General features: G+C 32.0%; 7 protein-coding genes, 2 non-coding genes and 2 pseudogenes across 15 annotated transcripts; 7 read left to right on the top strand and 4 right to left on the bottom strand.

The window, feature by feature from the left end:
• Positions 1–682: 682 nt before the first annotated feature.
• LOC114186581 (proteasome inhibitor-like protein) lies at positions 683–6,465 on the top strand. The gene is made up of 9 exons (XM_028074534.2): positions 683–992; positions 1,113–1,284; positions 2,532–2,672; positions 3,163–3,243; positions 4,615–4,692; positions 4,797–4,834; positions 4,929–4,992; positions 5,611–5,688; positions 6,171–6,465. Exons 1-9 carry the CDS (start codon positions 818–820, stop codon positions 6,247–6,249), a joined length of 906 nt encoding a protein of 301 aa, XP_027930335.1. The 5' UTR covers positions 683–817; the 3' UTR covers positions 6,250–6,465.
• A 5,643-nt stretch (positions 6,466–12,108) lies between these two features.
• On the top strand, positions 12,109–15,191 carry LOC114187852 (5'-adenylylsulfate reductase 3, chloroplastic-like). The gene is made up of 5 exons (XM_028076238.2): positions 12,109–12,313; positions 12,441–12,596; positions 12,738–12,858; positions 13,542–14,349; positions 14,460–15,191. Exons 1-5 carry the CDS (start codon positions 12,223–12,225, stop codon positions 14,688–14,690), a joined length of 1,407 nt encoding a protein of 468 aa, XP_027932039.1. The 5' UTR covers positions 12,109–12,222; the 3' UTR covers positions 14,691–15,191.
• A 3,737-nt stretch (positions 15,192–18,928) lies between these two features.
• Positions 18,929–22,028, top strand: LOC114188842 (glucan endo-1,3-beta-glucosidase 1-like). 2 transcript variants are annotated; one of them, XM_028077500.2, is made up of 3 exons: positions 18,929–20,688; positions 21,296–21,323; positions 21,450–22,028. In XM_028077500.2, the coding sequence occupies exons 1-3, from the start codon at positions 19,341–19,343 to the stop codon at positions 21,616–21,618; spliced, it is 1,545 nt and encodes a 514-aa protein (XP_027933301.1). In that variant the 5' UTR covers positions 18,929–19,340; the 3' UTR covers positions 21,619–22,028. The 2 variants fall into 2 exon arrangements, with proteins under 2 accessions (XP_027933301.1, XP_027933300.1); XM_028077499.2 differs by having other exon boundaries at positions 18,959–20,688; positions 21,447–22,028.
• A 678-nt stretch (positions 22,029–22,706) lies between these two features.
• Positions 22,707–22,779, bottom strand: TRNAF-GAA (transfer RNA phenylalanine (anticodon GAA)). The gene has a single exon. It is a non-coding gene; the product is annotated as a tRNA-Phe (tRNA).
• A 75-nt stretch (positions 22,780–22,854) lies between these two features.
• On the bottom strand, positions 22,855–22,927 carry TRNAF-GAA (transfer RNA phenylalanine (anticodon GAA)). The gene has a single exon. It is a non-coding gene; the product is annotated as a tRNA-Phe (tRNA).
• Positions 22,928–34,338: 11,411 nt separating this feature from the next.
• LOC114186578 (uncharacterized) lies at positions 34,339–38,482 on the top strand. Its single transcript, XM_028074530.2, has 6 exons — positions 34,339–34,844; positions 35,089–35,165; positions 35,346–35,382; positions 35,806–35,935; positions 37,821–37,935; positions 38,082–38,482. Exons 1-6 carry the CDS (start codon positions 34,565–34,567, stop codon positions 38,292–38,294), a joined length of 852 nt encoding a protein of 283 aa, XP_027930331.1. The 5' UTR covers positions 34,339–34,564; the 3' UTR covers positions 38,295–38,482.
• Positions 38,483–42,551: 4,069 nt separating this feature from the next.
• On the top strand, positions 42,552–46,536 carry LOC114187377 (pentatricopeptide repeat-containing protein At5g66500, mitochondrial-like). Of its 2 annotated transcripts, XM_028075617.2 has the most exons (3): positions 42,552–45,153; positions 45,289–45,384; positions 45,925–46,536. In XM_028075617.2, the coding sequence occupies exon 1, from the start codon at positions 43,152–43,154 to the stop codon at positions 44,775–44,777; it is 1,626 nt and encodes a 541-aa protein (XP_027931418.2). In that variant the 5' UTR covers positions 42,552–43,151; the 3' UTR covers positions 44,778–45,153; positions 45,289–45,384; positions 45,925–46,536. The 2 variants fall into 2 exon arrangements, with proteins under 2 accessions (XP_027931418.2, XP_027931417.2); XM_028075616.2 differs by lacking the exon at positions 45,289–45,384.
• A 4,645-nt stretch (positions 46,537–51,181) lies between these two features.
• On the top strand, positions 51,182–52,929 carry LOC114188596 (uncharacterized). The gene is made up of 2 exons (XM_085674663.1): positions 51,182–52,232; positions 52,266–52,929. Exons 1-2 carry the CDS (start codon positions 51,248–51,250, stop codon positions 52,712–52,714), a joined length of 1,434 nt encoding a protein of 477 aa, XP_085530789.1. The 5' UTR covers positions 51,182–51,247; the 3' UTR covers positions 52,715–52,929.
• Positions 52,930–55,177: 2,248 nt separating this feature from the next.
• Positions 55,178–58,156, top strand: LOC114187378 (aminomethyltransferase, mitochondrial-like). Of its 5 annotated transcripts, none has more exons than XM_028075621.2 (5): positions 55,178–55,297; positions 55,415–55,557; positions 56,315–56,887; positions 57,061–57,179; positions 57,398–58,156. In XM_028075621.2, exons 3-5 carry the CDS (start codon positions 56,330–56,332, stop codon positions 57,942–57,944), a joined length of 1,224 nt encoding a protein of 407 aa, XP_027931422.2. In that variant the 5' UTR covers positions 55,178–55,297; positions 55,415–55,557; positions 56,315–56,329; the 3' UTR covers positions 57,945–58,156. The 5 variants fall into 5 exon arrangements, with proteins under 5 accessions (XP_027931422.2, XP_027931424.2, XP_027931421.2 ...); XM_028075623.2 differs by having other exon boundaries at positions 55,188–55,297; positions 55,412–55,557; positions 56,320–56,887; XM_028075620.2 differs by having other exon boundaries at positions 55,190–55,297; positions 55,412–55,557.
• A 2,222-nt stretch (positions 58,157–60,378) lies between these two features.
• On the bottom strand, positions 60,379–61,828 carry LOC114187305 (putative F-box protein At4g22030 pseudogene; annotated as a pseudogene).
• Positions 61,829–63,679: 1,851 nt separating this feature from the next.
• LOC114187332 (putative F-box protein At4g22030 pseudogene) lies at positions 63,680–65,485 on the bottom strand (annotated as a pseudogene).
• Positions 65,486–70,834: the final 5,349 nt, after the last annotated feature.

Here is a 70,834-nt window from a genome sequence, read left to right as displayed (position 1 = left end):
ATATACTCCTTTAATACTATTAAGTGTAATTTAAATATAATGCAATTTTTTAATGCATCCTTATTATAGAATTCGGAATGTATTTTTTTATATTTCACAATGAAAAATATTTTTTAAAATTTGAAATAAAAATATAAGAATAATCTTGGGTTATCATGTTCCATGGTTGCAGGTTGCAGGGAGAAAAAAAAAAGTACAGGAGAAAAGTGTCCGGTGTAAGAAAATTACATACAATCTACAAATAGCAAGGGCAAGAAATTACATACAATTTAAAATAGCAATTGTAAGAAAATAAAATACATTAATGGGTGGAGTCATGCACACTTGCACCTTATTCAAGTGTAAAGTCTTATTATTAATAATCGATATCTATACTTAGATATTAATAACTAAATGCTAATATTCCTCTAAAATGTTTAATATTTATAAAAATATAATTAAAGATAAATTGATAATTTTATTTGAAATACCAATAAGTGAAAATTAAAAAAATCTAAAAGTATACATTATCTAAAATCTCCTATACTTAAAATAAAATTGAATATACATTTATTCAAAATAACGCGTCATTATAAGAATCACAGCATACGCAATCACAAAAAAAAAAAAAAATTGATTTAAGAAAGTTTTATAAGATTTTTTATTTATTGAAAATACTGGAAACCTCTCCATTTCTTCTAAAGCACGTCTAAACCCTCCTCCACCCTATTTTAATTTGATAGACTGTTTTGTTAAACAATGTAATTGAACTATTTAGTTTCAAAAGTTTTCTGAGTTACAACAGAAACACAAGAATTTGCCATTGTTGAAAACGTGGATGGCGAGTGAAAAGTCGGTGCTTGCGGTGATCAGGGCCGCGAGGCCAACCTTCCGCAATCCAAACGACAAAATCGCGTTTGCCGTTCACTCCTCCTTCCTAGCCTCCGGCTATGTCCTTACCGCCACGGGTCCCCAGGCTCTCTCCGACAATGCGTTTTCTGACCCATCAAATGGTAATAATGAAGAAATTTAAGAAACCGAAGTTTTCCCTTTATGCTTCACTTTTCAATTTTTCTTTGAATTTTTTGTTGCTGATTTTTTATGTTTGTTTATGTGCTTTGATTTGTCTGTAGACGAAGTATCCGTTGATAACTGGAACGAGCTAAACGAAGAGTACGCGTTCGTTTACGCAAATCCAGAAAAAGGTTCGGAGAAAGTGCTTGTGAAGTGCCTCGTCATGAATGACAAATTGCTAGTTCATGTTTTGTCTCAAGGGTCTTCCGAGCCTTTAAGCCTCGAGATTGAGTAAGTGACACTATTCCCTTTTCAATTTGGCTGAAAATTTAATTGTTTGTTCTGATATAAACTAGGGTTTCTGAGTATTTTAGTGTAGTTAGAATCGAAAAAATAGTAGGATTCGAATCTCGATTCGCTATAAATCGTTTGATGTTCTGTAACCTGAATCGTAACATGAATTGGGGAATCGGGTGAATTGGGTGATTCGCGATTTTTCATTACATACGATTCACGATGAAGGAACAAAAACTGAAAAAATCAGAAAGGAACATATAGGAAAAGAAACTCAGCGAAGATGAAAGTTCAGCGGAAAAGATGAACGGCGGAGAAGGTGAATAGGACAAACGCAGAAGACAAACACTAAAAAGAGAACTTGATAAGATAAATAGTGAGAAGGGAGAGAACATCAGATAATAGGATAAACGCAGAAGACAAACATTAAATAGAGAACTGGAGAAGATAAATAGTGAGAAGGGAGAAGATGAGAGAGATGAGCTGAGAAGAAGATTAGAGAAGGAAGAGAAAATCAACCAGGAGGAAGATAAACCCATGAACCGGGAGAAGATGAATAGGAGGAAGAAGATCAAGACAGATCTAAAAAGTTTTTTTACAGTAATATTTTAAAATATAAATCTTTTTCATCATCTCTCTGACAAATTTAATCATACAACTTACTTTAATATTTTGCAGTTACAGTCATAATTTATATATTATGTTTTATTTTTTATAAAAAAGTAGTATTATCTTTTAGAAAAAAAATAGTTATTGTTTAAATTAATATAAAGTGTTATTATATTTTTTTGTATAAAATTAATTGTTGTTTAATATTTTCTTTTTATTTAATTTGTTTTTTAAAATTTCAAAATATTATTTAAATTAGTATATATTTATTCTTATATTTTTTATATTAAATTAGTTTTTTAAGGATTATTTTTATTTAATCTTTTTGGAAATAAAATGCAATTGAGTTAATTATATTCTTTTATTCCTTTTTGTAAAAATTAGTGATTGTTTAAGAATTTTGTATATTTTATCTTTTAGATTATACAAGTTTCGTATCTTATGATTCAAACCAAGATTTGATTCACGGTTCAAAAATATATGATATACAGTTCACAATTCAAACATCTGATTCAATAAACTATAACCATTTTGAGGGTTCACACTCAAGTTTAGACTCTTGCAGGTTGGGGTTCTGTTGTGTTGAATTGTGTGCTCACTTTGCCATGGTGTTTGCGTGTGATTTTTTGTTGCAGTGTTGGGGACTATGCTGGAGAGGATGGGGGCAGCAATTATGCTCAGCAGTTCAAGAATTTGGGTAAGCTTGTGAAGAGAATCGACGGGGACATCTTGTCTAAATTAGATGGTTCTGCTAATGCCAGCTCATCAAGTAGAAGGTGAATTTGGATCTGTGAACTTTGTGTCCTTGTTTAATGTTGGCTCTTGTGTAACTTTCTGATAGTGAATGCTTCGAGTTTTCTGAATTAGGCCATTGTGTCAAGTTTAAAACTCTTTAACATTTATAGTGAATGAAAATATCAGTTTAAAGATTTTGACACCATCACGCCATTATATCCAATATGCATGATTGATAGTAATTTATAACTCAGTGGATGAAAATTAATCTCACTTTTTTGTGGATAACTAGTACTGATAGTATTGAGAGACAGACCAGTAGTGTTATTAAAGATTTTCAATGAGCTGTGTTCAGCTTCCTGTTTTCATAATGTAATCATGTCAATTGAGAAAATCTACCCATTTATTTTAATATTGGGCTGTTGTATTGGATAACTGTGGCATTACCCTTTTATATAAAAGCTTTATTGTAAAATATGTTTTATGAACTGGGATCCTCTTTGAAAAATTGTCTCCTTGTCTTCTATACAGCTCAGAAACAAGGGACAGAACCAGACAAGAGATACCTGAGCCTGTTAGTGGATTTGGTGAACCTGCTGGTCCTCCAACTCAGTAAGGGTTTAATATTACTCTGTTGCTTTCACCATTTCAATGATTTTTGTTACTGCTCAATGGATTGATTATCAACTATTTTATTTTACACACTTTTACTGTTGGCAAGTTTGAGCGTTACAATTCATATATCTACATATGTCAGGCTCTCGTGTAGTTGATGTTCCATACTTGAAAATTATGAAAACAATCTGTGGTATGTGCTTATTAATTTTGGGATAATTTCTCTACGCATGCCTTTAAATATGATGTATTATACACGATGATAGTTTCCTCTGATTCTATCAAGTTGAAGGATGTCCTGATATGTCTTCAATCAGTGCTTGTTTCTGCACCTCAACTAAACTAGTCGATTTGCGCACAAATTGCGGGTATAGGTGGTTTTATCTGAACCTAGCCAAGTTCACCTGAGTGTAATCAGGATTTAGTTTTCTGCAAATTGGTGTGTAGTTTATGGACCCACTGCACATGGGATGAGATTTGAGATGGACCATTTTAATGATCAGAGATTTTTGGATTGATAGATTTTGGTTTGTGAGAACAAATTCTACCGTGATTATACTAGCATCTATGATTTTGGTTTGCACAAGCTTTGAACAATGTCCCCGAAACATTCCACGAATGCACCAATTTAATAGGATTCTCGTTCCTAAATAGAAAAGGTAGCATCACTGAACTAAATTAAATCAACAGACTGAAATGAAAGAACAATGTCCCCAGTTCCAATAAAAATTCCCCTTTTGTTGCAAGTTATGACCAAAATTCCCCACCCCAGTGGAATTTATATATTTAGACAGATTCATCAGATCTGCTTTCTCTTCATAACTAAATTTCTCCCCTAATTCTTTATATAAGTCAGTCCGTGCTATTCCCTTGCAAGTCATGATATTCTTAGGCCTACACGAATACTTGTAGGGTCCTTTTAGTCCCAAATTATTGGCAGCCGGGGCAGTTGAGCCCTGGTTCCTATCGGTGCCATTACCTGGATGTTTACTGTGCTAAACATTCTTTTAAGAAGCTTATTGACTATGATGCCATATTTATGTTTCTTGATCAACGAAGAATTTCTTCATTGTGAGTTGAATGACGACATACATTTTGGGGCAAATTATCCATGGACAGTGATGAATACCTCTTTCTTTTCTTCCTCCTAGAGAGGAATAATTTACTGTTAATTACTCTCTGAGAAGACATTTTTTCTGCTTTTCTTCCTAACTGGCATACTTATTAGAAATGGAACCATCATTTGCCTACGTGGCAAGCTGGTTTTAGTATCATTCTGTTAAATGTTCCCTGCATATAACTGCTACTTGCCTTTATTGCTTCGTACTTATTAATTGTGTTTTTAATATTTTGTTTCCTTTTCTACAGGATTATTTTCCCTTCAGTTCCCATTGGTTCTGGTAGTGATCTTGTTCCTGGGCCCCCTGCTGGAGTGCTTCCTTCAAGGTATTCTTACGTGCATTGCTTTTTCATGTTCTTAACGTAGTTGTTAACCCCTCCTGTTTTTTCTAATCCTTTTATCCCTTGAAACTTTCTTCCCTTGATTTCAGGGGTGGTCATGGCATTGGTGGGGGGAGCATGCATCTAGGTAAGTTTAACATATTTCAATTTAGTTTTACGAAGTTGTGTATTATTTTTTCATAACCGTAATTGTCGATACTAAGTTCAACATTTGGAATCAGGGCCTAATGACCCCCTGTGGTTTGGTGGTATTGGTCGAGATCCTGCTTTTCCTGGAGGAATGCCGTAAGTTGCTCAGATCTCTTTTTTTTTTTAATTTCTTGAGTTATCGGTGTATTTAAAGGCTGTTCAACCTAAAAAGCATGCCTTGCTAACTTAGGTAAGGGTAGGGAAGGTTCCAACTTCTTTCTGAGGCAATGTCCATCACTTACTCCTTGACTGTGTTTTCTCTGAGAGAACCTGACGAATGGGCATTGGGTTTAATAGACCCCAGCTAATGAAAAACATCAGCTTTCTTTGTTTAATACAAGAGAGTGAATTGGTCTGTTTTATATTTTTTGGAGTAGTTCTGTTCTTTTTACTTGCTGAATGGTTTCAATTGTGTCACAACTTGCATTAGTTTAAAAAAGTCATTTCGCCCAAAATATTTTAAAGAGTATTCTTTTTTTCTTTCTATCTTTTATATTCTTTGGTTTCATATCAGAGTCGGCATGCATTAACAATTTTTTATTTGAAAGTCAATTTAACTAAAATTTATGATTTTTTTCAACAAGAAAACTGAACTTTATAAAAATGTCTTACCACTTTTTTACTTTGTAAGGGGGGCATTTGCTTTTGACTGCCCTGTATCTTGTACCTGTGGCTAATTTTTAAGCTTATGTGGTATAAATCATATGTAAATAGGGGTCTTCCTCCGGGCGCGCGTTTTGATCCCTATGGTCCTCCTGGTGTTCCTGGTTTTGAACCCAACCGATTTGCAAGGTATGGCTCAAGGACATCATGTATTCCACATACGTATATTGCATTAATACTGTCATTTGCATTTTTAACCCATGTACGTCTTTTATGTATTATTCTCTTTTATACGCTGTTTTATTTTCGTGTTCATCTTTTTGTCTTTTTATGTATGTTAATGTTATTTTACGTAGGATGTTGAAAGTGAAACCCGGTTGCATGTCTGAACTGGGATTATTGTTAGAGGGGTAGTGATTCTGATCGAGTTAAGGATATTGGATACCTTGAATTTTAAAAATAGATTATCTCGAAAACACGACCTTAAGCTTGGCTAAGTGTTTAGTACAAATGTTTAGCTGGTAAAATTGTTATGCTTGCCTGATTTGAGGTTTTCTTCTCAAATATGCTTAAAAGAATACCACTTTTGATGCACAAGTATGTGAAGATATTTAAAAATTTGTGAAATAAAACAAAATATATACACAGCGTTTCTGACTCCCGTGCTGCAGGAATCCTAGGAGACCAGGATATGACGGTCATCCAGATCTGCAACATTTTCGAAGAGATGCTGATTCAGACTACATATAGATATATATTATATTTTACTTGTCTTTATATGGTCAGGTTCTACGAACAAGTTGGTGTAGTCAATCTACTAAAACAATTTCAGCAAACACTACTCTCTGGATTTCTGCATGTGGATTTTCTTTCAGGGCTATTAGCGTTATTCATGTGTGTATAGTTAAGGATTTAACTACAGTATTATAGTCTAAATAAGATATGCGTCCATTTAGTTTTTATCAATGTTAAGTATGCTCCTCTTGTAAATTATTTTACAGTCATTTTAATCGTATATGGAATTATGAGAGATTTACCTCTTAAGTATATTTTTGAAGATTAAAATAGAAAAAAAAAGGATGATACGAAAATATATTATAATTTAGTTAAAATTAGGTATGATCATAATATCTCCCTTCAGAATCGAACGCCAAGGTTTGCTTACATCTGATAGTTACGTCAAACTAAAATAACGCAAAATATTTTCATTTTGAACTTAAAATAAAAGTAAACGCTCAGCCACCTACCTACCGAACTGTATTACAATTTCATTAGTACTAAAATAATTAGTGGCTCGTTAAGAAATCATGGTTAATCTGACCTACATGTGGACGTAAACTGTGAAACTCCTTGTTAGTTCTGAACTTTTAATATCAGATTCATTTATTTGATTAAACAACCAAGTTGCGTCATAAAGTTTAATTTACTTACTGGATTGAGTAAAATCCAAATGAACTCTTCCTTTTATCCAAAATGTTAAATTTTTTATATAAGTTTATAGCTTTGGCTTAATCACGTTTTCAGTTCATTAAATAGAAAGTAATTCCGTTTTTGTTTGTCCAAAGTGCATTTTACTCCTTTAAAAAATTGAAATACTTTTCTCATATCTAGAGTTGGACAATATTATCGGAATAGAAGAGAAGCGCTGAACGACTTTGGGTAGATTTTCCGTATCTCCTCTTTCGAGTGTTACACCATCATGTCTTACTCAAGAATTAAAAATTTATTTTTAAACTTTAGGAACAATTTTTTTATTTTAAAAATAAAAATAAAAATATACTTCAAACTAATCATTGAATTAGTTGTTATCTATGAAACTTTTTGTTGCTGTTTTGATACTATATATTTTTTTTGATGTGGACCTTTTAGTTATGCAAATCTATTTTATCTTAACTCATATTAGTCAGGATTAGGCCTGAGAAAAAAATGTGTACCCGACCGCACCCGTCCAATCCGTGTAAAAAAATAAAGTGTGGATCGGTTATATATGGTTCGGGTAAAGCTGGATAAAATAATACGAGTTTAATGAATTGAGTTGGTCGGGTACGGGTGTGAAAAAAAAAATTGCAAATACCCGACCCGTAAGTATTATTAAAGTATTATAAAAATTTAGGAATATAAGTAACCCTAACCACCTCCAAATCAGTTTTCGTTCTCCCTGCTCTTTTGATACACTCTCGTCTTGTCTCTTCTTCCATCATCTTCACGAAGTAGCTACAAGTCTCCAATCGAATCAAGCTCTACCGTTGCCGAAGCTGTTGGGGATGCAGAACGAGAACTCTAGTGTGAATCTGGATCACTAAGGGGGGAGTTACATCAACAGGTTCATAATAAGCAATGTTAGATTTTTTTCAAAAAGGCTCTTCTTTTTTCCTTTTTCTCGTTCTGGATTGTTTCCTCTTATTTATTGATGAGCTAATTTGCAAGCATTTGGTGATAGAGATAGTGGATGGTTATTTTTGGGATTTCTGTTTTTTGGGATTTCTGTTTTTTGGGATTTCTATTTTCGGGATGATTATTTGTCTTTCACTTTTGAATTTTAAATATATTTGTGTAAGTAAAATTTATATGTAAACCCGAATAACCCACCCATATTTAACCGTATTTGAGTTTATTCATATCCGACTAACCCGACAAATAAAATGGTCGGGTTGAATTTTAAAATTTTGATTGAATTTTAAAATTTTGAATTTAGATTGTGTCGGATTGGTCAGGTTAGACCCGAATCCGATCCAACCCGACCAACACTCAGGCCTAGTCAGGATCACACTTACAGACTAAATTAAGTTAACCAGTCTAGACACCTATTGTTTTTGTTGATATGTCATTGGTGATAAAATATTTCAATTTTAATGATAGTAACTACTTTAAGAACAATCTTGTCTTTTAATTATATTTTTATTTATAAGTTCAGATTTATATATATTTTATTTATAATTTCAAATTTAAAATTCTTATTGGGGAATTCGAGTTGAATTTCACTTGTACAAACTGGTAAATTTACTCTACTTATTAAATTGATCACAAAATGACAAACACACACCTAAGATAAGCCAAAAAGATTAAAACTAAGTCTTCCACTGATGCATAAGCTGAATGGTTCACTTAAAGTTCCTATTGATTCATTAATTTTTAAATTTAGTACAGTTTTAAAATATAATAATTTTGTATGCCGTATTAATTAAATGATTGTTAGTCCTTAAGTTGTTTGTCTTCTTTATTACAATTTTTCAAACCATGATATTGCCTTATAATAACTTATTTCAGCATAATTTTAAGTTTTCCTTAACTAATTATCAGCTCAAAATATTTTTTTATTCAATTGAGTTAATATATATATTATTTGCTTTCACGGCTAACTTAATCTTTTTCACCAAGAAGTATTATTCGATCCACCATTCCGTCTAACATATTTCAATAATGTAATCTGACAACAATTCATTGATATAAATCGAAGTTTCTTCAGTTAAAACTTGATAATTAAAAAATGTATAGAACATTTATAATCATTTTGAATGTTTACAAAAAATACAACTAAGGTATAAAATACAATCAAATTACATTGACAATATAAAATTATGTAAGTCGTTGTAATCAATTTTAATTAACAAATAATATTTTTTTATTATGCAATATGTGGAGTTGTTGCAATAATTTGTAATTAGTTAATTATACAAATATTTTAATCTAAAATCTATAAAAGTTGTCATAGCAATTTTTAATTAGTTTATAGTACATGCTTTTATAAGAAAAATATTATTAAATCCATTGTCGTTACAGTGGTGACATTATAAATATCACTTTTTTTTTCCTCTTAAACGTACCGAGACGTTGTTTAGTTGACATTTTTTTAGTGTGTTGGTTTTATTTGTCCCATTTAGTGTATCAGTCCGACATGCAATAAGAACGATGGATTCACTTGTTAACCCAATTTTTTTTTTCTAAGTTCTTATAATTGAAATAAAATATATATACTTTAAACGATTATTTATATTCTAAATAATTGCAAATTAAATTTCAATTTGTTATTATAATTAAATAATTAAACAGTTAAAACCAGTAGTTTTTTAGCATTGGGACAGACCGAGACGTTTGTCCCTTAGAAATTTAAACATGGTGTATTATGGAATTATTGTAAGAAAAATAAAAAGCTATTTTTAAATACTGCGTTCATACAAATTATTCTTTATTATTCGGAATCGTCATTGCTATCGTTTGTATTATTGTTTATAAATTTAAAAATTTGTGGTGCGTGAGGGCTGGTGTTGGTGGGGACTGCATGTCCCATAGCATATTTGTGGGACAATAAACCCTTTCGGATCTCCAAGGGTTGGGTTATGAGTGGTGCTCTTATTCTGCACTAACTTCCACTACTTTTTACTTTATCTATGCTTTATGCTTTTCGCCTATTATTATTGCTGTCAAATCCCTCTCTGCATCTTCTTCATCATTCATTTCAATTTCTTATCAATCTCTTGCTTCTATAACATGGTTTTAAACATCATTAAATTTTAACTAATCTTATTTAACAATTAAAATATCTTTTATTTAAAACAATTTCCTTTGTCATATCAACTGTTCCATACCTTTCCGAGTTGTTTCATAATTGTTGCCTTTGCATTGTAGCCTCGTCTTGATTATGGCGTCCTTTTCGTAGCTAACCACTGGCTTCAATTCAAACCACTATTCTCGGTCACAATCACAAATAACTTTTTTTTTATATATGCATATATCTATGTAAATTACCATTATTATATATGTGATTGCAAAGTTCAAGTGGTGAGGGATCAATGAACAGAACAAAGTTCAATCCCATAAAAAGAACAAAAAAATCGAGGCTGGAGTACCACACGATGACGAGTTTTTATGCGAAGCTAATAGTGACCAAATTGGAATAAAATCGATAGAGCACCAAATTCAAATACTAATAAAAGAAGAGAATAATACAAAAAGAACAGCACAAGGAGACATGATATATGTTCTTTCTTTTTTATATATACACACACACACTTTAATTTCAAGGTGCAGGTGTAAGAGTTTTTTAAACTGAGTTTTTATCTTATTTTTTCAGAAAGTGTTTTCTTCTGTAATGAGTGTTTTAACAATTAATAAGTAATTTAGTGATTAATATTGTATTATTATATATAATTATGAATTTGTTAAACATTTCTTAAATTTTTAATAAAAAGTATAACTAAAAGTAATTACTTATTTAAAAAAATCAAATTTGTTATGATTTGATAGTATAGGAAATATTTTAGTTGACTACGGAAAACAAAGAGTAGCTACACTGATTGTGGTACATATAAAGGTTCTTTAGATCGTCACGCGCACACACAAAAGTTTTATAGATTCGAGTACAAACAGAAATTCGAATGCAGTGATCAATAGAAATACGACTTTGAGTGAGGTAATTAAAAAGTTAAAAAAAATATAACCACTTGCGTTGGCTTAAAATAGAATTGTTTGAGTTATTTAAGAAAGGGGATTAAATGACAGCATTAGAGTTGAAAGTAAAAATCAATTTGTTTTTGTTAAGACAAATCCAAAACAATTTGAGATGAATTAATTATAAAACTAAAAATATTATTCTTTTAGTACATGCCACAAAAGTATACGGAATTAAAAAGTGTTTCCGCAATATTTTCCTACTTTATAAACTGTACCGAGATTATATATATATATCAACGGAAGGTACTATTAGTTATATTTTTATTAGTAGTACTTAAAGAAAGAAATTCAAAATACAATTTGAGTTGGACGTTTAATTTGAATCTAAATTCAAACTTGATTATATAGTTGAGGGAACTCGTTTTTTCGTACAATTTTTAGAAAAAGGTAACTTAATGTTTAATAATATTATTAATTTAGTATACTTGTTCTATCATTTTTTTATTGTATTTTATTTATGGAATTTTTAAGCATATGTCGCTTAGAAATTTAATTACGAGTCTAAGTTTCATGTTGATTAGAAAGATTAGAAATAAAAGAGTAGAACACCATAAAAAGATAAAGATTTATAAATTTATTATCTAAAATTTTTGATTGAGAATGATGTCAATCTTATATAATTAGACTCAAGTCTCATTAATATTGTATCTTTTAGTAGAACTCACACTATAAATTTAATAAATCCTAAAAAGTGGTATCAGAGAAAATAGTATAATTTGCTCATTCGAGAATTATTTTTTAAAATGTGTTTTAACCGTAAGTAACTTCAATCTTACAATACTTTGGAAAATGGTGATTATATCAACAGTTTAAGCGTTCTTGAAACCCAATCACAACATAAGCAACGCGAATTGATGATAGGCAAAACAGTGAATATCAACAATTATTGATCATAATAATAATTGTAATTAGAAATTTTAAAGTAGGCAACTAATTCCTTTATGGCGTGTTTACTATTTAAAATAAATAAAGAAAGATGTGAAACAAATAATAAATAATTAGTGTAAGTAAGAAGAGGAAGAATCTGGGAAGATAATGAATATTTGAAAGTGACATGTGAGTCCAACTTGGCCGCGCGACCACAGAGTGGCCACGCGCCACGGGTTTTGCGTTGAACCAATAACTGTGCGCCACGTAAGCATAACGAAGAGAGCTTGAATTGCGTCCAGGTTCAATCACACTTCTCTTTATAACGAAACCTCGTTCTCCTTGTTCCTGAGAAAAAAACCAACAGAATCTACTCCAATTTTCTAGCTTAGATTCCCTTCTGCAATGGCTCTCGCCGTCACTACCACTTCTTCCTCCTCTCCAGCAGCGTCCAATTCCTTCTTCTCGCGCCTTGGATCTTCCTCCGACGCGAAAGGTGATAATCTCAATTCCTTTCCTTTCCTCTTTTCTCCCGTTTTAACAAACTAACTTGATCTGAATTTCTCGTTTCTAGTCACGAGTTTGGGTTTCTTTAATTAATGCTTGCGTGTTTCTGTTTTCAGCTCCGCAAATCGGTTCCTTTCGGTTTCTGGAGAGGCCGCACGTTTCGTCCGTTGTTGTTAATTTAACTCAACGATGCTCCTCGGTCGGACCTCTCAACGCCCAACCACAACGGAATGATTCCATTGTTCCTCTTGCAGCAACTATTGTTGCTCCTGGTATGTTTTCTGCGCTCTGTTGTCACCACATTTTCTTCTTTTCTGGAAATTTTCTGTGTTGTTTTTTTTTTTTTCTTTTTGGGCCTTGATTGGAGGCGATTTGAACGTGTTTTTTTAAATGTTGTGGTGTGTGATGTACAGAGGTTGAGAAGGGACAGGAAGATTTTGAGCAATTAGCGAAAGACCTTGAAAATGCTTCTCCTCTTGAAATTATGGACAAGGCTCTCGAGAAATTTGGCAACGACATCGCTATTGCATTCAGGTAGATTCTTAATTTTATGTGTTGATGCTTTTGTGGCTTGGTGCTTTATTTATGTGGACTTGCATGAGCATGTGAATGTCTCTTTTGAATTTTACCTTCAGGCGTTTTTTTTAGGATTGGTGGTGGAAATTTTCAAATATTTCGCATCAGTTTTCATAAACTAATGCCACATTCACATCTGTTTGTAGATGGTGAAGTACGAAGACAAACAGGGGACAGATGATTTTTAACTTTCTCTTGTGTATAGACATGTTATAGTAGCATACTTCAACAAATCTTAACAAAGAATGTATACAATAAAATAAGTAAATATATTTAATGTGATGATAACATAAGAAAATGTTATTGAGGACATTAATTGGAATATACATATAAAACTTTGCAAACAGAGTAGGAAGATTAATAGGAGAATGATGTGGAGGAGGATTAAGAACTATTCTGTTGGAAACGTCTTAATAAATGTTTTCGTGTGTCACCCACCGAAAATGCCAAGTGAATATGAAAATTGAAGAATCGATGTGAAGATGGCACTTCCGTTGAGTACATTCATTCTTGTGCACAATTTCGACTATTGAAATATAGCTGGCGATTAAGTTTTGTTCCTTGTTTTATGTCTTAACAAATGTGTTCTGATTGACTATGTATTTGGTTTTGGATTTTAATGGGTAGTTATATTCTTTCAGCGGTGCTGAAGATGTTGCTTTAATTGAGTACGCGCATTTGACGGGTCGACCCTACAGAGTCTTCAGCCTGGACACTGGAAGGCTGAACCCAGAAACTTACAGATTTTTTGACGCAGTTGAGAAGCATTATGGAATTCACATTGAGTACATGTTCCCTGATGCTGTTGAGGTTCAGGCCTTAGTAAGAACCAAGGGGCTCTTCTCATTTTATGAGGATGGGCATCAAGAGTGCTGCAGGGTGAGAAAGGTGAGACCCTTAAGGAGAGCCCTGAAGGGTCTCAGAGCGTGGATCACTGGACAGAGAAAAGACCAGTCTCCTGGTACTCGGTCTGAAATTCCTGTTGTCCAGGTTGATCCTGTTTTTGAGGGATTGGATGGTGGAATTGGCAGTCTGGTTAAGTGGAACCCGGTCGCAAATGTTAATGGGCTAGACATATGGAACTTCCTTAGGACCATGGATGTGCCTGTAAATTCATTACACTCCCAAGGATATGTTTCAATTGGCTGTGAGCCATGCACAAGGCCAGTTTTACCTGGACAGCATGAAAGGGAAGGAAGGTGGTGGTGGGAGGATGCCAAGGCCAAGGAGTGTGGTCTTCACAAAGGTAATCTAAAACAGGAAGATACTGCCCAGCTTAATGGAAATGGGGCCACCCATTCAAATGGCTCTGCCACTGTCGCTGACATTTTCAATTCCCAGAATGTGATCAACTTGAGCAGGGCTGGAATTGAGAATTTGGCAAAATTGGAGAACCGACAAGAACCGTGGCTTGTTGTGCTTTATGCACCGTGGTGCCGCTTCTGTCAGGTTAAACACTATTTCCTAAACTTCAATACTCTGTTAATGTCGTATCACTAAGGTTCATTTGGTTTGAAATTACCATTATCTAATTAGAGGTTTATTGTGAACTGAAACAGGCGATGGAGGAATCATATGATGATTTGGCAGAGAAGTTGGCTGGGTCGGGAGTGAAGGTTGCGAAATTCAGAGCGGATGGAGAGCAGAAAGAATATGCACAAAGTGAACTGGAGTTGGGAAGTTTCCCCACAATACTTTTCTTCCCCAAACACTCTTCTCGACCAATTAAGTACCCTTCTGAAAAGAGAGACGTCGATTCGTTGATGGCATTCGTGAATGCCTTACGGTGATGGTCAATTGAGTATTTCGCTCAATGTTCCGTCATACAATGGTGACAATAAATTTCTCCACAGATTTTGGCAATTCAGTGAAACTGGGGATGATGGCAGTTTTGACAGCAAAACAAAGATTCTCAGTTAGTAGTGTCCGTGTATAGTATTAGTTTACCTTTCTCACAATTATAATTGGTGTACGAGGATGTGATGTCATGTCTGGGTTAGATGAGTAGAGATATGGTTGTATTATCACTATCAGAATATAGTTTTTTAGGCGTTACCAAATTTCCTGATCGAATGCCAATTAGTAACCGTACCTCTTAGGTTTTCCTGGATTGTTTTTGTTAGAAGGTTCTAGCAACTGGAGCAAAAACATATTTGGATTTCATCATTGGGTTCCTATGTTTCTTCATTGCCCTTGGTTGCAGTACTTTAAATGTATTGTGATGTTTATCACAGAACCACTACAGCTTGATTGAATCAATTACTCAATCCACCCGTTTCTATTTTGGTCTATACTATTTTATTGTTGTTGAGTGGTTCATTGAGTGACGAATCAATCTTTTGTTGAGTGGATTTTGAACCACGGATGAGTAAGTTGGACATGTATAATTTTTAAAATTATTTTTTAATTGGATTTTAGTCTTAAATAGGGAATTCTAAGAAGGATGTTATTCCTAATTAAAGTGACATTATTTCACTCTCATTCTCAATATTTGGCAGAAATAATTTTTTATGTAGGATTAAAATGATTTTTCTAATGAAATCAAAGATAAAGTATGCACCTTTACGACGAGATGAAATAGTTATTTAAGTTAATTTTAATGAAAAAGATGAGCATACAAAAATGGATTATAATTGATAATTTGAGAATTTAAAAAATACATAAAAAGTCTTAAACAGTCAGAAGTTCCCTGTTTGTAAAACACAAACGAAGATGAAAAGATAATTTCTACTCTCAGGAAAAAAGAATCTTTTATTATATAAAGATAAAACAAAGAATCATGTTTTTTCTTATGCTAAAATATTATTTTGTTCCTCTAATTTTATATAAACTTTAATTAGATCTTCAATTTCTATTTGGTTCAATTTAATTCATTAATTTTTAAAATTGATTCAATTAAATTGTTATCACTAGATTTTTGATAAAATTTATACATTAAATCACATTACTTATCACTCCATCTAAAGATAAAATTAATTTGAATATTTAGTTTAAAAAAGAAAAAGACTTGCCAAGTAACAGCCAAATAATTTAATATATAAATTCTAATAGAAGTCTAAGATAAATATAATAGAAATAATTTAATTAAATCAATTTTAAAAATTAGAAAAATAAATTAAACCAAATAAACATTAAACATGATTGAATATTTTATAAGAATCAGAAGACCAAAATAAAATTTTAGCATTTTTCTTACACAATACCACCGTTAGTGAAATATAATGTTTAACCCGTGAACTCAAATTTATCCGTTTAAACATTGAGCTAAACATAATTTTGAGTTAAAATATAAGATTGAAAGCTTGTAAACGCTAAATTTTTTAAAATATATTGTAAATTATTTTATTCATTTAAGATATTAAAAAATACCAGTTAAAATGGCTGTAAAATTTTTAGTAGTTATATGATATATGAGATATTCAAAACAGTAAAAATGTCAATGGTCATGATATATTGAAAAATAAAAATTGAATGTAAGGATACTAGAAAAGTTAATAATTATAAAAAATGAAAATGAGAAAAATATCAAGAAGTCATATTGAGTTAAAAATTATTCTATATAATTAAAGTATTTATTTCTACAAACATTTTAAATAAATAGTTAATAATTAAACTCTCAACCTACTTTTTTGACAAATAAATAAATTAAAATTTTAAACTATTTAAATATTATTAGATCAAATTATAAAAAGTCAATAAAAAAATTATGGACATTAACCTTATCAATTTTCATTTTATCTTTTAGAATACATTTTTAAAAAATTTACAAAAAGGTTGGACTGGTTTTTCGTAACAAAACATGTTATAATTTGTAACCAAATAATGGGGAGTGTATTAATATGGTTGAAGGGACTTGTCCATACCAGATTGTTAGAAATTTAAGTGAGTCACATTGGCTAAAAATGAGAAAGTAAATCATTATACGAGGATAAAGACCCATAAATTCATTGTTTTAAGGTTTTAGATTGAAAGTGGTGTCAATACCTTATGTGATTGGACTCAGATCTCATTGATATTGTATCTCTCCTGTGAAATTCTCTCTATATACCTAACTAACAAAAACGTTAGTTTGTTATTCATCTTATGTATGGTTTAAGATCCCATCTAGATGCTCTGCATAACAAGATGATCCATATGTACTTCCCCATGCATGTTCATTTAACTTGATTTATTTTCATATTTGATCCGTTTAATGAAAACTATTTAAGTTTTTAAAATATTACTCGATCTAAACTAGATAGAACATTAAACATGTTTCGTATTCATTGCTGCCATTTAAGTTTAGTCTAAAACACCAATGTTAAAATGTTTATTATGGATGAAGTTTTATAATGCATTATATCAGTTTTATTCTATGGATTATATCTTCTCTTCAATATACAATACCATCAAATATTAAGAGTTCAGAATTTAGAAACTAACAAAGAAACAAATGACAGACCCAATTAGAAGAGATTGTTTTTGTAGTTATCACACGATTTGAATGTGTTTTATTGTAGTTATAGACTTATTTAAATCATAAGGGGGTGTTAAGCAAATAAAATAAGACATTGGACATCTACAACATGAACTAAAACGAAGCAAATATGGGAAATTATTGCCCATTAACCGAAACATAAAATTATGTAATTATTAAATCGTAGTACTCTTGGCATTCATGTTAGTGGGACCAAATTAATTCTGTTATGAAAGCTATTGCTTTCAAACATTTAATAATAGTACACTCCAACAAAATGTCACTTCTAGGCCATGTTATTTGTGTTTGCTATTTATGCAGTTTTTGAAAATTGAAATGTAAATTTAAATTTTATATTAAATAAAAATAAAAAAGTTAATTTGTAAAAGTTGATTTGAAGTATTATACAAAAAATAAAGAGCCATTAATTTATTATTTAAATTAAAATTCTAAGTTGGATATGCTATCAAATATCTTATATATGATAAATATTATTCTTTACCCTTTATTTCTTTGGATTCCCATTTCTGATCCTAGATCGTTGAACCCTTTTTGATTATTGTTTGAAGCATGTTTCATTTCTCCATTGACTAGCTTTTTGGTGTCCAAACAGAAAATTGGAGCAAATTTTACTGAATTGAAATTAATCATGATTTATGTGTATTTAAGGTGTGGCCTTTTTTTCTGTTTCTTTTTCTAGTAAAGTCTTATTCTTTTTTCTCAACTTTATCATTGGTTAAAGACTTGCCAGTTTTCATTTGAACAACTCTACCTACCAGTGCCTCTCCAACATCATCCACACGCACTATCAATCCCCCAAAAAGAGAGTATTTTAGTGGATGAGTTCAGAAATCTCAATATCCTCCACTTTTTTTTTTATTATTATTGATCTTAAGTTGTCTATTTAAGCAAACATAATCATGGTTATTCTTTAGCTAATTATGGCGATTGTCATTGCAAAATAAAAGCTTCCCAGTGGCAAATATACGGTGGTAAAGTTGGTAACCGAAAGTTCCCTTTATGGGATCAGGTAGCAATGGATTATTAAATATTCAAACATTTAATAACAGTGGTGAAAGAGTGAAAATGATGATTAGAAAATAAGTTTTTATGAAAAAGTTATCTAGTTAAAAATAGTATGATATTCAAAACAATGTAATAATAGTATGTTTATGATATTGTAGTTTGTCTTCCTTTTATGATTAGACTGAAGAAACATTTCAATGTCAATGATAAATTATACGAAAAAACTACATAGAGAATAATGTTGTAATTATTGAATTTTCTTTCGTTTTGAATGTACACACCTCACAGGTGCTCAACAGATAAATGTTCAAATGCTTTTGGGTCATAAAGTTTGGTTTCTTTGGGGAGAAATTGTCTAACTACTTTTGATTATAGAATTAGTGTATACTAGTATTATATAAATTAATTTATGGAGTTTGTATCTGATTAGAGAACGTGGGAGATGCTGAAAGCAAGAGAAGAAGAGAAGCTTTTGGATGCATCAGTGAAGAAGCAACGTGTCTCTGCACAAGCCAGGCTGTGTTTGTGTTGAAATTTAAGTATCATCTATGAGTGTGCCACAAAAGTAATACCACTATTAATACTACAAACAATGAAGCCACCACTTTATTTATCACTTCTCCCTTTTGTTCGAATCCCTATATTACAACCTTGAAAGTCAAATTCTTTCGCAAAGACGATTAGACATATATAGGGCATGTAAGAACTTCTCATATTTTACAAGTGAGGAGATGAAAATCCGTTGAATTTGAACCGACAAGGCTTCTGCATAACACTACACCCAAAGTCAAGAATAACGCGCACACACTAACTTAAACTCCAAAATCTTCTTGGCTACTTTCCCTCTCACGCAGAAAAAGAAAAACCACTAATGGTGAAACAAAGAGCCCTCTCAAAAGACAATGCTAGAAAGCGAAGCTGAGGAGCAAGAGAAACTGAATTGGAATTGAAGATTCCAATGATAAACTCAAATTATCTCATCTTTTCGTTCTCGCTGTTACTAATCCTAGCGTTTACCCAACATCATGCGGCTACTTCCGATCAAACCAACGCGCCATTCGTGGGCGTGAACATCGGCACTGACGTCTCCAACCTCTTACCCGCACCAGACCTCGTGAACTTCCTCAAACACCAAAAGATCACTCACATCCGTCTCTACGACGCCAACCCCGACATCCTCCGCGCCCTGTCGGGCACCGACATCCACGTCACCATCAGCGTCCCCAACAACCAGCTCCTCGCAATCGGTTCCTCCAACGCCACCGCCTCCTCCTGGATCCGCAAAAACGTCGCCGCATTCCGCCCCGCAACCCGCATCATCGCCGTCTCAGTCGGCGACGAGGTCCTCACCACCCTCCCCTCCGCCGCGCCGCTCCTCCTCCCCGCACTCCTCTCCCTCCACGCCGCCCTCGTGGAGTCCAACCTCCACAAGGACGTGGTGGTGTCCACTCCTCACTCCGCCTCCATCATCCTGAACCCTTTCCCGCCCTCTCAGGCCTTCTTCAACCAAACCCTGGAGACCTTCATCGTCCCTCTCCTCCGTTTCCTCTCCCAAACCAATTCCCCCTTAATGCTCAACCTCTACCCCTACTACGTCTTCATGCAGAACAAAAACCTCGTCCCTCTCGATAACACGCTTTTCAAGCCCCTCCCCGCTTCCAAACAAATGGTTGATCCCAACACTCTTCTTCACTACACCAACCTCCTCGACGCCATGATCGACGCTGCCTACTTCTCCATGAAGAACCTCAACGTCTCTGACGTCCTCGTTCTTGTCACGGAAACCGGTTGGCCTTCCAAAGGGGACTCCAAAGAACCCTACGCCACACTTTCCAACGCTGTCACGTTCAATTCGAATCTTATTAAGCATGTTTTGGATCGGAGTGGCACCCCTTTGCATCCCGAAACCACTTCTAGTGTTTATATATATGAGCTTTTCAACGAAGATTTGAGGTCCCCGCCTCTGTCTGAGGCTTATTGGGGTTTGTTTTATGGCAATGCGACGCCGGCTTATTTGCTTCGTGTGTCTGGGGTTGGGGCTTTTCTGGCGAGCGATAATGCTAATCAGACATATTGTGTTGCTGGGGATGGTGTTGATTTGAAGGTTTTGCAGGCTGCGTTGGATTGGGCGTGTGGACCAGGGAGAGCGAATTGCTCCGAGATCCAACCTGGGGAGAGTTGTTTTCAGCCGAATAATGTTAAGAATCATGCTTCTTATGCTTTTGATAGCTATTACCAGAGTCAGGGGAAGTCTCCTGGATCTTGTGACTTCAAAGGGGTAGCCATGATCACAACCACTGACCCCAGTAAGTTTAAATTAAATCTCTCGTCTTCCTTTGTATTATGTTGGTTGCTTATTCCTAGTGCTTGCTTATGAATATTCCTGGGGTTTTAATGTATATGCGGTTATGTTTAACTATCCTCTTTCAGAGTGAAGGGCGTTCCCGTTTTCATTTGTTATCATGTGGTTATAATGCTTCTTGTTTTACCTCGTAAGCTTGTTTTATAATGTTGAGGGAGAATCTATGGTCTTAAGATAAAGAACAGGCTTGTGAATAATAATGATTTCTGCTTACGATTGGAAAATGGGGAAACTAGAACTGTGGCGAGGCAATGATTTCTGGTATGCAAAAGCAATTTGTGTGTGGATTGGAACACGGTTGGTTAAAATTGGTTGGAAAAGGAATTCTACTTCTCTATTGTCAAAAACAGAATTGGTGATAACAGGATGCTGGCTTGTCTGAGGTTTACCCCGACAGTTGCAGAAATTTGTCCATATAACAGTCACTTTCTTGCTATTCAGTGTTCAATTTGCACAGTTTACTTTCCAACCCAGTAGTTATATTGAGTATACATGCAATGCAATCATATTTTCTCTATACCTACTTAAGTATAACACGTTTTTCTTTGCAGGTCGTGGCAGCTGTATATTTCCTGGAAGGTAAGCAACTTTGTCTGCTAATCTGCCCAGTTTTTAACGTTGTTTTATGGATCTAAACGTTTTGATAACATAAAATAAGTAACTGCTGTATCTAATGTTTGTTTTCTCATACTGTTGATGCAGTAGGAATTTAAGCAACAAGACAAAGCAAGTAGTGAACACTACTCACTCAAGCAATGCAGGGGATAATTTAAGGTTAAGAGCCTTTAGATGCATTGAAGTAAGTGCAATCTACGACATTCTGCACAATTACTTTGTTGCTATTTTCCCCCTTTTGTTGTTACTCGTTCTTTGAGGCGACAAAAAAATATTTAGTCTTTTTTAGGGTAGGATTTATAGGATTATTGTGCATCTCTTAGAGCAAAGGATTTCTGAATGACCTGCTGTTCTAAAACTTAGTGCTTAAGATAGGTGCTCCTTTCAAGAAAGTAAAAAGGGAGTGGGGTTGTAATTAAATATGTATCTTGAAATCATATTTGTTAATTAATCTTTGTAGTATATGAACATAATGGAAGTGAATCTTCTGAGGTGAATTTTTTTTAAGACATGTCTCATGTGAGGAGAGAGACACACTATGATCACAAACAGGGTTTAGAAGTTTTATTACTACCCGGTTGTTTATGGTCTTTGTTTATCACTCACATGAAAACATCTCTTACCAATATATTTGGGAGTCGGAGGAGGACAATGCTTCAATTTCTTTTATTTTACTTCTTTTTTTTTTTACTGAGAAAAAGGTAAACAATTCATAATAGAAAACTTAGTTGGTCTACGGGCTGACCCAATAATCTGTTGAGGACCCCTTAATCCATATAATCAGTAAGTTAAGCAAGCACATTGAACAAATGGTATTATAACTGTGAGATCATTTTAAGACTAACGTAAGTTGGTATCTGTAAAGTGAGCTATTTTCAATTTGGGTTCCTATAATATTTCAAAATTATTTTTTATTTACTATATTACGTGTTTTATTTTGAATGACTGTGGTGTGTTAAGTAAAAAGTTAAAATCCTTCAAAATGACGTTTACCAGTAGTATAATAATGTTAGTAAGTAACGTCTTAAAAATTTAAGATATGTAAGATATTTTACTTATTTTTGAAGGACAAAAATAAATAAAATATTTTATAAGAATTGAAACCAAAATCATACACTTTATAAGATTAAAAATAAATATTTCAAATTTTAGAAGACGTAAAAAAAGAAGTTATAATTGATATGATTGATCCATTAGTGCAACCTATTAGTTTTCAAATTTACTGAGGAAAAATAACGAATTATTGTAAACCTACACTTGATAAAAATTTAAAAAGGGTGCTAGCTTAGTGAATCATTCATAGGCCCAAGCCCAAATAAAGGAAACAGAAAAGAAAATTTAAAACAGTGCGGTGAACGTGGATCGAACACGTGACCTTCAGATCTTCAGTCTGACGCTCTCCCAACTGAGCTATCCCCGCACGTTGATCTGTAGCTTAATGGATCATTTACAGGCCCAATCCCAAATAAACGAAACAAAAAACTAAACTCAAAAATGCGGTGAACGTGGATCGAACACGTGACCTTCAGATCTTCAGTCTGACGCTCTCCCAACTGAGCTATCCCCGCGCATTGATCCATATCTTAATGGATAATTTATAGCCCCAACCCCAATAAAGAAAACGAAAAACCAATTCAAAACAATGCGGTGAACGTGGATCGGACACGTGACCTTCAGATCTTCAGTCTGACCCTCTCCCAACTGAGCTATCCCCACACATTGAAAAGGTATCCTTACGTTTATTAAAATAAAATAATATTGCATCTGTATGGGTATATTTATTAACTAAATCCCTTTTTCAATATTATCTTCAGATGTAAAATTAATTACTTTCACGATAGTTAAGTTTTCCTAGTGTTTTTGTTTTCGTAAATTGAAAGTTATATTTATGTTTATATATAAGAGTATCTTTATAATAATAGGATTATTATATTGTTTTCAGATAATATTGTTTTAAGTGTTTAATATATTAATTACAATTTTAAAATCATGTATAAGTTTCCTATAATATGAAAGTAATTATGTAAATAAAAGTGAAGTTTTTAAATTTAGTTAAAATTATATTTGTATAATTGTCATAATTTGTAAAAGGAGATATAGATTTAGAGTATATTTTTAGAAAAGTATTTCATTTAAACACAATTTATATTATATTCTGTAATTATTTAATATGTTATTCCATGTAAACAATAAATAAAAATTATAACTTATCCTACCATCATATTTTTGTTTCTCGTATTATCTTATTCTATCATACAATGTTAACACACGAGTAAATAATCTGTATAGCTGACATATTCAAAAGAGAAACAATTTTTAGACTGCACTTATACAAATTATTTTTACGAGTTTCTCCACACACAAAAAAAAAAAAAATTAACAAAGAACAACTAAATATCTTTAAAATTTAAATTATAAAAATAAGTTGATATTACTAATTTACCATGGAGCTCGCGGATTTAATAAAAAAAAATTATATTTAGGTTAAAATATTCTTTTTATCCCAATTTTTCTCAAGTTTTATTAAATCAGTCTCAATTTTGTTTGTGTTTAAATAAGTTTCAATTTTCGTCAATTTTGTTCAATGTAATCATTTTTTACTAACATCGTTTAAATTATTAACGGATGACTGTCAGGTCTCACTTCGTGATTTACTTTTTTGATTTATCTTTTAATTCTTTTAAATGTCCATGTGTCAACCCAATAACTTGTCACATGTAAGAGTTAATGTTTTATATTCAATTTGATCATATATTTTTTACTTTTGTTAAGTTTAGTCCCAATTTTTATTAAAATAAAGCAATTTTGTCTTTCTCCAAACTAAGATAAAATTTATTTTTTATATTAAATTTCATATTTTTATTAAATATTTTTGTTTAGGATTACAATTAATTTAAATTTATAATGAAAATTTTAAGTATAAAGACTAATTTTAAAAGTTTAGATCAATGATGTTAGTTTTCATCCTTAAAATTTTCATTATAATTTTAAAATAATTTGAACCTTAAATAAAAAATATTTAATAAAAATGAGATTTTTAACAAAAACATCATTATAACATTTATATATAAATTAAATTTGGTCTCAATTTCGAGAGGGACAAAATTGTTTAATTTTAAACAAAATTGAAACTAAATTGAACCAAAATAACATATATATAAGGATTAGATTGGATATAAAACGTTGACTCTAATATCTGACACGCCGCTAGATTGACATGTAGACATTTAAAAAAATATATATAAAAAAAACACATAGTGGCATGTACTAAAAGTTTAATGATTTAAACAGTGTTAGTAGAAAATGACCAAATTGAACAAAATTAACGAAAATTGGTACTTATTTAATCACAAAAACAAAATTAAGATTAATTTAACAAAACTTGACAAAAATTGGGACTAAAAAGTATTTTAACCTTATATTTATAATCATCTTTAAGTGAGGGATTATCAAAACAATTTTTTTCACATGAACTAAAAGTTCAACTCTGAAGTTTAACTATGCAAAATTTTAGTTTGAAGAATTAAAAATATATTTGATGGAATTGTGAGATAAAGATATAGAAAAATGTTTTCTTAATACCATTAACACTTACACGAGTTGATTTAAGAATATTTTGATTATTGAAAAGAATTAATTTCTACATTTATAAAGAAAAAAGAAAAATTAAAAATTAAAATAATGAATATAAAATATGTATAAAATTTTATTGATGTAAAAATAATAGTTTGTAAAACGTATATAAAATTTGAAAGGTGAAAAATTGAATGCGGTTAAAGTATTGGTGAGAAAAGGGTGAAAGGTTTTGTCCTTGGGCTAATGCAAGTATGGTCTATGGGCTAGTGATGGAGAAGCTGAACTTGTTTGCATGTGTGGTTCCTAAGATGAACAAAATTCTTCTCCCCCACCCACCACTTTGTCGTTACTATATGAATACAGTCATAATTCATTATCATTCTTTTGCAGCTTTAGTTATTCAATAAAACTCTGATTGTTTGTAAAAGTACTTTTATCCCCAACACTGTGCAAATGTTGAAATGTGACAAACACTTCAGTTGTAAATAAAACTCTCATACATCAACTCATTCATTCAAAATATCTCTGTGTATAATGTGAGCATGTATAAAATTGTGTATTAATTAAAATTCACACTACAGGTTGTTTCTATGTAACTATTTATTTGTTTCATAAAATCAACTCGAAAAAATATATATGAAATTTTCAATTATAGAAATATCATGTCATTAATTTTATTTTTATATCAGCTTTCATGGCAATTAAAATTAATATCGAACCTCAACTTTTATCTTGGTTGATTTCTACCATCAATAAAGTATTTCTAAACTTATTCCATAATTGTGTGTTGGGTATTAAATGGAAGTTTTTTTTTTTTCTTGTATAAAATTAGAAAGGAGATAGAGAATACGAGAAGGCAAAATTAGGGCAAAGGTTGAACTACTCATGTACAAGATTGAGTTTGAGTATTTAAAATAAGTATGAACTGAAAATTAGATATTTTAATTTTTCTTGGCTTCGATGTATGTACTTAGGGACGAACTTTTTATGCGGTGGGATGGACCATGGACCTCCTAAATTTTTTTAAAGTTTTTTAAATTTATATATTAAAATTTTTTAAAGTTTTTCTTTTTAATTTTTAAATTATATGTAACATATATTCAAAAACGATGCAAATTAATTAATTTTTTCTGAAGCACAATATTTAATGTTAATTAATAATAAAATAAAAAATAAAAAATATATTAATAGAAATTAAGATATTTTTATTTTTCTCATAATCTTTTGATTTTTTACATATTATGCTCATATTTCACTCTTATCTATTTTCTTTATTTTTTGTTTTTAAGAAAAAAGAAAAATAAACATAAACTCACTATTTTTTACTTTCATTTCTTATGTTTTATTTCATTATTGAAGAAAAAAAAATGTTGTCTGATAGTAAAATATTAGTTTAATAATTAACATTATTTTTCTTTATTTCATGAGTTTTTGTATGTTATTTTTTATAAATATAGAACAAGAAGTAATGTTCTATGTATTTTTTTCATAACTAGCTTTTAATTGTAGCTTGATTATCATCAAGTTTTATTCTAGTAATTATGTTTTTTAATTTTCGATTAGATTAGATAAATTATTTTTGAATTTTAAACTTTTTTTTTAAAGAAAGTATATTGATGTGAAGAATAAAAGAAAGAATTAATTTTTTAAAAGTAATAAAATGGAAGCTTTCGTGAAGATGAAAAAAAAATCAACTCTTTTACATATATATTTTGAAACATTATACTAATAATCTAATTATTCAAGTAGATGAGCCATTTTGTAAGTTCAAAATTTTTTTGATTGGTAATTGTTAGTTTTTAGATTTTGTGTTTTAAGGTTCAAATAATTACAGGTGGCAAATTTGATATTAACTATTTGAAATACAATATAGGAAATCATATGAATCCAATAAGGAAAATAGATGAAATCAGGAGAGCTTATTTAAAATGGTGTTCATATCAAATACAAATTTATAAATTTTAAGTGTATTATTTTGGCTTCTCCATAATTATTCATCAAGACCCGTCACTCAAGATTAATATTCTTCCCGTGTGGTCAACCTCTATCTTAAGTTTGACCTTTTTGTTTATCAATTTTTTTTCAACTTTATCAAAATATTTCATTTGATAGCAAAACACACAACTGAAATAAACTCATAAATGTTCATTTCATTATAGTTTTTTTATTGGTCATAAGTTTTTTTACATCGAGCGTGATATAATCCGACATAAATTGTAGCTTTTACGTCAGACCTTATATAGTGTGACATAAATTTATGTCAGTTGTTTTTCATGTGAAATACCTTTATTATGTTAGTAGTAATTTTACATTCAATATTTACCTATATATTAAAATGTATATTGTGTGTTAAAATTAGGATGGTATATATAACAATTTATATTTCCTGCTAATTTTATTTTGATTTTTTTCTGTATTGATTTTTTTTTTGTAGAAAATACTTATAAATTTTATTATGAAAAAAATTTGCAGGAAATTGCTGCCAATTTTTTTGAAAAATATTTTGTATAAAATACTTTTCGCAACAAATTTTGTAGGAAATACTTGTTAATTTTATAATTTTATAGGAAATAATTACCCACGAAAGAATTACCTACTAATTAAAATTCTTAGAAAAAATAACAAGAAAAAATCTTTTCTTGCAAATTTTGTTAACAAATTTGCAAATAAATTCCCATGTAATATGACAATTTTTAGTAGTGGATCAGATTGAACTTTAAAAATTAATTATTTAACTTTGTAAATTAAATTTTAATATAAGATTTATGGCTAGTTATATAATAGGATTTATTGTTATTTATATTTGATGTAAAACTTTTTCATGCTAAAATAAAGTGAACATTATGTGTTCAAATATTAGTGAGTGATCTAAGAATGATATAACAGTAGATGACACAATATATGGTTGACAAATCTTAATTAAATATGTTCTGATATCATATATGAAAAAAAAAAAGTGGAATTTAGATATACTCCAGTCTTCCATAATTAATTTATAAGAGGAGAATTAGACGTTTAAATATTATAGATTAGGTTTATATATTATAATTTATGTTTGTTTATCCTCATATTGAATAATAATAGTGATGAAATGTTTTGGAGTGAGTGTTGTTTGACTTACATCGAAAAAGTAAAAATAATTTGGACTTTCGTATAAGTTTGAAATATTTCATAAACATTAAGAGATTCTCTTTAAATTATGAATAACTTAATATAATATAGTTGATGTCCTTCTTAATTCAAAACATTACAACAATAAATTTGTGAATTTTTTAACCTTTATATATTACTTTTTGTTACCCAATATATATAGATTTAAATTTTAACTGGAGTTCAAGAATATCATAGAAATTTAAGCTAGACAATTTTTGAATTCGGTTTTTTATCTTTCATGCCATTCATTTAGGTTGTGCTTTTTTGAAAAAAAGGATTAGAGGAAGAGGAAGAGATCACAAGAATTAGAGGATAAAATTGGTGTTATTTATTTGAAAAGATTTGGAGGTGATTTTAGAGTGGATTAGAGGGTGAAATATGTGAAAATTTGTGATTGAATTGATTGATGTGACATATTAAAATAAATTTAATAGAAAAATAAGTTAGATTATCAAAATGTCCTTATTGTTATACGTAATATAAAATTATATATAAATGATTTAAAATTATTTTTATAATTTTTTTTGAATTATTGAAAATATGAAAAAATATTTATAAAAAAATTAATAATACAATATATTTTGTATGAAAATAAATTTAATATATAAGGTGGAAAATAATCTATTTACATGAATTTTTTTAATAGTAATTTTATAAGTAAAATTTTTTATTATAACCATAATAAATTTATTTGCGTCACTAATTTTTATTATGTTAGTTTTTCCTAATAAGGAGAATGAATAAAAATGAAGTCATTGCAATAGTCATAAAGACATTGTCTTTGAACAAAATAGAGTTAACATAGAATTAAAGAAGTGAACTGAAACCACGTATATTGGTTTTAACAGCTAAATCACATGCAACATAAATTAAATAATGAAGGGGTAACTTGGTAAATTTGACACTGTCAGCCTCTAATCTCACTATGGATAGTGAGATTAAATTTTTAGTGAATCTCCCTAATCATCCCCTCATATCACCTTGTATCACTTTTAAAAGAACACGGTACTCACTCCCTGATCATCGCTTCCCATTCCTTGTGAAACTACATTCACCCAAAAGAACATAGTGTTAGTGTCATTCCAATTCCAACCCATCAAACACTTGTCCCTAAATGTGTTTGTGTGGAGAAAAAGAATTAGAGAGAGGTCTCAGTCTCATCATGTAGAAACACACTCACTCTATTTTAGTTCAAGCATTCTGGCATTGTGTGAAGAAACTTCCATGCACACCAATGGCTACCAACTCCTCCTTATTTAGGTCATGCGAAGCATGTTTACATGCACTGACGAATGTTCAACAAATATTTTGGGGTGCCACAACTTTGGTTAAACTACTTTTTTTTTTTTGTTTATTTTTTCGTTCAAAAATATCAAGTTGGTTTTCTAGTTTTTTTTTTCGTCTCAATTTAGTCCTGATTTTTTTAATTTGATGCAAGGACTTTTCATCAAAATTGACATTAGAATTATGTCAAGTACACCAACAAAGCAAACCATCCTTATTCACCACTTCCATTTTGATGAAAAAACATTGATCTAATTCAAGAGATTTAACGAAAAAAGACAAAATTGTATCATTTTTTCAAAAATTATGACTAAATTGAGACTAAAAAACATTAGAAAACCAATTTGATATTTTTGAACAAAAATAGGAACTAAAAGAATAATTCTAATTTTTTTAGTATAAACTCGTAAAAACATTTTTAATTTTTTTATGATAATAAAAAAATAAAATTATAATAGTTATTATTATAATTATAAAATTAAATATAAATAATTTTTTATAGTTTCATGATAATTAATTTTCATTTATAATAATTAATTTTAAAAAAATAGTCAAATAAAAAATGGTTAAATTAAAAAAATATCACTCAAAAGATAATATTAATAAAATAATTATTTTTATTTTAAAAAGATTTAAAATGTAAAGTTGAAAAATAAATATGGACAACAAAAAGAAAATTCTTTATATATCAAATATGTAAAATATATTTAAAATATTTAATTTTAAAAAATATTTTTAAAATAATATAAATATATAAAAAAATTTGGAGCATGGCCCCCTTAGTCACTACTATGGTCCACCAGGGAAATAATTATGACCATTCTAACATTGTTGCTTTCTCATTCAATTTTGATTGTCATTCTTCCTTCTGTATGAGTTAGTCACATAAATTACTTTTATTTTCATTTATTACCAAAATCATTAATTATTATAATTCACCGAAAAAAACGTAATTATGTCCCTTGAAAAGAAGAATGTTTTGCTAACGAGTATATTAAAGGTACTTGTTAACAATAATTATTACGCATTGAATCCTGTAAAAGTTTATAGATAGTTAATTCTGATATTAAATGAAATCTGACCTAATAATTATTAATGCAATTTCATTTTATTTAAAGTACAAAGATTCTTTTGGATGTTGTACTTTTATTTAATGTTCACCAATAAAATTTAAAAAATAATTAAATAACAAAATAACTATACTTTAATGTTGTTAAAAATTAAAATATAATTAAACATAAAAAATTTAAATTAATAGAAAAATCAATGAAAAATAGTTAAAATATCTAAAAAGTAAAAAAAAAATTTTAAACAATTAAAGTACTTATTTGCATCAAAGAATTATTACTTAAAAATTTTAAAGAATATTTTTATCTTTATAAAATTTGTTATAAGCATTTATATTATTTCAATTAATAAACTTAATTATTCTAGCTTTCCATATAAAAATACCGGAACTAATGCGTATTAATTATTCTTTAACTTCGATTTAGCATTATTAAAAAAAATCATAAATGATAGTAACATGTGATATAGCGTTACTTTTTTAATCACTTTATTGTTCATTAAACTTTATTCAAACTCATAAAATTGTCTCATTCCTTATTTAGTGAACATTAATGATTTTTTTAGTTTAAGTTTCAATTAATAAATAAATGAGAATAATACATGACCTTTTGAAATCTGAGTGAGAAGGGGAACATAATATAAAAAATAGAAAAATAACTTTTTAACCACAAAATTTTAACAATTTTATTTTGTTGGTTTAACTTTATGACAGAAAGGATGGTTATGACCATTCTAATGTTGTTACTTTCTCTGGACATTCAATGTTACTTATATATGTCATACACTCCCAGAACGCTATCACTTTCTCTTCACTTCAATTCGCTTCTTCCTTCTTTCTGAGTTAGCGAGCTATTCCCCCACGTAAATTACTTTTATTGCCATTTACTACCGCAATCATTAATTATTATAATTAACTGAAAAAACGTAATTATGTCCCATAATATTGAAAAAAAAAAACATTCATAAACGTTCGTTAGTTTTTTAATAACTTTATTGTTCATTAAACTTTGTTGAAAATCATTAAATTGTCTCACTCCTTATTTAATGAACATTAATGATTTTTTTAGCTTAAGTTTCAACTAATAAATAAATGAAAATAATACTTGACTTCTGAAATCTGAGTGAAAAACAAAACACGATATAAAGAAGGAGAATGCTAATCAGTGTCCTTTGAGCACTGGTTAAGGAATAATAAATGTGTTTTGATATCATTATTTTTACATTGAAATTTGAAATAATTAAATACAATAATTAAAATAATATAAATGCACATAATAAATTTTGTAAAGACAAAAATACCCTTTTAAATTTTTAGATAATAACTTACTGTTACAAAATAAGGACTTTGGAATTTTTAAGGTCTTTACTAAAAAGAAAAAAAAATTCAATTAAGTTTCAAATTGACACTTTAGTTGTTCTTTTTTTTTAACATTTTTAGATGTTTAACACTATTTTTTTAGTTGGTTTTTCTGTTAATTTAAACTTTCTTATGTCTAATTATATTTAATTTTTAGCAACATTAAAATATAGTTATTTTATTATTTAATTAGTTTTTAACTTTTATTTGTGAACATTAAATAAAATATTAAATACACATGTACAATATTTATGGACAGTTTTGTCTTTTAAAGAAAATAAAGTTACATTAATGATTATTAGGTCAGATTTTATTTAATATTACACTTATTTACGTACTTTTGTAAGATCCAATATATGTTAATTATACTTAACCAGTGCCCTTAGGACATCAGTTAGCAAGACTCTATAAAAAAATAGGAAATTGATTTTTTCACAACTAAATTTCGACAAATTATCCTTATAACGTGAGGTGATATCTTTTAAGTGCTTTCTCTTTTTTCATTTTTCTATTTTCTCTATATTCCAAAATCGCTTAAAAGATGTTACTTCAAGTTAAAAGAAAAAGTTGTTAAAATATTATTTTCCCAAAACATATTAAGATCAGAAGTTGAGAGGAAAAGAAGGTGAGGTCGATGTTGTTGGCATTAAGAGAAATATTATTTGATTTGAGTGGATATGAGACAAAAATGTGTGAAAGTTATGAATGATGTGATAAGGATGAGATATTAGATGATTACCATTTTATACTTGAAGATAAATGTGATATATATTTAAATATAAATAGTGGAAATTATGTTAAGATATTTAAAATTACAAATAATTAATATTATTATTAAATAAATTATTATTATTATTATTATTATTATTATCTTTATTACTATATTTTGTGATTATTATTATTATTATTTATGCTATTATTAATTATATTTATTATTATTAGCATATATTAGTATTATTTATATTTATTATACTATATTATTTCTAATATATATATATATATATATATATATATATATATATATTATAAAAAATCCAAATGATTCAAGTTGTTTTGTTTCGAGAAAATTGATTTTTTTCTTTGATACAAAGAGTATTTTGGTAATATTATATGATCTGGTTATCTTTCATCGACTTTTATGTCATATATGCAAATAATTCTTTTTTATTATTCTCTTTGAATCTGCGCTCGCACTTCTTTAATCACCTAAAACAAACAAGAGAGTCACTCCCTTTTTTGTTTGCATAAACAATGAAAATCTAGAAACAAACACGAGCTAAGAGAATTTGATTATGTGTTTAGTGTCATGCTATATATTTTTATTACTTGTGAACTTGGGTCGAGGATGAACAAACCTCGACCTAAAGTGCTAGTATAGAATGTGGGATGAACAGACAATCTATGTTGACATTATTATCTTAATATGGCAATGATGGTTAATGAATAACTAAGATGATATTATTCACGATGTATGATAAGTAAAAAAATCTTAAAATAAAATATGTTATGAATTTTAGATTTATTAGACGAAAACTCATCCAGGTACTATAAATAAACATTATTCACTAGATGCGTCATTTATTTAATTATTATAGCATTTATTATGCATGATCTATTGAATTTAGAAGCTCTTCGGTCGAAGACTCCCAACATCAAGTCGAGCAAGTATAATTTAGACACACGCACAAAGACATCTTGGCTTGAATGAAGAGGGCAAAAAAAGTAGTTGGCACGAGCATATCTTTACTCGACAAGAATAACTATTAAAATGTAAATGTAAAAAGATATTATATCAAGGATGAATGAGACACCCTCAACCTTCTATGCTAAGAATATTATCTTAATATGATAATGGAAGGTTAATGTGAGGATTAAGATGACCAATTAACATGAAGAAAAACTTTTGAATTGAATATACCTACAAATTTTAAGTTCATAAGGGACGAATGTTCATCCCAATACTATATATATATATATATATGTATATATTATTAATGAGATATGACATGCATATAATTATTACAACATTTATTATATGTAATGTATTATTTATTTGAGCGTCGGAGTCATTTTACCAACTCTTCGCATCAAATCGAGTAGGTATAACTTCGAGACGCACACAAACAAATAATTTGATTAAAATGTGAACTTAAAACAGATATTACACCAATGCAGAATTGATACATTAAAATGATTAAATTTGTAATAACTATTTTAAATTTAAGTCATGTGACAGTAATTTTTATAGTGACGTACATAACATAAAAATTAACTCTCTTTTCCTTGTAATGAAGTATATTTGTTTGTATAGCTTGGCTTGACCGGTGGTAATACAGTAAGTACTATTTACACAGGTAGGTGTAGTTCCTGAATTGTATTTATAATAATAAAGAAGTATGTAGCTGATTCTTTTCCTTAAGAGACAAAGAATGTCTGGAAAAGACCCAAGGGAATGTCTAAAGAAAATGATATCACAAAGACCTCTTCTGATGCAAGGCCCTTTCACTTTTTAACCTTTCATTTTCACCCAATCATGAAGGCATTTTTGAACAATTTTTGGTTTCTGAGTTTCCGTGTCTCAAGTTTTCCTTTTATCCATCGAACCTCTCTAGGACTAAACTGGCCCTTCCAAGAGGGGTAACAAAAGCTGCACTAAAGGACAACCCTTTCTGCCACACACTCTTGCTTAGTATTTATTCTCTTTTGTTTCTTCACAGACCACCACCCTTCTTCCTCTCCTCTCTTCCCTCTACCTTAACACAATTCAATGAAGCCTGAACCTGCTCAGAAACGCTCCCCACCTTCAACCATGTCTTCTTCTTCCTCTTCTCTCATCACCACCCTTGCTGATCCTATCAATAACCCTTCACACCCTCCTCAGTTAAGACCTCCTCGCCGTCGTTTTCCCTCTCACCAACTTCCTGAGATAGGCCTCAAAACTCCTATGGTTAGGCCTTATGTCCGATCAAAAATGCCCAGGCTTCGTTGGACACCAGATCTCCATCGTTGCTTCGTGCATGCAGTTCAGAGACTTGGAGGAGAAGACAGTAAGCTTCTTACACTCACATACACATACTTTTTTGGTTTTCACGTACCCTATTCGAGTCACAATCAGGTTGGTGACCGAAGGTGAACACTTTTCTTAACCACGGTTATCTCCTAAAAGGATTCGTCTCTTTACGCAACTCTTATTTTTCTTTATATATGTAAAAGTCTGATTTTTGTGAAAAAAAAAGCTGAATTTCCGATTGGTATGTTTCATTTTTGAGTGGTGTTGATTTGGATTTACAGGGGCCACACCAAAGTTGGTCTTACAGCTGATGAATGTAAAGGGGCTTACCATATCTCATGTCAAAAGTCATCTTCAGGTTACTCTTTTCTCCACAACCGCGAATAAAGTTATGGGGGAAAAAGGCGTTATGAGTTCTATTTGTTATTTAATTTATCTATTTTGAAATGATAAAAGAAATTCCTGATAAAGAATGCAACTCCTTGATAATTTATTGTTAGTGTGTTAAAGTTTGAAAATGGTGGTGTATTGATGACAGATGTACAGGAGCATGAGGCACGAACAGATGAGTGAAGGTATATAATTGTACTGTGCATCAGTTATACTTATGCGCAAGTTCTCATGCCACAGATGTATGCATCATGTATAAGGAAGATATAGCTAGGTGTAGACTACGTTAGACATTTTGTTTGGTTCATTAGAGGAAATAAGATCTGTAAACACTGAAAAGAATATATATCCATATTTACCAACAAAATAAAGGAACCAACCAGGGGTAGTGGACCCTTTTCCGTCACAAAGAAGACGAAAGTAACGTCAAATATTCTTCAGGATTTTGTTCCAGCAAATTTAACTTTTAACGTTGGCTACCGTTACACATTTTTTTCATCACATCCTTTACTGTATCATTGTTAATAATACCTGTTGGAACGTTTTCTTAACCCCACAACAATTTATAATAAATTTTAATTTATTAATTTATTAATTTTTTTTAATAGGTGCCAGGAAAAATGATGTGGCTCCGGAGTTTCTAGCTTCCACATTCTCAACTCTTGGCCCAAGATACACCCAACAGAATCCTCACCAAAGAAGCTGCACGGAAGCGCTTGTTCCCAACCATGCTCAATGGTATTTCTTGCTCTATTTATTTTTGTTAGATTTTTTTTCGACACTATTTTTGACGACCAGTAAAATTTTGGTTTAATTAGTCGGATAGTAACCACTTTTATTCAGATGTGTCAATTTGATATTTATTTTTAAAAAGGAAAATGATATTTTAATCTACTTTTTTTATCCACTTTTAACTCATTGCTTCAATCACCATTAGATAATCTTTTTTATTCTTTTTTAGTAATGTGATGTGATGATCTAATGGTGATTGAAGTGGTGGATTAAAAGTATGTCAAAAAAAAGGGTTAAAGTATCACTGTCCTTTTAAAAATATGTTAATCTAATCTAAATTTTTGAAAAAGTATCTTAATCAGGTTCTTTCAGAAATAAATTACTAAATCCGTTAACTTAATTCATGACTTTTATCACTAAATTTTAATATAAATATTAATACTTAATTTAATTTTGTAGTCATTTTAAATATCAATACCGTTAACGGTGTTAATAATTTTTTTGCTGAAAATGATCTAATTGAGGCATCTTTTCAAAAATTGTGACTCAATTGACATCTTTTTAAAAACGGATACCAAACTGAAACATCTAAATGAAAGTAGTAGCATCTGACTAATTAAACCTAATATTTTAGTCATTAAAAATGTTAGTTTTTGAATTTGTAAAAAAAAATAGAAATTAAATGGTAAAAAAATATGAAATACGTGTACAATAGTTTATTGGATGTAAAATAATCCTATCCTTTTTTGTTTTCATCATCCCTCTCTTTTTGACCGTGCCTATATATTATTTTTAAACTTTATAAACTGTCTGCTAGTTCTAAAGGTGTTTTTTTTTTTTTTAAATTATAAAAAACATAGGATATATATTTTACATCAGGCATAATTAGTAAAATATAGTTGGATAGAAAATCAGTATCACATGTTCTTCTTTTATGTAACATGTCTTTATGTATATATAGTCTGTGTGTGTCAGTATATCATATCATATCATGTGTGTTTGTTTTGTATTATTTTTAAAAGTAGTGAAAAAAGAATTTACTTGATAAACCATATGTACAAGCATTAGTATATTTTTTGGGTTAAGATATTGATAAAGAAATGACTTAAAAGTACACTTGTAAGACTTGTTTTTATTAAATGTTTATTTGTCATCATTTTAACAAAAGAAAAATAATTTTTCAACAACAAAATTTTGATAATGATATTTTTTAACTGGTTTACTATTTTTTCATTTATATGTATTTCCAAAGGAAAATGATTTTTTAATGAATTAATTTTGATAATTTTTTTCTTATAATTTTAGATGGTATTTTGTAAGTGATTTTTCATTTTTTTTATCTTTTCATTTTTCTATATTCCAAAACTATTTAGAAGATGCCGCTTCAAGTTATGAAAAAAAATTCTCAAAATTTAGTTGTTAAAATATCATTGTCTATTTTGGACAATGATATTTTGACTACTAAATTTTGACAACTTTATTTTATAACATGAGGTGTTATTTTCTAAGTGGTTTTTGAATATTGAAAATGAGAAAAAAGAAAAATGAAAACCACTTAAAAAATGACGTCTAAGATTATAAGAGAAAGTTGTCAAAATTTAGTAGTCAAAAAATTATTTTCCTTAACAAAATTAGGCGAATAAAATGATTTGAAGACATTTTTCATTACATTATATCATAGTTGACCATACAATGACTAAAAAAGTGAAGTTCTCCATTGGCTCTATGATTAACAAAAGCATATTCTGGGAAACTAAAATAAAGAAGCAGAAAAGATGTAAAGGTTAGCATTTAGTGATGAAGAAGTGAGTTTGGTGACATGATTTGGTTTGGTTAGAGAAGTTTAATAAATTTGAGAGGTGTAGATGAGTAATTTGTTTTGTTATGGCAGGAATGATTGTGAGGAAGGGTGTTACAGTGGAAAGCATGGGGGTAAATCGATTAATGAAGAGAAGATGCAGTCCTACATCATCTTCGAGGGTATTCTGAGTGGCCAGACGGTGGATGTAAGTAACTCCTTCTTCTCATTCTCATCAGTGTCTCGTTGATTTTGTGGGTGCCCCCACGCACACATACATACACAATACTAATGCAACAAAAGTTAATTATTATACAATGGTGAATGAACAGTTTATTCCATTTTGTTTTTCAGGAGAATAAAACTGGTCCTGAAAAGGTGTCACTAGGGGGTGCCACCGGATACAAAAGCGACCATGAAAGATTCCAAGACAGAACTACTACTGCCATAGGAGGAGGCACACTGTCCTTATCAATGACCTCCAGGGCTACTTCACATTCATTCTTCAATCGCAGCCACACTGGTCCAGATGCCAATGATGTCTCTCTTGAGCTCACGCTCTCTTAGAATCATGCACATAATAATAACATTCTACCTTTCTCATTTACAACTACATTACAAACGCTGCATCACCATCACTTTTCAAACAACACAACAACACTGCTATCGAGTGCTCTTCCGACATTCATTAACAAATTTTAAATATTTTCATAAAAACAATATTATCTTTTTTATTTATTAATTTCTTAATCAATGTCTCTCAAACACTCGGTAGCAGCGGAACTTGTAATGCTATCAATTCGGATCATTTTCTCATCACAGCTACTTTCTTCTGGTTTATATATAATCTGAAACTGCTTCTCTTGTTCTAATTTGATTTGTTAGTATTTCGTTTTATTCATCGTTCAAGTTTTAACTTGTGCTGTCTTTATCAAATAGAAAAATGTTTTTTCACACCACTCGTACCGCTTAACAACTCATTTCTTAAGATTATTTTAATTAGTTATTAAAAATTTTAATTTTTATATTTTCAAAAAAGAGATTAAAAAGTAAAATTATAGATTGTTGTGTGTGAAAATAAAAGTTGATATCAAATGTTGTTTTGCCGGATTTTAGTATGCCTTAAATATTTCCGATTTGGTATATAATAGTAAATATATTTATTCATTCGTAAATAGTATTTTTATTTGTGAATAAGAAAAGTGATGACAAAATTTGATTGCGTAAACTTAGTTTTGAAAGTAAATAAATATATTATTAGAAAAGCGAGTGAAAGGAGTAGGTGATGGAGCAGGGAATGCGTGGGGCAACTGCAAAGTTGAAACGCAGAAGAGGAGAATAGAGGTGTGGAAAAGTTATATATTATAGATAGGTTGGGGGACATTCCCTTATATCGCAAAGCATTGGCTTTATAGATAGCAGTCATGTTTTCCAAATTGGTTTTGGTTGCTTTTCTTTTAGCAATTATCGGGTGCCAGGCCAGAAAGCTTGGGGGGTCTGATGAGCAGAAGGAAGCTTTTCACCATTTGCATGCCTATGGGGATGGTGGTGGCTCCGCTGGCGGTGGAGGGAACGGTGCTTATGGGAGTGGGGGTGGAGTTGGAGGTGGAAATGGCCATGGAGGAGTTGGGGGTGGAAATGGAGGATTTGGAGGCGGGGGCGGAGGTGGAGGAGGTGGGAACGGAGGATATGCAGGTGGAAGTGGTGGTGCTGCTGGTGGTAATGGGAACGGAGGATTTAATGGTGGAAATGGAGGATATGGTGGTAGTGGTGGTGGAGTAGGCAATGGTGGTGGTGGTGGAGTAGGCACTGGTGGTGGAGTAGGAAATGGAGGTGGTGGTGGAGTAGGCAGTGGCGGTGGTGGAGGAAATGGAGGTGGTGGTGGAGTAGGCACTGGAGGTGGTGGTGGAGTAAGCAATGGCGGTGGTGGTGGATTAGGCACTGGCGGTGGTGTGGGAAATGGAGGTGGTGGTGGAGTAAGCAATGGAGGTGGTGGTGGAGTAGGCAATGGCGGTGGAGGAGGAAATGGAGGTGGTGGTGGAGGAGGAAATGGAGGTGGTGGAGGCAATGGCGGCGGTGGTGGAAACGGAGGTGGTGGTGGAGTAGGCAATGGCGGTGGTGGTGGAGGAGTGGGCACTGGCGGTGGTGTAGGGAATGGAGGTGGTGGTGGAGTGGGCACTGGCGGTGGTGGAGGATATGGAGGTGGTGGTGGAGTAGGCAATGGCGGTGGTGGAGGAAATGGAAGCGGTGGTGGAATAGGCAATGGCGGATATGGAGGAGGCATAGGTGGAGAGTCTATGGATTAGCACTGTGTACGCACCGTGTCTTGAATACTTCAGTCTTTTGTTAGTTAGTTAAGGGGTCTTATTTGAAGTAAAAATATTTTATTAGTAATAAAATAATACAACTTCATATCTCATTGTTATGTTATAATTAAACTGATATATCTTAATGGTTAGGGATTGACTTGTGTTATATACGGTTATGCATCGAAAACTATATGATTTTTCTTTTGAGAATTTATTTTAAAGTGTAAACTCATTTTAAAATATTTATTATTTCAAATAAAGAGTATATTTTTATTATAGATAAAAGAATGAAAACTTTTAACTTCATGTTTTCAAAAATATCATATAATTTTGAATTTAAAACAATCTTATAATTTTACTTTCAAATAATTTAGTCAAATTTTAAAAATTTAAATAATCTTTTTTTTTTGTAAATGCTAAAAACATAATAAATTTTAAAAAAAACGTATTTTATTGGAATGTTATTAGTTAAGACATGTTTTTCTATCGAATTAAGACGTTATTTTGATAGAATTGAGATGATAACATTTAGTATAACTCACTAATTGACACAGTGCTTAATAATAGGTAAAAAATATTGTTTTAAAACTGAAAGAAACAAACCAAACCAAAACTACACGATCGGAGACAAGGCAAATGCTATTTTCAGTTTCTGGAAGACGTTTACAAATAAAAAATTCAATATAAAGAAGATCAGGTTTTTAAATAAATTATCAAATAAATCATTTAAAAAAGAAGGAGAGAAACAAAACCTTAGCCCATTCTTTTTTAAGAAAAATAAAAATTTATAGACAAATTTATTTAAATAAGTAATCAGTTTTGCACATAACTTGAGTATCGAGATGCTAAGAGAACTGCTTTCTTTTGTGCATCAAAACAACAAAATAAATAATAAGTTTAAAACCTAAATGACAAAAATACATAAACAATATTTTTCCATTAGCCAGAGATTCTGGATAAGTTAAGCGAAACAATTTTTTTTACACAAAATAAAAAGAATAACTTAAAACCAGTATATGAATTAGTTATGTAAATAAATTTCGGTTATATCAAAAATATAACCGGGAACATTTTTTAAAATATTGTTGAAAACTAGGTTACTGTTAAAATAAAATCATAGCTTAAACAGTTTATGTTATGATTTTATCTTAACCGCCTATATCTCTCTAAATAGAATTATTTTCTTTATTTTTTGTTTTTTAGCAAAAAAATTGTGTTGCCTCCTGTTATTGTAGAACTCGTTGTTTTTCTCCTTTGTCACAAAATAAAAGGTTTTTCTTGCGTTATTCTTTTTGGTTGTTGTTTGGAAGCACCCATAAGCGGCTCAGGTTCATTGTGATCTTCCCAATCATGTTTCTTTCTCCTCTCTTTATTTTAAGTCTCTAAATAACTTGTATATTTTTCTCAATATTGTAATTCAGTCATTGAATAAATGTCGCATTTGGAGCTTCTCAGTTGTAATGACCAGTTTTTGTTCATTCTAATGGTGTTGAAACAATGACATATGTTCCAATGACTTAAACATTGAAGTAACTTTTACAAATATCATTATAACAATTGTATACCAGAATTGCATCTAATCGAACGAAGCAGAGAATTTAAGAGAATTTAACAGGTGAAGGGAGAAAGAAGAAAATCGGAATTGAGTCACTTTAGAGTTATTAGTACTCACCTAATTCACTAAAAAAAATATTATAAATCTTTTAATATAAGCTTTTTTATTTTTAGTTAATGATTAAATTTGATAAGACACAATTTGGATTTAATTATTGCTTGCTATGCATGTAAGAGAGTGATTGATATATAAATCATACAGGGACTATGGATCATGACCCTCAAAATTTTTAATTTTTTTAAAAGATATATGTATATATAATACAAATGAAGATTAAAGTAGATGGATTTTTAATTTTTTACAAAATATAATATTTAATGTTTAATAAATAATAAAACAAAATTAAATACAATAAAAAATAATAAAATTTATTAAAATATCTTTTATCTTCTTTATTTTTGCGTAAAATTCTTAATGCATTCATCTTCAACTATTTCATGTCTTTTTTTTTTTTAAAAAAAAATAAAAATTGAACACAAATCTATTCTTCCTACTTTTATTTTTCATATATTTTCTTTCACAGAGAAAAAAAAAACATGAAAGCGAATTATATTTAAACGAATTCAATTTTAATGAATAACAAATAAAAAGTTTATAATAATATAAAAAATAATTTTGTTTCGTATTTGAAGACATCAATTTTATTCTTTAAAATATAATTATTTATTAAACTTTTAATATATTTTATTTTATTTATCAATATTATTTTTTTATATATTTTACTTTATTTTTAATAAATATAATTTTATTTTATAAATTAATTTAATAATATTATAATATTAATATCTTCTAATATAATAATATAATATCATACATGGTTAACAATGTGTACGTACATTTACGCCAGTTATAAATAAAGCGGCATACAGTCGAATATGGATCAGAGAGTTTCTTTTTTTTCAAATACCCGACCCTGTTAAAGTTTGATTATTACAAGAACTCTCTTTTACGATCTCAAGCCGCCAATCCATTCTCTGTCATTCTTCTTGCCCGATTCTTAACTTTTCTTTTTGTCTGCAACTTCTCTTTCTTCTTCGCTCATTCCTTGTGCTCATTGGCTTCAAACGTAGTTTCTCGCTGCGTTGCTTTCAAAGTCCACTGCGACGTCGTTCGCAATGGCGCGTTGATACTCGTCTAGGGGAGAGGGGAGAGAAAGAGGCGGGTGAATCGTGGTTGCTCCGTGGCTTTGGCGAAGGCTGATGGTGTGGCGCCGGAACTGTTCCGGCGGGATAGTGGCTCCGGTCTGTGTGGTGAGGTAGGTGATGGCGAAGCTCGCGTTTTGTGTTCATGTTTTTGCGTTGTTGTCTGTGAAACTGGGTGTGTTGCTCGCGTGAAGACGGATAATCCATATCCATCCGTAGATACCCGAACCCGAAATTACTCGCCGAACCGTTAATCGGTCTTATGCGTTAAATTTGGATTGGGCTGAATTGGCATGTTGGGCTTTGACCCGAATCCAACCCAACCCCTGCTCAGCCATACTAGAAACAGCGGACGAAGATGATCCTAAACTTCATACGCAAAACGTGTTTCACACTCGATCTCAACCACCTGTCAAACATCATCGCAATCATCAAGCATTCTTTGCACCACCATACTCTCACAACCAACTTTTCGTCATCATATTTCACTCGATACATTTCCCAAGCCAACTCCCTAATCCTCTGGCATGTTCGTCGGGGCGATCCTGTCTCCGCATGGATCCTCTTCCACTCTCTACGTCGCGCGCGTGCCGACGTTGACGCGTACACCTTCACTTCTGTCTTGCGTGCTTGTACTCTCTTGCATATCTCTCAGCTCGGGATACAAGTCCATAACCAAATGGTAAAAACCGGTGCTGATTCTGGAACTGTCGCGAAAACCTCGCTGGTGGATATGTACTCTAAGTGCGGGTCTTTGGACGAAGCAGTGAAGGTGTTTGACGAAATGGATCAGCGAGATGTTGTCGCTTGGAACGCTTTGCTTTCGGGTTTTCTGCGGTGTGATCTTCCTGTTAAGGCGGTTGGGGTTCTTAGGGCGATGGGGAGGGAGAATGTTGAACTTAGTGAGTTTACTTTGTGTTCTGCATTGAAGTCTTGTGCTTCTTTGAAGGCGTTGGAGCTTGGAAGGCAGGTTCATGGTTTGGTGGTGTGTATGGGTCGTGATATGGTTGTTTTGAGCACTGCTCTTATTGATTTTTACTCCAATGTTGGGTGTGTTGACGATGCTTTGAAGGTGTTTTGCAGTTTGAAGGGTTGGAAGGATGATATGATGTATAACTCGTTGGTTTCTGGATGTGTTAGGAATAGGAGGTATGGCGAGGCATTTAGAGTTATGGGCTTGGTGAGGCCCAATGTTGTTGCGCTTACCAGTGCTCTGGTGGGGTGCTCTGAGAATTTGGATTTGTGGGCAGGGAAGCAGATGCACTCTGTTGCGGTTCGGCAGGGTTTTACTCGTGAGACTCAGCTGTGTAATGCCCTGTTGGATATGTATGCGAAATGTGGAAAGGTTTCGCTTGCCCAGTCGTTGTTTGATGGAATTTGTGAGAAGGATGTGATTTCCTGGACTTGTATGATTGATGCGTATGGAAGAAATGGGCGGGGGCGTGAAGCTGTTTTGATGTTTCAAGAGATGAGGAAAGAAGGGGGGAAGGTGTTGCCAAATTCCGTGACTTTTTTGTCTGTTTTATCGGCTTGTGGTCACTCTGGACTGGTGGAGGAAGGCAAAAAATGTTTCAAATTGTTGAGGGAGAAGTATGGTCTTGAACCAGATCCAGAGCACTATGCTTGCTACATAGATATCTTAGGCCGGGCGGGTAACATAGAAGGGGTATGGTCTGCGTATCACAATATGGTTGAACAGGGTACTAGGCCTACTGCAGGCATATGGGTAGCATTGTTGAATGCATGCAGTCTTAATCAGGATGTTGAAAGAGGTGAATTGGCTGCGAAGCATCTCTTGCAGTTGGAACCCAATAAATCTAGCTATATTGTTCTTGTATCAAACTTCTATGCAGCCATTGGCAGGTGGGATCGCGTTGATGAACTGAGACGTATCATGAGGACAAAAGGGTTAGTCAAGGAAGCTGGAAATAGTTGGATCAATGTTCTGGGATTGAACCAACATGCTAGGTCACTATCTATTTGATTGTTCAGCAAGACGATGAAGCTTTACTGTTATTGGGACATAATTGGGGGTAGCAATTGTGGGGACTTGAAATTTCGCCACCCTTCGCCATTGTCGCCGTCGGTTAATTTGCCTTCTTCTGGAATCGAGAGGCAGCCTCCTTCAGTCTCCAAGCAGCATGGAAATGGAATCAGTTAGCTAAGTCAGGGGGCTTAGTTTGCCTCCTGTTCCGCCTCAGAGTTTAAAGCCAGCAGTGGAAGTGAGGAGAGGGAAGAAAGGGTCTGGTCATCAGGAAGGTGTGCATTCCCTTAGATTGTTATATAATCGTTATTTGCAATGGAGATTTGCCAATGCGAAAGGGCACACCACGATGAAGGCTCAGCAAGTAGAAAGCCAGGTTAGTCACCCTTTCACTTTCTCACTTGTTTATCAGTAAATTACAAATGTTATAGTGGTAGTGATGGTACAACAATAAATTGCAATCATCTGGCTAGACAGTTTGTTTTTATGATCATGGTTCTTTGGAGTGCAGAGGGATAGAACAAGAAGAGGATACTTGGGAAGGTTGTTTTGATTGAGTTAGAAGGTGGACCACTGTTTTAGTTTCACCGCAAAAACTGGACTTGGGGTAATATGCTAAAATGGCATTGATTGTGCCGTGAAAGACATTGTTGCTAACTTTTTTCCCTGGAGCACCTTACATCATGAGTTAGTTTTTGTTTGTTGTGACCACTGGATGCGATTGGGTGTGATGTGATGTTGTGGCTTAGTTATAGTGAACAGCAAAGAATACAAAGGAATACGTCTCTGTTTGTTTCTAGTGTATCCTAGTTCTTTTTTTGTAAGCAGCATAATTAAGCATTTTTTTAGAATAGGCTCTTGAGAAATTAGAGCGTATTCATAAACTACTTCCACAAGTTCAAATAAGTTTTTTTGAGTGCTCCCTTGCTTACCCGAGTCTGAACTGTCCATCACATCCTCATTTACCGAACATTTGAGTCTTGTTTTATTTCAAATTATATTTTTGCATAATTGATATGGTCTTTTGTCACAAGTATAAACTTACCTTCATGTAGTAAGTCTTGGTATAAACTTGTTAAAGTATTTTACTATATTGTACAATTGAATCCATTTCACTAATTGTTTTTCCTCTTCTTGTTCCTTGCAGAAAGCACTATATTCCCAAGCAATGAAAATATGAAAAATGCGTGAATCTGTAAACAAGAAACGCATAGAACTGGATTTTTTGCGGAGATCAAAGACTTTGACAAGTATTCTTGAAGCTCAAGTAAGGCTACCAATACTTCTGAAAGCTACTTTTATAAATTTGCATTCAAGTCCCGAGAGCAATGTTTCCAGTCTGTGAAGAAAAGACATGATCATAAGTAAAATTTGTTTTTCCATTAGTTGAGAAAAGGGGGAAGAAAGGAACATGATCATAAGTAAAATTTGTTTTGGGGTGTTGTCTCAACTCTCAAGAAGTTCCACAACCATTGTTTTCTTATCAATGTAAGTCTCAGGCTTTCAGCCTAATCACCATCTCTTCCCCCATTTCACACTCATGGGATGCCAATAATAGTAATAGGACACTTTGTCCTTGAATGAATAAATGAAATGTTTGCAGAGGGGTGTTATTTCCTTTTTGCAGCTAAAACCACATTCATTCATACACATGATGTTGGAAACCTTGTACTATAGTTAAGAGAGAAAAGAATGAGTTAAATAGTATGATGATTACAAAACTTACATTATTTACAAGTTTGATTTATAGTTAAGAGAACTACACACTTATTCTCTATTTAAGTATTGAATTTAGTAACAATTGAGACTAACACAAATATATAAAATTGTTTATTTAATAAAAGGTTAGCAATAATAATCTTTATAGAAATATAGGTTTAATTAATATTTTGGTTTCTGATGAATACCAAAAGTACAGAAATATAACACTATACATTCCCCTTCCCCTCCTTAAGGGATTGATCCTACCAGCATCCTTGCATCATTTTTTTTTTCTTGTATACTTTTTACTTGGATCAGTATTCTTCCAATAAAGCAAATGATTCTTGGGTTGCATCTCCATACAGGCCTCATCAGTTTCTATATTGAAGATAAATAATATTCTAATAATTTTTTAGTTTCAATTTTGTTTAAAATGATACAATGATAATCCTTCTGTTTAATTGACGTTAAATAATAGCCCAGAGTGACTCCAAAATCTGATAGAAATGTTTTTTTAAAAAACTGTTCAAGAAACAAATGATCCCCTCTTTCACTTCTTATACCTTGCATTAGGGGTGGGCGTGGATTGGATTTTTAACGATCCAATTCACATTCATTGTAGATCCAAATAATTGAATTAGATTTTTGACCCAAATCCATTTATTTAACAAAAGTAGTTTGGATTTTTTTAAAATCCAAATCCAAATATTTGGATCAAGATTTAAATCCAATCCAAATATTTGGATCAAGTTCAAAATCCAGAATCCATTTTTTATAAAAGAATTTAAATGGAATTTTTTTTAAAACTGTGTCATTAAGGCCAACATGACTCAGTTCGTACAGGTCGTCAGACACGACCCGTCTGAGTCGTCAGGCCGACCCATAGAGGTGTCAATTTGGTCCAATCCACAGGGCTTGGCCCTGGCCCATGTGGGCGAGGGCAAAAAAAGCTCATACTGAAAAAAAAGCCCCCATCAAAGAAGCCCACAACGCCAAAAATCCTACAAAAGCCCTGTGGGTCAGGGTCAACCCATGGGCTCTCATCATCAACATGAAAAATATATTATTTCTTAAAATAGATCCGGATAAGCACGACGACCCGAATAAGTCGTACAAACTGGACGGGCCTTACGAAACGGACGGACCCGATGACCTGGATGGGCCTGATGACCCAGACGGGACCGACGACCCGAACAGGCGCAACGAACCAGACAGGCCCGACGACCCGAACGCCCGTTCGGGTCGTCGGGCACGTTTGGCCAGTTCGGGTCTTTGGGTCTGCTTGACCCGTTCGAGTATTTGGGCCGACCTGACCTGTTTTAGTCATTGGGCCTGCTTGGCTCGTTCGGGTCTTCGGGTCCGCCTGACCCGTTCGGGTCTTCGGGTCTGCCTTAGTCGTTCGGGTCTTCGGGCTCGCCTTACCTGCTCGATTCTTCGAGCCCGCCTGACTCACTCGGGTCATCGGGCCCGCTTTACCCGTTCAGTTCTTCGGGCCCGCTTGACCCATTCGGGTCATCGGGTCCGCCTAACCCGTTTGGGTCTTCGAGCTTGCTTGGCCCTTTCGGATCTTCGAACCTGCCTGGCCCGTTCTGATCTTCGAACCTGCCTGGCCCATTCGGGTCTTCGGGCCTGTTTGGCCCGTTCGAGTCTTCGGGCCCACCTGGCTCGTCGGGTCATCGGGCCCACCTGGCTCGTCGGGTCATTGGGCCCGCCTGGCTCGTTTGGGTCATCGGGCTCACTCGAATTTTTCGAATCGTTGGGCCCAATCGACTCGTTCGGTTTGTCGGGCCCGCCTAGCCCGTTCATATCTTTAGGCCTGCCCAACCTCTTATGGTCGTCGGGCCTGCCCGATCCATATAGGTCGTCAAGCAAGGCCTGCCTGATTCTGAATTTAGCCTAGTCCATCTCAACCGTTAGTCTAACCCAACTAAAAATTTAAATTGAAAATTTGGATTGGATTTTTTGGATTATCCATATTTAAAAATCTTGATTTATAAAATGGATATCCAATCCATAAAATATATAAAATGTAGATTAGATTGAAATCGAGATCCATTAAATGGATTTTAAATGGATTGGATTTTTAATAAAATGGATTATAAATATATTGGATTGGAGCAAAAGTGGATTGGATCAAGAAAATTAGATTTTTTGCCCACCCCTACCTTGCGTTGAGATATATTTCTCTCCTTTCATCAAATAAAGTTATATATTTCTTTGATGGGTTTTAAGTAAAGTTGTGAGTCTAATATATTTAGGAGATGATTGATTTAAGTACAGTGTATAGTTTAGTACAAGTATTCAATAATCTAATTTTTACAATGAAACATTTGCCGGTTTATAGAATATTGAAGACACTTTTTTAAGGGAACAAATAATCATATTTATGTTGCCTAATAAAATGGGTTGAATATTTACTTTGGATAAGTTCTAACTATATCTTTTACTACTTTTTTCAGTACACTATATCACTGCTTTAACATTGCTACGAATTTAACTTTTCCTTCGAGAAAAATTCTTTAAATATATCACTTATTTCCCAATGTTGCAAAAATAAAATTGAAATTGAGATTAAAAAGAAGAAAGAAAATAGTAGTCGAATATTCAAAACCATCTGTTAAATTAAAAGATAATTTGTGACTTTATCCACGTTCAGTGGTGAAATGAAGTTGTTTTAGGTATAATAATAATAATAATAAACTAATTTAAAAACTTAATTCTTCTGTTTATAGAGATGTCAAACAAAATAACCCCTCTGACTCCATCGAATAATGCTCAATACATATAATTGGGGTTGATACTTGAGGCATTGTGAAAAATAATTTCGATTTGCTTGAAGGAATGATAGACTATGGAAAATCTATATGAATTTGAAAATATTTATTATTTTACAGAACAAAGTGACATAATTAAAAAAAAAAAAGTTGAATCACAAAAGTTATGGAGGAAATGGAGTAAAATAAAGCAAAGAGCAACGGAATTTTCTAATGATTAATCGAACTTGATCTGAAAAAGCATGTTATGATTGGATCAACAACTTCAAGCAATAACAGAGATTGTATTCCACCTTGACAAATTATATTCAAGCAATTATAGAAGTAGTTGAGCTTTTACCAAATACCAAAGATCTTAATGAACTGATTAAGATTTACTTGTCGGAAAATGAGAAGAATTACAAGGAATAACAATCTCTTGCCAAAACAAGTAAGATCTTTAGAACATTTTGGGCCTCTCGATGATGTTTTGAAAAATTGTGTCAGATGAAAAGTGGTACACTGCTCATAATGTGATGAATAAAAACGTGCCCTTTATTGCTTATAGTGCTTTCCTAGTTTTTTTTTTCTTACTCATAACGTGGCAGATATTTGAAGCATCAGATCTTAGAAAAAAAGATTATGCTCCAACAACCAATTATCTTCACACATAAAAGATCTAACTCCATATTTCAAACTCATCTATTTTATACCCAAAAAGAAAGCCATCAAGGTCCATTTCGTTCTTTAACTTCACAATGATTGACTCTTTTTATTAGAAAACATTAATCGACTTTTTCTTTCACACTCCCTTGTACTTCAAGGAGTCAAATAGCACTAATCCTAGCACGTTAACAACATTAACATTAAATAAGTAATTAAAAAAAATTATGGCATATACTTAAAACTCACAATACATAACTACATTATATTATTTGATTACATATTTCCCCACTTAAATATCACTATTTTGTCAATTTTACAACTAATTTTTCATCAAAAGTTTAATTTCGCACATTGCACACACAGTTAAATTCGTAAGAGGTGATAATGTATCATTAGTTTTTTTTTATTCTAAGGAAACAGATCAACCACGTTGTTTTATAAAAAAATAAGGATAAAATATGGGAAAATTGAAAAAAAAAATGTAATGGTAAAATCCATAAAAAAAATTGAATAAAAAAATTTGAAAACTTCACACTATTTAAACCATAAAATGTTTAATTAAAGTTACACTACTAACATTAAAAATCACAATATGGTGAGGAATTAGTGATAGTAGTTGCATTGGTCCACGTATCCACTAAAACATCAAGCTGTCTTCCAACTTTTATGTTCCATGATGAGATTTTAGGATTGCTGCAAGTGGGAATTTGATTGTATTTTGCTTCAAATGTTTAGTAAGGCACTACCAAAGCAAAAATTCTCTATATCGAAAGGAACAAATGTGAGTAACCAAAACTCAATATTTTTAATTAGTCACATGCTATCCACCTTGAAGTTCTTTCCTTCATTTTTCTCATGTGCCTCCATTATTTTTACAAATAATTAAAGAGAAGTTAGCAGTGATTAAATATCAGATTCAGAAGCAGTTCTTGAATCGAAATGATAAGTCATGGATGACATATAATCAAACTTGAATATCTTTGTTTCCTTTTGATATATTAGGAGATGATACTGTCACCAACTCCACTACATATAATTATTGGTTGTAGTACAATGCTGTCTAACTGGAGCTTAATATAGTTTATATTAAAACGCAGCATCACCAACAATCATGGGAATGTAAGGCTTTGGATTATTGTTATCAGATAGACATTAATTATGATTGGTCTAAACTTGTGTCATATTTTCAGGCGGCCATGGTTGACCAAGCAAGAAAATGATTGGACCCTTAGTATGAACATGATGGATATTTTAATAGATTTGTTTTCCTATATAAAGGGACCATCAGAAGCAAGAACGTCAAGCAAGTAAGTTGTTCAGTGAGCTCTGCTTGTACGTACGTAAAAAGAAATGAGTGGTGTTTTGTACTTGGTTGTACTTGTGTGGGGCACTTTTTGTGCTTCGATGAGTGGTGTTAGTCATGGGATGTATGTTGATGGTAGAAATTATGCTGATCCTAATCGATGGAAGGCTGGTCATGATAATTATTGCTCGTATGCAAGTTGGAGGGGTTGCGGCAGTTTCTTTGGAAATGGCGGTAGTGATTCTAAGAACGATGAAGAAAATGTACAAGGTGGAGGTGGTGGTGGTGGTGGAGGAGAGGGTGGAGGTGTTGGTGAAAATGGCGTGGGGTATGGTCATGGTAGTGGATTTGGTGCTGGGGTAAGCGTTGGGCATGACGGAGGAGGAGGTGGAGGCGGCGGTGGCGGTGGTGGAGGCGGAGGCGGTGGCTCAAGTAATGGTATAGGTTATGGGGGAACAGGTCAAGGTAGAGGGTTTGGTGTAGGTGGGGTTAATGGAGGACAAGGGGGTGGGGGAGGAGGAGGTGGCGGTGAAGGTGAAGGAGTTGGCAATGAAGGACAAGGTCGTGGTAGTGGTTTTGGCTCAGGCGGAGGAGTAGGAGGCATAGGAGGAGGTGGAGGTGGTGGAGGTGGAGGTGAAGGTGAAGGTGAAGGAGTTGGCAACCAAGGGCAAGGTCATGGTAGTGGTTTTGGTGAAGGGGGAGGAATGGGCGGCATAGGAGGAGGTGGAGGTGGAGGTGAAGGTGAAGGTGGGGGAGCTGGCAATGAAGGACATGGTCACGGTAGTGGTTATGGTGCAGGTGGAGGAATGGGAGGCACAGGAGGAGGTAGTGGTGGTGGTGGAGGTGGAGGTGAAGGTGGAGGGGTTGGCAATGGAGGGCAAGGGTATGGTAGTGGTTTTGGTGCAGGTGAAGGAATGGGAGGCATAGGAGGAGGTGGGGGAGGTGGTGGTGTTGGTAACGAAGGAGAAGGTCATGGTAGTGGTTTTGGTGGAGGTGCAGGTGGAGGTGTAGCAGCAGTTGGCATGGGAGAAGGTGTTGGTGGGGGTGGAGGAGGAGGAGGAGGAGGAGGAGGAGGAGGTGGTGGTGGTGGTGGAAATGGAGGTGAAGGCTATGGAAATGGCTTTGGCGCAGGTGTTGGTAGTGGTGTGAGTGGTATGGGAGGAGGTGGTGGTGGTGGCGGTGGGAGTGGGGGTGGAGATGGCAGTGAAGGAGAAGGTCATGGCTATGGTAGTGGTTACGGTGGAGGTACAGGCAATGGTGGCATGGGAGGAGGAGGTGGAGGTGGAGGTGGAAGCGGTGGTGGAGGTGGTAATGAAGGTTATGGTCATGGTAGTGGGTTTGGAGGCGGCATGGGCATGGGTGGAGGCGGAGGCAGAGAAGGAGATTATTATAACAAAAATGGTGTTAAGAATGGGTTTGGAATTGGATTCGGCATGGGCATGGGTTTTGGTTTCGGTATGGGAACAAGCGGAGCAAAGGTCACCACCAATCAACTTGATGCCAACCATCCTTAGGAACCCCAAAATTTATTCAAAACTATTTGTTATTGTATCTTAACCAGGGTCATTCAAAAGACTATTGATGAGTGTATCATCAAATATCACTCCTTATCGTATAAAATGCATGAATCACATTTAGTATTGCAAACTAATAAAATACTATTTATTATTTCAAAAATCCCAATTGTGTTTTTTCTTTATCTAAAATAAATTTGGTATGTTACCTGCCAGTTCTTTCTTTCAACCTCGATACATTGTTATATTTTGTTCCTTTTTCATTTATTTATATACCCAATAACTCTCAATAATTTTTTCTTTTAATTATATCACATGTCATGTACATGTCTTTCCCTCATTTTACATTTATTTATCTCTCTTTCTCAATGCAATGTATTCCTCCCAAAAAAATGCCAGATAATTTTTTTTTGCTCCTATAATTACATTATTGTTGAAAAATGGATTCAAATTTCCAAATAATAATATAAACGAGTGAAAATTTAATAAGTGCATTTGAAAAACTAGTAAAATAGAGAATTTCAATGCTATATTACAGTAAGCTTAGTGCAGACGCTGAGCAATTAAAATATTAAAATTGATTAATCACACTTATTATAACGGAGTTATTTAATATTAATGTAAATTTAATAGGGCTATATTTGAAAGGGGCATAATTCTTCAATAATGTCTCCTCAGTTATGAAGAATGTGTAGTATTACTATCTTTAACTACAAAAATTACTACAATTTAACATATTTTTCGCATACATTAAGATTAACAATAAATATATAGATACTTTATTTTTATTTTTGTTAATACAAATCTTGATGTAATATGGGATATGTGAGACCTTGTTTTATGAGTTGGATCAGGCTAGGTGGTAAAGTCTAAATCAGTACATCGGTTTTTTCCAATTTCAGAAAAAACTTTTTAGTTTTTTTTTTCGCTCAACCATTCTCTCTTTCTCTCTCACTTAAAAAGAGTGTTCTTATTCTTGCTTTTTGAATCAGAAGATGAGCTATGGTACAGTAAGATCCTCCTTTGAGCTAATCGAATACTCCTTCCAAGTAAGTTGAACACCCAACCTTTGTGTTTTTTTTCCCTATCAGTTTGGGTTCGTTGGTTCTGTTTAAGGTCTTCTTTAGAACCTCATTCTAGTCCTTGTGTTCTCACTTTCAGCTCTTTAAGTTGTTCCAGGCCTTTGTGCTCCTTCCACAAAGGGTTTTCTCTTCTCAAGTGTTGTTCTCTGTCAAGGTAATAAGGGAAGCTAGATTTGTTTACGTTCTGAAGTATATTGTGTGTTTTGGTTATGTTTCATAATTGAGATGCATGTTTGAGGTTTGTGTTTGTATGGAAATGAATTGGATGTTGCTTGGAACTGTTTTTCTGGTTTGCATGTGTGAGCAAGGGAGGAACCTGCTATTCTCGCCCAAGCGAGCAAGCCTCATCTAAGCGAGAGTAGTAGAAACTCACCCAGGTTCTGTTCGAGTTGTTGCTCAGGCATCAAACTTTTGTTTTGAGCGAAGAGTAATCTCACTTAGGCGAGAAGGTCCTACTTAAGTGAGAATTCACAGAACCTTGTACTCACTGTTTGAGCTCTCGCTCGAGAACGCTTAGCTTAAGCGATAGGCTTCTACCACTTAAGCGAATGCTTCTAGCTTGAGCGAGACTGGTGCAAGGATGTGCGTTAGTGCTACTCTCTTCTCTGATTTGGTTGTTTGTCTGGGTGATTTACCTTAAAGCATGAAGTATGATGCCATGTATGTTTTATGTGATATAATGAGGCTGAGATTTTGTTGTGCTTGATATAAGATGAAACATAAATTGGTTGGTTGTGCATTAGCACGAGATTATAATGCTTTGAGATAATATGTGGATTTGATGTGAGAACATGTCTCTGGTATGAGCTAGATGTAATTCCATGATCTTCTTGGAGAGACTGATGGTGTTATAGTGCATGTAATTAGATAAGGATTCAAATTCATTGCTCCGTGAGCAATCTTTTACTAACTTGTTACCCTTTTTAGTTAAGTTTTTATGGTATTATTATGTGCCAATGGTTTTTCTTTTCCGGTATACTTGAAATAATTGTAATAGTGGATCCTCGTATATTTTCTGTTAATATTTTATTTTATATTATAATTATATGACGTTTTATTTATTAGATTTATTTTATTAAAATGGGACGTGTCACGACACATTTAGAATATAAATTTTTTGTATTTTTTTTATCAAAATTAACAACATCAAATCAATTAATTTTTAAAAAAACTAAAATTGCAATTATATTTTAGAATGGTGAGTATATCAACTCCCCTGATCTATAATCTAAGCAAACAAGGTTTTTAGATTTTCCTCGCTAAGTAGGTCCCAGTGTACAGTAAACCTCGGACAAGATCCTCGGCAGAAGCAGTACAATGTGGTGATTCGCATTCTAGAACCATACGATGCTTGAGGTGCATAGAAAGCATACTATGACTGAGCAACACTTGAACATCAGCTGCATAAAAAAAAAGAAAAGAACAAGACAAGGGAAACTCGTGTCTGGTTATGCACCTAATTAACACTGACTAGCAGCAATGGGGTATCTCAATTCTTAAGGTTCAACATATTCACTCACACTCACTAACACTGTAGCACACCAACCCCATTCTATTTCTTTTATTTTATTTTAATCTTTTCTCTTTTTCTTTATTTGATTGTGTCCAATTGCAGCAGATAAGCGAGCCTTGTACATTCCATTCACATATATATAGAAAAAGGTTGTCTTTCGGATCCTTCTGTTTTGCACTCCTGATGCCTTTTCGTGCACCCAGATTTCCACCATTCTGAATAGATTCACACGCCAAAAAGAAAACCATGTAAGTGCCTTTACCCTTCTTTTTTCTCTTTTATCCTTGCATTTTTCCATCTGTACTTGTCTTTGCAACACGTAGGATACCATGATCTGTATGTTTTTTTGGATTGCTTGAGTTCGTGATGATTCTGATGAATCTGGAATTGAAATTTGGATCTGGACATTAAATAGAGATTTGATTTGATCTTATCGAGTTTCTGGCCGCGTGGGGTATTATGCTATGTATTACTGTTGGTGATAAGAACATCTTTTAATTCATTGATTTTGTAATTATCAGATGTTCTGTGTCTATTTGCGGCGTCACATTGATATCTTGATTCAGGTTCTCAGTTCTACAATGCGTTTGCTAGCGGTTTTCTACGACGCTTCATGTTTGGAATTTTACTTACGATTATCTAACAAAATTGATTTCATTGTCTGAGAAAATGAACTTTGCCCACTTCTGGTGTAAATGAAGAAATGGAATTATTGTTCTAATAAGTTCCACCTATGAATCTGGCCAGTGGCCATTAGTCTCTTTTGTTCGTTTCTGCTAAGTTTTGATAATTTGTAGAACTGTGACGCACATCTCCATTAAATGGCATCAAACAACTTGTTTTATTTCAATTTTTAACCTGGAAATTTTGCCCCTTTTTGAAAGAGGGATTATAGAGTAACATTTTGATTACTATAGAAGACATGAATTTCTCTGACCCCCCAATGACTATAAGTTATGGTGTGTGTAGATAGACAATTTTGATATTGAACTCTTTTTATTCCAGATCAGATAACGTAAAATGAGGGGGGGCTTGTGGCGACTTGGGCAATCGATGACTCGCCGTCTTGGCCACGGTGATAAGAAGAGTGTTGCTTTTCGGTATTTTTCCAATGAAGCGGAGCTGAAAAGAACAGTACTTTATGATTTCCATGTGGCTAATGGAGGGAAGATGGTGCCATTTGCTGGATGGAGCATGCCGATTCAATACAAGGACTCAATCATGGACTCAACCGTGAACTGTAGGGAGAATGGTAGCCTTTTTGATGTTTCTCATATGTGCGGGCTAAGCCTCAAAGGAAAGGACTCTGTCCAATTCCTTGAAAAGCTTGTTATTGCTGATGTTGCTGGGCTTGCCCCTGGAGCTGGTTCACTCACTGTCTTCACAAATGAAAAAGGAGGGTTAATTGATGATTCAGTGATTACCAAGGTGAAAGATGACCACATATACTTGGTTGTGAATGCTGGGTGTAGGGATAAAGATCTGGCTCATATTGAGGACCATATGAAGGCCTTCAAGGCAAAAGGTGGTGATGTGTCATGGCACATCCATGATGAAAGATCTCTTCTTGCTCTGCAGGTCACTTATCACGCTCTTGTACATTTACATCATCACACACTTTCACCTTGCTGTTATTCAGTTAGCAAATCTTGTACATGTACATAAATTTTTCCTATCAGAAGGCCATGTGAAATTAATGAACTATTCTTCACTTTAAAATTAACAAATAACCAATATTTCTTTTGTAGCAGGGTCCCCTTGCTGCTCCAGTTCTTCAACACCTGACAAAAGAGGACTTAAGCAAGATGTACTTTGGGGAATTCCGTGTGTTGGACATCAATGGTGTGCAATGCTTTCTCACAAGGACAGGGTATGTTTTCTTTCGGTAACATTAACAATTGACCTTGTAAAGCTACCTGAAATGTAGTAATGCTACCTGAAATTTTGTCTTGTATCTGATGTAATGAGTGTAAATGAGTGCAATTTGATAATTTCAGTTAGTCCTTTTGTGTTGTTATCTAATGGCACAATGCTTAAACCCAATGACAGTACTGTGCATAATAAGTGAATCTTTATTGAGAATTTCAGGTATACTGGGGAAGATGGATTTGAAATATCAATTCCCTCGGAGAATGCAGTGGATCTTGCGAAGGCAATTCTAGAAAAATCTGAAGGGAAGATAAGACTGACAGGATTAGGTGCTAGAGATAGTCTTCGTCTTGAAGCTGGATTGTGTTTATATGGCAACGACTTAGAACAACACATTACACCGATTGAAGCAGGACTGACATGGGCCATAGGGAAGAGAAGGAGAGCAGAAGGGGGTTTTCTAGGAGCTGATGTTATACTAAAACAGCTTGAAGAAGGTCCTAAGATAAGGCGTGTTGGTTTCTTTTCTTCTGGCCCTCCTCCTAGAAGCCACAGTGAGATTCAAGATGAAGGAGGAAACAACATTGGGGAAATCACCAGTGGCGGATTCAGCCCTTGCCTCAAGAAGAACATTGCCATGGGATATGTAAAATCAGGATTGCACAAGGCAGGCACCAAAGTACAGATCATTATTCGAGGAAAGTCCAATGAAGGAGTTGTCACAAAGATGCCATTTGTACCAACAAAATACTATAAGCCCTCCTGATTTCAACTGGTTATCTTATAATCTGGAACTTGTAATGAACTTCTATGCCATTGTCCTACGATAGTTGAGTGTTATCTTCAAATTTTCTGACATTGTTCCACGAATTTCCACACTGAATTCAATGTGACATCTATGGAATTCGAAGTGGACATGTATTCACAGAGCTTCACAAGTTTTCTTCTCTATGAAGTTTTTTACTACTTTTTTTTTAATAGCCTCATTGCTGTTATCTGCATAATCATGTTGCTTTTCAAAGATTTTCTCTAGTTGCTCCGTTTCTCTGTATGTAGAGGTAAAATAAGTTAAATGCAAAACTGAACATGCTTGCTATCTAATGTGATAAGTTCGATCTCTTATTCCTAAAAAAAAATCGATTTAGCACTACCCTTTAGAAAGAAAAAAATACACAGATGGATACGACCTGATCTAAATTTTTGTTAGTTATATTTTAAATTTCAAAAATACATGTTTTTGTTTTTTATATATTTAGTTTAACTTTTTGAATCAATCTAAAATGATTTGATGATTAGTTGGCTCAAGACTGTGTCAGAAAAAATTCATTTGTTTATAATATAGTCAGACAGGAACAAGTCATATGACAGTTTTAACTATGTATTATTCCCTTTTATATTTTTTTTAATAGCAGGGTTTTTTTTAATATAATTACACAAATGAATGAAAATAATTTATTTAATTTAGTTTTTGAAAACAATAATACTAATATATCAAATTAACCTCCATTATTAATGACACTTACAGTTATTTTATCATCATTAATTAATATAAAAGGGATAAGATCACTTCTCCTAAAAACGTGTCTTGTAATAAGGACATGAGGAACTCGGGTATAAAGTACTCATTGATAGTTTTTTCAAATATTTTTTTAAATATAAATTCAAATCCTAAAACAGAAATTTATAAAATTTTAAAAATATTCAAATAAAACTTGAATATGTATTCACAGGTTAATATCATAATATTTTTATCTAATCCATTAATAGTTAAATAGTAAAAATATCTATTATTTATCACTCAATATCCGTAAAATTATCAATTTAATATCTACTTCGAAATTTACAATGATTTATCCTCGGTAGATTATCCATACTCATTCCTCGCTGACTGATATTTTGAAATTAAAATGCTTGAAATTCCGCTCTAGTCAACATTTTGAAATGCTTCTGCATCAGATGTCACTCTTCTTTAATATAAAAAAAATTTGGTTGGTAGGATTTGATACAATTTAAATTTAAGAATTTACAATTTTCTGACCTCTAAGGCATAGAAAAATATACAAACAACCCATGAAGAATGAGCACCAACCAGGATGATTTTATTTATTTATTATTTCAAAAACGTTTCTCATAAAAAATATTTGTATTTTTTAACAAAAATAATTCAAGCAATCAAATAAATATGGACAACAAATAGTTCTAAAATGATTTCAATTAAAATATATGATAACGGATATTTTTATATTTCGCTAAAACATATACCATTTTGTTAGTATTTGTAACTTTTCCTTTTAAACACATATTTAAAATTATTGGTTGGCTAATACCACAAAATTTTGTATCTAATCAGGTAGGATTTATTAACAATATATATAATTAATTATTGTCATGATTGTTTTCTTGGTCAACATGCCCATAGTTTTGACTATTTACTAATGTTATTTATGATTAAATTTTATAGAAAAAAATTACTGATCACTTCTAATACATCTTTTTTTTCTTCCAAGTGGTTTTCTATTTAGAAAACTGGATAACGAAACTGTTTAAGCGATTGAAGTAGAATTTCATTCCCGGATTATGATAATGGTTGATAGAAGTTTTTTAAGATTATTATTTTAAGATTTTTTTTTATATCAACTCTATTAGAGATAAATGATTATGAAATTTTAAAATTATTAAGTCATTATAGAACTTTGATTAACCCTTGTTTGGATAAAGTACAACACCTTTTCTCAAAAAAATGTATAATTACATAAATTAATTTATATACCCAAATTCGACAAAAAAAAATCCATAATAGCATTATTGTTTAAAAAATATAAATCAACCTTAATTTATGAAAAACATATTTATATTTTTTAACCAATTCTTCCAAACAAGATCTAATGCTTTCCCGTTTAAGAAATTTAGATTAACAAAAAAAAAAAGTGATGAACATATTAGATTATGACACAAATATAAAAGATGCTTAAAACTACACATTTTGCATACACAACTTTGACTTAAAATACTATGTTCTTACGTTGATTCTGAGTTTATGATGGTCTCCCGCTAGTAAACTGAAAAGTCTACACACGGTTGTTGTCGATTAGGTAAAAGATGACAAGGGAGTTGTAATAACTTGACGAGAAAATTGCCACACATTTTTTTTTCTTTATTTTGATGAGTCAGAGCAGATTAATAATTTCTTTGCATGCGTGTCCGCAAAAACAGCAAGAAATATATTACAAGATTTGTTAAAAAGAAAACTAAATTACATGAAAAAACTAAGTAAAATTGAATAAAAAAATGGATTAATTGTTAGCTAATTATATTACAAGAAAAACAATTAGAAGAGTTTGCTAGCGAATTCATCGGTTGTTGTTCCCTCTATCCGGGAATAAGCAGATTTTCTAGCAAGATCTCTGAGTTGTGACAAACTCCTTCCCAATTTCAAAGCCAGCTTCATTTCAAACAACTCCCCATTCTCTCTTTGATCCTCATCTTCCTCCATCGTGTCTTGGATCGTGTTCTCTAACTGTTTGAAGAATCCACCACAGTTTCGATACATTTCAGACACCATCCCCACTTGACCTCCATGCTCAAAAGCATTAACAGTTGTTGCTAATGCCCCTCCAATAACTGCCACTATAGCTCCCCATGATGAACCTTCCGTCACACATGCTGATCCCACAGCGGCAATGCCGGTGAGTAAAGGCCCTGCAATGGCCAAACTCTTGTTGATCTTCAACACCATGTTTCCTAACCTCTCGTAGTCCTTCATGTCCTTTTCTTTCACCACTTCCAAAACATTCCTAAGCTCCATTTCCAACCCCTTATTCCACCCATTATTCTTCCCTTCCTGGTATTTTGAGCTGTTCATTCTTTTTTGCGCTGAAGGCCACCACACTGCTGGCTCAAACTTCTTAGGGAATTTTTCAACCATGGCTCCTAACAAAGGAAGTGGGTACGCTTTGTCTAGGGCCAAAACTCTCTCCATCGCCTCCTTCACGTCTTCCTCGGTAGGGTTTCCAATGGCTATCGTTGTTTCGATGTGGGACTGGAGCTGCTTGAACAGCCTCGTGGCATTTCTTTGCTCCTCGGCAAGCTGTGAGGGCTGTATTTTGTTCATCACCACCAACATCCCCGTGGAGGCGGAGAACAAGAGCGTGGAGGATAGTTTGAGAGCCAACAGCGGCGCCCCGCCACCGCCGATGGAGGCGGCAAGGCCGACCATAGCGGAGGCGGTGAGTGTGAGCATGTTGACGGAGTTCAACAGAAGCGTGTTCCAGTTGTCACGTTGGTCGCCTATGTTGCGATGCATCTCCACTCTGTCAGCCACGGCTTCGAGAAGTGCGTATAGTTGAACAATGGTGGCTTTTGAGGATGTGGAGGTGGTGGTGGTGGAGTTGTTGCCTGGATTGTCTTGGAGAATTGGGATTGTGTGGGAGAAACCGTTTAACTCTTCGAACAGTTTTCTACTTGGTTTTAGGTTTGGTGTGACAGAAAGAGGTATAGAAAGTTTGTTTGGGAGGTGGATAGAGGATTTTATTGTTGATGGTGATGTGGAGCAAAAGGTAGTAGAAAGCAAAGATGAAATTTTTAAGGAAGACATAGTGGTTTAGGTCTGATGTTGTTGATTCGATTTGATTTGATGTTGTAGGTGGCGAAGGGTTGCAATATATAGGAGTTTACGTGTGAACAGAAGGATGAAAAGAAAGGGTCAGACATGGAAACTGTTGACCGGATGATATGGGGTTTGACTTTTTGCTCAGATTTTGGATCCATGTTTGTTCAAACTACAACGTCTCCTACTCGGATTGCCTCGGTTAGTAGTTGTTTTGCAATGAAATCGAGGGTTGAACTTCGTGGTTCTCAAGATCATTATATTATAAAACAATTTTTTTGTTCTCCAAGGTTAAAAAGTGTCAGCTCCATGTAAGTTTGAGTTTGGTAGCCTCTCTGAATGTACAACGAAGTTTGACAAGTTTATAACACGAGACAAGTGAAAAACTGAGACAACATGTGATGGAGATACGCGGATGAAAAAGCGAGTGTGTAATTTTATTTTATATTTTCATGAAAAAAAATATCACACGAATAATATTATTTTAAAATTTAAACGGCTCCTGTCAAATGAAAACATGTATTTGATAATTTAAAATAATAATATTTTAATTAAATTTATTTTCATTTATATTATTATATTAATAAAGTGAGTTATAAAGTAGGTGTGTATTTTTTTGAGTCAAACTATTATTTTTCAATAATCCTGTATATGCTTTCACATATTAAATCGATGACGATGTAGTGACGTCTTATTTTAATTTTAAATGTTTTATGTATTTATTCTCTTGATGGTCAACTTCATATTTATTAAAAATCGGAATAAAATCTATGTATACGAAGGATTTGCACAAATAAATAAACAGCATATACATAAAAGGTGTAAAGAGAGGACTCACAAGTTCACCTACTACCAGTGTATCTGACGGAAGCAATGCCAACGTTGGTACAGAATTTCTTAAAGAGGGTTTTAATTAATTTATTTTCAAAATATTTTGAAGTATCTAATTACTTGTTTTCTTGGGATGAAAAATAGACATGCAGCTAACTCATATTTATTATCATATTCAAGGAAGATGTGGGGATTAAAAAACTATCGTACAGGTAGGAACTCATCAAAATTAACTGGTTCAGTGTAGACCCTACCAAATCACTTTTTTATAATATTTATTTTAGCAATAATCAATTACAATATAATTAATTATTAAAATAGCTTAATTTTCATAACCATCCCAAGCATATTTTCTGATGTGAACCCTAATATGCTTTTTTGTGCTTTCTTTTGGGCGAGGAAGGGTTACGTTACATGTCTAATGAGACAACGTGCACAAGTATCTCCTCTGGTAAACTATAACCAAATTTTCTTTCTTTTGTTAATTTTTCTTACCCAGTGAAAATATATCTTACAGTATAGTTTGCAAAATTAATTAGTTTTCGACATATATGTATATATACATGAATTGGGAAGGTCTATTTGAAAGAAAATTACACAGTTCGTTGTGTTTAAAAGTTTGCCAGACTAACAATATATAAGATTAGCGTCTGGGGCTCAGTAAAAAAAACACAATAGGACATTTAAAATCAATTATATTTCAGTTAATATTTTTTAACCTCAATATCAATTTATGATATCAATAAAAAAACTTGTGTAACCAAAAAAACATCATTGTATTGATATGATATACAATTACTAAATCACTTATTATTTATTTCATATACATACATATATCTCAAATATATATATATATATATATATATATATATATATATATATATATATATATATATTATCGAAGGATGAGACAATAAAATGAGACAACAAAACGTTTATAATATATTGAAATAAGAAATTGTCAACAAGACGTTTTCCAAGTTCAATAAGTTGGTTCTGTTGGCAACGTTAGGTTTCTGTTTATATTTGATTCAAAACTTGAATAGTCAATGATTTACTATATATTGAAATAAAAAATTGTTGGACCATCTATATAATAAATAATACATGACTGTCATAGGCACGCCTGGCCTATTAAATGAGTCTTCATTATCTTACACTGATATTAAATTTGTGATCTAATATCCTACAAGGATGCTAAAAGAGAATGAAAAAAAAAAAAAAACATTATTAAAAGTAATGTGAACTAGTCATCATTCCATGTACATGTATCCACACCTTAAATCTTTTACCAAAAAAATTACACTTTCATCTAAATATATTCTCTCTCACTTTTGCATGTCAGATAAATACACAATATATACATTTCTGAAAAGAATGGTATGTAAATAATTAAACAAAAAAAATTAAAAAATGTTTCATCTCAGAAGAGTTTGCTGGCGAATTCATCTATCTCCCTCCCTTCTATGCGATATGCAGCAGATTTTGAAGCAAGTTCTCTCAGCTGTGATACACTTCTTCCCAATTGCAAGGCCATTTTCAATTCAAAGAGTTCTCCGTTTTCTCTTTTCTCCAAGTCTTTCTCTTCAATTGTGGCTTCAATTGTCTCTTCCAAAAGCTGGAAAAATCCACCACAGTTTCTGTACATTTCAAACACCATTCCAACTTGCCCTCCATGCTCAAGAGCATTCACCACCGAAGCCAAGGACCCTGCTACCACAGGAACTAATGAGTCTCCTGAAAACAAACACCCTAATGCAGCAATTCCTGTGAGCAAAGGTGCTGAAATAGCTAAACCCTTGTTTATCTTCAGAGCAATGTTCCCCAACCTCTCATAGTCTTCCATGTCTTTTCTCTTCACCACTTCAACAACCTCCCTCATTTCCTCTTCCAGCTCCACACTCCATCCATTATTGCTCTTACCCTTCATCTGTGCTTTCTCATTGTTCAATCTTCTTTGTGGCCACCATCTAGCACCTTCAAACTTTTCAGGAAACTTTTCAAGCATTGCTCCTCCCAACAAAGGCATCGGATATGCTTTGTCCAACGCCAAAACCCTCTCCATAGCACCCCTCACATCACTTTCACTGGGATTTCCAACAGCGATTGTGGTTTGGATCTGTGCCTGAAGCTGCTTAAAAAGCCTTGCAGCATTTCTTTGTTCCTCGGCAAGCTGTGAGGGCTGGATTTTGTTGGTAGCAAGTAGCATCCCAGTGGCTGCAGAAAACAAAAGAGCAGATGATAGTTTAAGAGCCAAAAGTGGTGCCCCTTCACAACTACCCGTGCCTGCAACACCAGCCATGGTTGAAGCCGTGAGCGTTAGCATGTTGATGGAGTTTAACAAGAGGGTGTTCCAATTGTTACGTTGTTCTCCAACGTTGGTATGCATTTCAATTCTGTCAGCCACAGCCTCCAAGATTGCATAGAGTTGAATAACGGCCTCGGAATTTGTAGTGTTGTAAAGATCACCATCGTGCATTATTTTGCTGGTATGGTTCTTTTCCGCAAAAGAAGAGTTATAATTGTCTCTGACTCTGAATTTTCCCATTTCCTCAACCATGCTTCTGGTAGATGATGCTAGCACTTTGGGAACTGAAGAGGGGAGTTTAGGTAGTTTAGGGACATTGATAGAACAATTGATTCTCTGGAAAGAGGAAGAAGATGGAGAAGAATGTAAAGGGTTATTATTTAGTATGGAAACGCGTAAGGAAGACATGTTGCAAGATTTTTGTGTATGGTTTGTGAAAGGTGTTGGATGAAGAAATTGTGAAGGTTAGGTAGGTGGCATACGTATATATAATAGCGTGGAAGAGGAGAGAAGGTGCTAGATAGGGAGAAAAAAAATGAAGGTGGTGGTTGGGTCCATTAAAACATATTTGCTTATGTCAGGTTGACCCCTTCGTGTTCAAAATATTGTACCCAATAGCCAGGTCTTAACATCATGCTAACGTTGTTCGCTATATTTTCCTTTCCTTAATAACAATTACATTGAAATTAATAAATAAAAACTGCAGGAAAGTTCCCTTTATACCCTTTATACTGATTTTGTATCGTGTAGATTTCAATATCCAATTTTTTTATATGTGTTTGACACTTTTTTTTTATTTTTTTAAATACAAAAATTTATTTTTTAAATGAATATTTTATCCCTAAAAATATGTAGTTAAATAACTCACGTGAGTGTTAAAATATAAATTTTTTTATTATATAAATAGAGGATTATAGCTTTTACAAAGGAGAAAAGAAAATACAAATAACTAGATTAACATATATATTTTAATTTGGAAATATAAAATATATTTACTGTCTAAGATTAATAATGAAATATTAAATAAATATATATTTTTTCCTTAATTTTTTAATATTTATTCAATGGTACTATTTGATTTTTTTTTTATTAACCAGACAGTATTTATATGTAATATAGAACACTTGAAATACTCTTAACTCATTTAACTTTAATTCAGACAGTTTTAATAAATATCACTATCTACCCTACTAAATAGCATACCCTTCCAAAATATTCCTACATAATCACAATTGACTTAGAAGTTAATAATCTATAAAGATTACCCAAAACATAACATATTAATCGTATGTTGTTACGGTATCAAATTTACGTAAAAAAATACCTAATTATTCTCGTATACCGCATTTAATCCAATTCAATTTGCTATGTTTCCTATTTTCGTTTTAGGTAGTAGTTGAGCTAGTTTCCTGTTTTTCTTAAATACTTAAATACTTTTTCCTTTTTTATCTTCAACCCTGTTTCATTTTTAATCATGACTTTAATATTTCAAAAGCTTCAAATATTTTATACTTTAAAGTGTAAATTCACACCAGTATCTATTATTATTGGAGATCTCATATTAATTAAAAATGTAATTGAATTATAATATATAAATAAGTATAAACTCTTACTTTATTTTAACTAATTTAATAATGTTAAGTTAAATTTAAATTCTACTTTTTAATATTTATGAAAGTCATAAAAGATTTTTTTTCATCAATCAATTATACAAACGATTGACCTCTAACATCAAAATGAATAAATTTAAACTTTTGCTTTTTAAAGTTATTCTTTCTGTTTGAAAGTATATTTTCTAATTTTATACACAATTTTAGTCTATTAACTTTTATGTTAATTGGATTTTTTTTCAAATTTTAATAGTGAAATATTTAGGAATTTGTGATATAAAATCATTTTAATAAAATTTTTAATATAATTTACTGAGTTTTATAATAAAATAAAAAATAGTGGAATTTTTTATATAATTTATTGGGTTTTATAAAATGCAATTGAGTTTAAAATTTGAGAAAATAAAATTGTCAATGTATAAAATAGATATTTTATAACATAGAATATGAATTATATTTCAGTTAAAAGGACAACTTCGAGTTTAAAAAATATAGCAAAGGATCGGATGTGGCATTTCTTTATCAAAAAAATATTTTATCAACTTTAGTAAATCAAAATATTGTGATCTGATAATATTTTTCTTCTTAAGTGAATTTAATTTCAGCCTTTCAAAAACATTATCAGTTTTATCCTCATAATCTTTTAAAATCCAAAGCAGTTTTTATTATTGGCGAATGTGGATATTGTGGGTATCATGTACCAAGTCTAAATACGCGTAACATCGTTATAAAAGCTGTTTGAAAAATATGAAGTATCAAATTAAAAACAAAAAAGTGAGGACAAATTTAATTGTACATTCAAAAACATAAATTATATTTTCTTTATGTTTTGAATAAGATCGGTATCTCTCAATTTTTCTGGTATCTTAAATTCAACAGTGCAATATGTCATCATGCTAAGAATTTGAACAAATTTACCTGGTCCATTAAATAAACTTATGAATCGTTCGGTTTGAACAAAGAATAAAGAATACGTGACTTTAACATCCCTCTCCCCCAAGAAAACAAAATATCACAAAGGTCAAATTGCTGCAAATTTATTCTTAATTTCCTCTTGAAAAGTAAATTGGACAAATTCTTCGGCCGTACGGTTTTGACACCCAATTTTCGTGGGTTTTTTTTTTCCTTATTAAGAAGTCAGCATAAAATTAACTTATTAACGGTTAAATTGTAATTTATTTTTTATTTTGTCGTAAATATATTTAATTTTATCGTTATATGTGGATTCCTATTGTTTCAAAATTTTGAGTTAAAAATAATCTTAATGTATTATGTGGTTGGACTTAAATTTTATTAGTATTTATTCTCTCAAAGTGAAATTTCATCTGTAAATCTAAGAATTTTAACATCTAATATATATTTCATTTATTTAAAATAAGTCGAATCCTAGAACTCAGTTTATTTATTGCTTTGTTCTTCATAGGAGAAAATAATGCTTACTGCTTTCTTCATCCTTTGAAACTGTAAGTCTTGGACTGTTTCCCTACTGTCTTTTTATTGGCTGTAATCAAATTGATTAATAGTGAAGTTAATCTAGGTCAGAGAGAAAAACAGATATTTGAAAATATAATTATTTTGGCTTTAATAAAATTGATTAATAATTAAGTTAATCTTGGTCTTGGGTGACTTCTGAATTCAAAATGCATTTGAGATCAAATTCAAACGTAAAAATATTATTTAACATTGGATATATTGAATATAAGGATCATGCAAAGATTTGTACTCAGTTTTGGTCTAAGTGCTATGCTAGTATGACAACTAACTATTCATGCTATCTACTCATTCATTCAAGGACTATTATGCTACGAAAAACATTTTTTTATTCTCAATCTATTCTTTTTATTTAGTCCTATAACCTCTTTGTTACATTTATTTATATATTTCATCTTCTTCCTTCTTTTTTCCTAATTTAGTCTTTCTGTTAAGTTGTCGATTTTAAGAAAGGTTAAACATTATTATGATTGACCCAAAAAACAGTTGTAATTAATTGACATAAAGCATTAAATATTTATGCTCACAAACCCTCCCAGTTGACAAAAAAAAAATGGTAAATTGAAATCAAAGGGGAAAAAATTACATAAATGGCAAAAACAAAATTTAAAATTGAGCCCGAAAAACCCAAATACAATTTAAATTATCATCGTCGAGGAAAAAAAGAAAAACCTGTATCCATCCGAACTCAAATTTTTTTAAAATAAATTTGATTGAATAAGTGAATAATGTTAGATAAATAAAATTGAGTAAAATGGATAATTGGCATTAAATTCGTAAATTACAATTTTATAGATACTTGACTCAATTCAAATTTATATTTTAATATTGATAAATTTGTAAATATATTTAAAATTTAAAATTTAATTTTTGATATGATACTATTTTATTAAAATTTAGAAGTAAGTTTTATAAAATCATAGTCTATTATAATAACTATTATTAGAATTATGCATGTAGTTCTTTTAGTTAAAAATTAATTATATTTATGTCATTTATTTAAAACAAAATTAATATTTTTCTTTTATTAAAAAATTTAATTTAGTATAAATTTTAATTTGAAGAAATTGACCGAATTAATGCGTAATTCGAACAACCAAATTGGATTAATTCAATAAATTAAAATATTAAATTTTAGTTACATTTGATCGATTAGATTGGATTCAAATCTGACCCTATCGATGAATGATAAATTCCTAGTAAAAATAACTCCAATAGGATAGAAAAGGATAGTTTGGAAAAAGTTGTTGATCGAGAAAAAAAAAATTGAATGATGCATATGCAACAACATTGAAGTCGTACTAGTTGCCTAAAGTAATAGTGGAATTCAATTTGAGCGATGAGATTTTTCTTTTTTAAATATTCTTCAAATAAGAAATATTAAAAAACTTGTATAACAATATATAAATAAAATAATTTTAATCTTACAAACTAATTTATAAAGTTATGTTAATAAAATTTGATAATATAAAAAAAATAAAAACCAAAAAGACAATAAATAATTACAAGAGTGGAAAATAAAACATGTACATTTGCACCTACCAGTCCAGTTTTTAATTTGACTGGGAAATCTTTCAACAAAGCCTAACTCAGGACTAATATATGCTTAACCATAGAAAACTTTAAAAACCTAAATGCTATAAAAATAATAATTCAGCACTTATTCTTAACCCCCTTGTTTTATAAAAATAAAAATAAGCGTTTACTCGAATTTTGTTTAACATTAATAAAGAATAAAGTATATTCGTTAACAATAAATATATATTTGCTTAAAACATACGAAATTATATATAAAGTATCACATGGGTAGATGATATTATAATTAATTAAGGTTCATAAGTCTTACTGTTACTGGGTACCAGGGGTTTTTATAATAATATTAGCACTTAATATTAGCATTAATAGAAAGTTGTTGTCATACTGCATTTATCAATTTGTGTTTTTAGTTTATTATTGGTTTATTTATTATTTTCTCATTTTCTTGTTTAAATCGTAAGATTTGAAGACGATAATATGCGAATTTCGTTAATGTATTTAGTTGTTTTTAATTTTATAGGATTTCTTTTGTGATTCCAAAAGCTTGATCCCTTTTCCACCTTTTGAGGGATTATTGTGGATAGTGATGGACAACGTTCCCATTTACCAAAGTTATACCAACATTTGTACCACTTTGACTAGGATACATTATATCTTTGTGTGGGGAAAAGGTTTGAGACCATTGCTTTTCAACAACAAAAAAAACAACGTTTTAAAATTAAAATTAGTTCAGAAAATCAGGTATAGGGATGTTTGAATTTGGCTTCTATAAATTAAAAAATGCATTTCAAATAAACAAAGTACTCATTCTTTTTTTATTTATTTAATTCTATTCACACGTCAATGAAGAGTTGATACGATACAATTCAAACACAAGAAAATACAATAATTTGATTTCACCAAATAATAGCAATAAATAGAAATAAAATTTTACAGAATAATTTTCTCCTTTGATTAGAATTTTTTAAATACTGCAAGCGTATTTAAATTCTTGAAAAATATAAATCGAAATGATCGTGTTACTACTAATAATTAATTTAATATATTAAAAAAGAATAATTTGAAAATCTAAGAGCTTTAAAATTAAGAGAAAAAAAATTGTTGAATTATAAAGAACTTCATTGCTAGGACGAACTATATTTTGCTCATTTTGATGTTTAACTAAAAAAAAACAAACTTAATTGATGCTCTTCTTTTATTGTTCCCACAAAACCTCTCTAAATTGGTATAATAATACATAGTCATTTAAAAAAAAAAAAACTGAAGTAAATGTA

This window comes from Vigna unguiculata, chromosome 6 (genome assembly GCF_037176805.1).
Source record: "Vigna unguiculata cultivar grain cowpea cultivar isolate G323 ecotype 2 chromosome 6, ASM3717680v1, whole genome shotgun sequence".
In the NCBI taxonomy this organism is placed as follows: Eukaryota; Viridiplantae; Streptophyta; class Magnoliopsida; order Fabales; family Fabaceae; genus Vigna; species Vigna unguiculata.
The sequence above is the reverse complement of the archived record's forward strand: the minus strand, read 5'-3'. Positions and strand labels throughout refer to the sequence as shown.

Coding starts and splice junctions, on each gene's coding strand:
- LOC114187852 (XM_028076238.2), top strand. CDS start 12,223: ATGGCTCTCGCCGTCACTACCACTTCTTCCTCCTCTCCAGCAGCGTCC. Junction 12,314..12,440: donor ATCTTCCTCCGACGCGAAAG/GTGATAATCTCA, acceptor TTCTGTTTTCAG/CTCCGCAAATCGGTTCCTTT. Junction 12,859..13,541: donor GACATCGCTATTGCATTCAG/GTAGATTCTTAA, acceptor ATATTCTTTCAG/CGGTGCTGAAGATGTTGCTT.
- LOC114186581 (XM_028074534.2), top strand. CDS start 818: ATGGCGAGTGAAAAGTCGGTGCTTGCGGTGATCAGGGCCGCGAGGCCA. Junction 3,244..4,614: donor CCTGCTGGTCCTCCAACTCA/GTAAGGGTTTAA, acceptor CCTTTTCTACAG/GATTATTTTCCCTTCAGTTC. Junction 4,835..4,928: donor TGGGGGGAGCATGCATCTAG/GTAAGTTTAACA, acceptor ATTTGGAATCAG/GGCCTAATGACCCCCTGTGG.
- LOC114188596 (XM_085674663.1), top strand. CDS start 51,248: ATGAGTGGTGTTTTGTACTTGGTTGTACTTGTGTGGGGCACTTTTTGT. Junction 52,233..52,265: donor AGCAGTTGGCATGGGAGAAG/GTGTTGGTGGGG, acceptor GAGGAGGAGGAG/GAGGAGGAGGAGGTGGTGGT.
- LOC114187378 (XM_028075621.2), top strand. CDS start 56,330: ATGAGGGGGGGCTTGTGGCGACTTGGGCAATCGATGACTCGCCGTCTT. Junction 56,888..57,060: donor GATCTCTTCTTGCTCTGCAG/GTCACTTATCAC, acceptor CTTTTGTAGCAG/GGTCCCCTTGCTGCTCCAGT. Junction 57,180..57,397: donor TGCTTTCTCACAAGGACAGG/GTATGTTTTCTT, acceptor TGAGAATTTCAG/GTATACTGGGGAAGATGGAT.
- LOC114188842 (XM_028077499.2), top strand. CDS start 19,341: ATGATAAACTCAAATTATCTCATCTTTTCGTTCTCGCTGTTACTAATC. Junction 20,689..21,295: donor GATCACAACCACTGACCCCA/GTAAGTTTAAAT, acceptor TTTTCTTTGCAG/GTCGTGGCAGCTGTATATTT. Junction 21,324..21,446: donor AGCTGTATATTTCCTGGAAG/GTAAGCAACTTT, acceptor CTGTTGATGCAG/TAGGAATTTAAGCAACAAGA.
- LOC114186578 (XM_028074530.2), top strand. CDS start 34,565: ATGAAGCCTGAACCTGCTCAGAAACGCTCCCCACCTTCAACCATGTCT. Junction 34,845..35,088: donor GAGACTTGGAGGAGAAGACA/GTAAGCTTCTTA, acceptor TTGGATTTACAG/GGGCCACACCAAAGTTGGTC. Junction 35,936..37,820: donor GTTCCCAACCATGCTCAATG/GTATTTCTTGCT, acceptor TTGTTATGGCAG/GAATGATTGTGAGGAAGGGT.
- LOC114187377 (XM_028075616.2), top strand. CDS start 43,152: ATGATCCTAAACTTCATACGCAAAACGTGTTTCACACTCGATCTCAAC.